The sequence below is a fragment of the Trichosurus vulpecula genome, assembly GCF_011100635.1.
Source record: "Trichosurus vulpecula isolate mTriVul1 chromosome X unlocalized genomic scaffold, mTriVul1.pri SUPER_X_unloc_1, whole genome shotgun sequence".
NCBI lineage: Eukaryota > Metazoa > Chordata > Mammalia > Diprotodontia > Phalangeridae > Trichosurus > Trichosurus vulpecula.
Window position 1 is genome coordinate 2,612,269 of NW_023494377.1, and position 72,089 is coordinate 2,684,357.

At 41.9% G+C, this 72,089-nt stretch overlaps 1 protein-coding gene across 1 annotated transcript; it reads left to right on the forward strand.

The window, feature by feature from the left end:
- Positions 1-14,714: 14,714 nt before the first annotated feature.
- IRS4 (insulin receptor substrate 4) lies at positions 14,715-47,344 on the forward strand. The gene is made up of 3 exons (XM_036740420.1): positions 14,715-15,204; positions 15,301-17,952; positions 45,701-47,344. Exons 1-3 carry the CDS (start codon positions 14,715-14,717, stop codon positions 45,703-45,705), a joined length of 3,147 nt encoding a protein of 1,048 aa, XP_036596315.1. The 3' UTR covers positions 45,706-47,344.
- Positions 47,345-72,089: the final 24,745 nt, after the last annotated feature.

Consider the following 72,089-nt stretch of genomic DNA (forward strand, 5'->3'; position numbering starts at 1 on the left):
AAATGTGAGTGTTAATTATACTTATTTGAAGACGCTGCTATGGCTCATCTAAATGGTAAAAAAGAAAGAACATCTTAGCTCTCTAATATTTTGAAGGACAAGTAAGTTCAGGTTTATGAAGTTATATGGGACAAAGATATTAGAAATGAAAATGGTGATCTTTGTATTTGTTCATTATTCCTTTGCCCTGTCATCCAGCACTTAGCACAAAGCCTTGTACATAATAGGTGCTGAATACACATCTGTTAAATTGTGTTTGTTGAATCCCCAGTGAGGCAACTCTGCACATCTTTCAAACAAAGGGAGACCAAAGTTGACCACATAGTGCCTTTCTTTAGAATGCTTTCACATATTCACCATCATAACTATTCTTGCATAGAGGTGGCCTGGCATGGCAACATGGTAAAGTCAATACACACTGGCTCAAAAACCAGAGGGCTGGAGTTCCATTCCAAAAACCTGTGTGGCACTGTCACCTCCCTGGGTCAGTTTTCTCTTCTGCAAAATGAGAGGGTTGAACTGGTTGGCCTCTGGGGTCCCTTCCAGTTCTAATTCCCTGATCCTCTCATCATTTCCCGCCCAGCCTTTTCCTTCATTTTCTTACACTGGTACTTTCCTCCCACCTCCACCCCCAAAACACACCTTTTCAATTTCCTTTTGTGTGTGTGTTGTATTTCCCCCATAGGATTGTAAGCTCTTTGAGGGCAGGACAAGTCTTTCTTTTTTGTATTTGTATCTTCAGTGCTTAGCACAGTGCCTGACACGGTCAGTGGTTAATAAATGTTTACTGACTGACTGATCATATGGATCATAGAGCATTAGGATTTGAGCAAGGACAACATGGGTTCAAATTCTTCCGTAGGCCACTTATTTTCTATATGACCCTGAGCAAGTTAATGAACTCTGTGTGCAAGTCACTAGGACTTAGCTAGTAAGTCAGAGACCAATTGTGATCCTCCTTGATGGAAACGTGTTTTCTATGAATTAAACCAGAAGAGATGAGGATATAGGATGGATAGATAAGGATATAGCTAGGAGGTAAGCTCTTTGAACTGGAAAGAAGGGAACAAATATGGTCAATAGGGAATTGGTATCCAAGATAAGTAAAGAGACAGTAAGGGCATCTAGGTATCCATGATGAACCCAAGTCACCTGTTTTGGAAGAACTATATCCTGTGGTACTGATAGAACTGGCAGATAGGATTGCTGTCACTACTACCACTGCCAGTAATATTCGAAAGACCCGAAGAATAGGAGAGGTGCCACAGGACTGAAGTAGGGTAAATGTCCCAATTCCCAGAAAGGGGAGGGAATGGAATTTGCAAATTATAGGCCAATGAGCTTGACTCCAGTTCCTGGAGAAATTCCAGAATGTATCATTAAAGAGATGAGCAGTGAATATCTAGTAAGGGAAAGAGTGGTTTTTTTAAAAAGCAGCATGGCTTCATTAAAGTCATTCCAGGTGAACTTTACTACCTTTTTCCCACAGGGTTATTAAGTGTTTGATAAAGTTTCTTGTTGTATTATTGTGGAAAACATGGAGAGATGAAGGCTAGACAATAGTACTGTTATATAGATTTAGAACTGGTTCAATAGCCAGACTCAAAGAGCTGTTATTAATGGCCAATGTCAACTTTGAAGGAGGTCTCCAGTGGAGTGCCCCAGGGATCTGTCCGAGGTCAAGTGTTGTTCAATATTTTTATCAATAATTTGGATGAAAGCATAGAAAGCCTACTTATTGAGTGCACAGATCACACAAAGGTTGGAAGGAGAGCAAAAAAAAAGTTAGCATCCAAAAAGTCCTTGACAGGCCTGAGCATTGAGAATGAATCTAAGATTAAATTTAATAGGGATACATGTAGAGTTGTTTCATTTTTTTCATATTTTGATTTCATATTTTGACTCAAAAGGCTTTACAAGGGAGAGGCCTAGTTAGACAGTAGTGGGTCAGGAAAAAGATCTGGGGGGTTGAATTTACTGCGAGCTGAACATGAGTCAGTAGGGTGATGTGACAGCCAAGAAAACCAATGTGGTGTTGAGGGCCATTAATAGAGTCAGGGCATCCTTGAGTAATGGGTTGATAACCTGCTATACCCTGACCTGGTCAAACTATAATATTGGATTCCATTAGGATGATGCTGTTTGTGGGTGACGTGCTCACTTCACTGACATCTGTCCCCAAAGCTTCTTCCATTTCTCCCTTCCTTTCTACTCACACAACCACCCTGCCAAGTCAGATCCTCATCAGATCCTCCCTGGACTACTGGCCTTCCCACCTCCAATTTCCTTTCTCCAACCCATCTTCCATACCGATGACAAATCAATACTCTTAAAACACAGACCTGACTGCATCACTGTCCTGGTCAAGAAGCTTCAGGAAGTAGTCCTGCTCGGTCTCTTGCTCCTGCAAGAAAAGGAAAAACATCATTCCATCAGTCACACTCCTCCTGCCTCTGTGGAGAGGGGAGAAAACATCATTGCATTATGCTAGTCTCCTGCCTGGTCTCCGGCCTTCCTCAGGAAGAGGACCAGAACAGGAAACTTCTCTTTCAGGGAAGAAGAAGAAAGTTATTCCACCAGGTGTCCAGTCTGGTTTCCTGCCTTGAAGGAAGGAGGGTAATGCCATTCCTTCATCTTCAGGCACCTATTCCCTCACCTGAATTGCCTAAGGTACTGATAGGATGCCACTCTGAGGCCAAATCCCTATGGGCAAGGAAAATCTAACTAAATTCATTCTTCACCATTAACAAACTCCCTCTTGGTCATACCCTTCCAATCTGAATGGTTCTGAATCCCCAGAAGTCATCATTCAAACCCTGTTCCCTACTGCCTGATCCATTATTCCTATTCCTCTCAACTCCTCCTCCTGCCCCCCCAAATCTCCCCCTCTAAAGCTACCAAGCCCCTCCACTGTGCTCTCTGGAATGCCTGCTCTATAGGCAACAAACTTATTTTCATCTTAGATCTTTTCCCATTCCTTCCATATTTTGGCTATCACTGAAAGCTAGCTCACTCCTGATGATGCAGCCTCCCTGGCCTCCCTTTCCAGCACTGACCCACTATTTACTAGTGGGGGTGGGGCGCTGTAATATTCTTTACTCCCCATTGTCCCTTCTAGGCTCTCCCTCTACCACTGTCACTCAGTAACCTCTCCTCCTTTGAGGCGCATTCAAGCCATGTTGACATGTCTACTACCCAATCAAAATTCTGGTAGCCACTGTCTACTGAAGGCCAGGACCCTCTGCTTCTTTCCTCATTTGATTCTTCCATCCCTGCTACTCTTACATCTCTTCTGCTTTTTATAGCTAAACTCCTCGCCAAGGCCCTCTACCACAGCTACCACCATTCTTGCTCCTCAATCAATGCTCCAATGAAGGGCACTCAAAGCCCTTCATAACCTTCCCCTACACACATACCTTTCTGTCTTCTTATACCTTCCCACCTCTTCCCCCCTCCCCATGTCACACAGAAATCCAGTGGCACTGGCCTCCTGATGTTCTTCAGACAAGACTCCTGACAATTCAGCTTCTGACTTTATCATTCCATCCAAACTGCTCTCTACAACGTCACCATTGATCTCTTAGTGGCCAAATCCGAAGGTCTTTTTTCTTTTCCTTTTTTTGTAAATAGTATTTTATTTTTTCCAATTGCATATAAAGATAGTTTTCAACATTCAGTTTTTATAAGATTGTGAGTTTCAATTTTTTTCCCTCCCCTCCCCCATACCCCCTTCTCAAGATGGCAAGCAATCTGATATAGGTTATACATGTGCAATCATGTCAAACATATTTCCACATTAGTGATGTTGCGAAAGAAGGAACAGAACAAAAGGCAAAAGCCAAAAAACCCAACAAACAAAAAAGTAAAAACAGTATGCTTTGATCTGCATTCAGACTTCCTTTTCTGGATGTGGTGGATAGCATTTCCATCATGAGTCTTTTGGAATTGTCTTGGATCACTGTATTGCTGAGAATAGCTAAGTCAGTCATAGCTGATCATTGCACAATGTTGCTGTTAATATGTACAATGTTGTCCTGGTTCTGCTCACTTCACTCAGCATCAGTTCATGTAAGTCTTTCCAGGTTTTTCTGAAATCTGCCTGCTCACCATTTCTTATAGCACAACAGTATTCCCCAATGGCCTTTTTTCAATCCTCATTCCCCTTGACCACTTTTGACACTACTGATCATCCTCTCCTCCTTGATAGTATCTTCTCCCTAGATTTTTGGGACACGCACTCTCTTCTGGTTCTTCTCCTATCAATTTGATTCCTCCTCAGTCTCCTTTTGCTGGATCCTCATCCATTATCATGCCTTCTAACCACAGGCATCCCTCGGGATTCTCTCCTGGGCCCTCTTCTCTTCTCCTTCTATACTGGGTGATCTCAGCTGCTGATAAGATAAACCATCTCTATGCTGATGATTCTCAAATTTACTTATGTTACCCCAATCTCTTTTCTGACCACCAACCTTGCATCTCCAACTGCCTTTCAGACACCTAGAATGGGATGTCCAACAGACATCTTAAAATAGTAAATAATAGTTGTTTCTCTTTTAGCCAGCAACCCAAATGGTCTTCCCCTCCCAGTTTTATTTTTTTTTTTTCGGATCAAAGGGGCCATCCCTTGACTCACTTCTTAAAGAGGCCTATTCACTGAATGGGCGTTACCTCACTCAAAGTGAGAACCTGAAAAGACCTTAGCCCAAAAGGGCCAGGGTCTCCCATTGCATCCTAGACCATCTCCAGTCATCCTGGTGAATATCAGGAAACTGGACCCAGATGGCTCTGGAGGAGAAAGTGAGGCTGGTGACCTTGCACGGACCTCCCTCATTCAAATCAAAGTCAACTGCAAGGCATGTCATCATTCCCTGATGTCATGGTCCTCTTTGAGAACGAAGGACAAATACAACAACACAACCTAATTACTAAAATCAACATGTTCAAAACAGAACTCATTATCTTTCCTCCTATTACTGTAAAGGGCAACACCATCCTCCCAATGCCTCAGGCTTTTAAACCAGGAGCCATCTTTACCTCTTCACTATCTCTCACCCTCCCATATCCAATCTAGTGCCAAGGCCTGTTGATTTCAGCTTTGCAACATCTCTCCAATGCACCCTTTTATTTCTTCTGACACTGTCCCCACTCTGGTGCAGGCCCTAATCACCTGACACCTGGACTATTGCAATAGCCTGCTGGTTGATCTGCCTACCGCAAGCTTTCCCCCTTTCTAGTATTTCCTCTATTTAGCTATCAAAATGATCTCCCTAAAAGAGAGGTCTGACCATGTTACTCCCCTACTCAATAAACTTTAGTGGCTCCCTATCACCTCCAGGACCAAATACAAAATCATTTGGCACTCAAAGCCCTTCATAACCTGCCCCTACATACATACCTTTCTATCTTCTTACACCCTCCCCTCTCTTCCCCCCTCCCCACATATCACACAAAGATCCAATGGCACTGGCCTCCTGATGTTCTTCAAACAAGACACTTCCGTCTTCCAACTCCGGGCATTTTCACTTGGTGTCTATCCCCCATGCCTGGAGTACTCTCTCCCCTCATCTTTGCCCTGCCGCCTCCCTGATTTCCTTCAAATCTTAGTTAAAATTCCACCTTCCACAAGACACCTTTCCCAATCCTCCGTAACATTAGTGTCTTCCCTCTGCTGATTATTTTCAATTTCTCCTGTCCATAGCTTCTTTGTACATAGTTGTTTGTATGTTGTCTCCCTCATTAGACTGGGCGCTTCTTGAGAGCAGGGATTCTTTGGGGGTTTGTTTTTTGCCTTTCTTTGTGTCCTCAGCACTCAACACAGTTCCAGGCACATCATTAGGTGCTCAATAAATGTTTATTGACTTACTGGTTCACCAATTCCCTCTTGCCTCTAGGCTAACATAAAAACTTCTCTGCTGGGCTTTTAAAGCCCTTCACAATTCTACTCTCCAGACTGATTCACTTTATCTATACAATGTATACACTGCCTGGTTTCAAAAAGAACACTTTGTATTTCACCAGACACCATGCTGCCTGGACCAGAATTCAGGCCCTGTGGAGCCTAAGCCTTCCCTGCCCAGAGCATCTGCCCTGGGGCTCCACTGGGCTGACTGAGGGCTGCTTCACTGTCCATGCTCCACCTGGGACCAACTATAACCCATCTCAGCAGCAGCCCTTCTGCCAAATGTGTACCCCTTTCTGTTCTCTCAATTCTATTCTCTAGCTCTGGCACCATAATTAAAACAACTCCATCACTGTTCCTGGAAAGGCGTTGTCAATCTGCTCCCACTATGGCTCTATTCACCATCACAGTAACTTTTCAGTATCACTCCTCTTTGTGTTGTCACCTTTTGTTAAAATGTAAGCTCTTTGAGGGTAGGAACTGTCTTTACTTTTGCATTTGTATCCTGGGCAGTGCCCAGAAAAGTAGTTGGCACAAAATGCTTATGAGATACTTTTTTCCTTTATTCACTCAGGAGGCTGTGTGGGGTCATGGATAAAGAACTCATCTTGGAGGCGGAAAGGCCTAGGTTCAAGTTCTGACTCTGCCCAATCCTGGCTTTGTGACCCAGGACCAGTCACTTTACTCTGAAGTGCCTAGGCAGCCCTTTAAGACTAGAAGTTGCAGAGCCATTGCGATCTGTGTTGGTAGAGGGAGTTACTCTACTGAGAGCTCCCTATGTCAGTGAAATCACAGATCCGGGGAATCTACGAGATGATGAGGTAATTATTTTACACAAACTTTCCAATACAACAACCTTAGAAAAGGAATTATGTGCCAGATATAGAGTAGCTAATGTTGGAACCACAGATAAGATTTAAATGCCACACAGGGTGAAAACATTACAAAATTATATTGGACAACTGTAATATGTAGCCACCACATGCCAGCCAATACAAGCAGCTTGTGCTCCAGGGTCTGGTTGACCCTGACTAGATGCCCAGGCCTCCCACAACAAGAATTCTGCCCAAGTCCCCTGATGTTCCATAAGAGGTGGCAAATATTGACTTTGCCCAGCCATGCAAAGGAAAGAGAGAACAACTGGAGGAAGGGGATAGAAACATGAATAATGCAGAGGCAGCTAGAAGAGAATTAACTTCCATGTCCAGGGAAAAAGGAAACTAGAACCTGAGCTGGGGGAAATCTGCTACTGGATTTCACCCTGGGCAGGGACTCACACTAGTCCCTCAGACCCTCCAGGTCAAGGAAGCTGAGGATGTCCATCCCTGGGGGGATCTGGGAAACACTGGAAGATTTTTTAAAAAGTAAAGAAGAAGACCAGAGATAAAGCACTGGGAGCACAAAAGGAAGGCTGAAAGCCCCAAAATCCAAGGGGCAAATCTTGAGCACTAATCTATCTCACAAGCATATAAATCAACAGCAACTCAAAAAGACAGGTGGAATTGTGAAAATATTATTGAGAGGCCAGAAAAAAATGAGTAAGTATTATAAAGCGAAATGATCCAAAAATCTCTGATGAAAATGAGACTCTAAAGACTCTCCAGAGATCATGGAACAAAAGCACAAAACTCCAGAACAGTTCAAAAGAGAAATAAAACTTTGAAGAAAAAAATATTGATATCTTTTGCTTTTATAATGCCTTTATTTTCCAATATATTCCTTCCTCCTTCCCCACCCAGAGAGCTATCCCTTTATAACAAAGAAGAAAAAAGAAATAGAAGAAAAACCAACCAAAACATCAATTGAGTATAATAGTATATATGGAGTTACATATTTACAGTCAGTTCTCATCTCTGCAAAGTTGGGAGGGAGGTGTATTTTCATATGCCTTCTTTGAGGCCAAGCATTCAGGTTAGTTGTGTGACTGGTTCTTAATCTTATCGTGGTCATTGTGCATGTCGTTTTCTTAAGTCTGATTGCTTTGGTTTACATCAGTTCATATAAGTCTTCCCATACTTCCCCATAGTCTTCATATTCAGTGTTTTTTAACAGAATGATGAAAAGGAATATATTTTTAAAATGAAATGAATAAAGTAAAGTTTGAAAAGAAAAGCTCTTAATGTGGAATTAAAGAAGACAAACAAAAGAATAGAAAAACAGAAAATGTAGATATTATATTCATAGAAATAGGAGCTCTAGAAGACAGAAAGGTTACAGATATGGAACGGAAAAATGCAGAGGAAAAATTGTCAGAAGAGAATCAAAAGACAACAAAGAACACATGGATTCTATACAAGCCCAAATAACTGACCTCGAAGACAAGATTGTGGTGATAACTTCAGAATCAGAAGTCCCCCAGGGAAACATACCTCAAAAACTTCCAAATACTATACTGCAGAAAATAATATAAGAAAACTTCCCAGACCTTTCAAATATATCCAACAAAGTACTGATTGACCAAATGCAAAGATCACCACCCAAGAAAAACCTCACCCTTAAAATTCCAAGGCACATAGTGGTTAAATTTCACAATTTCAAAATTAAACAACCTAGGAGAGAGACTATGAGCTATGAAGGAACACCAGCCTGTTTACTCTGCAGTCACGAGAAATAATACAATAGATTTGGGTATTACAAAAAGCAAAGGAGCTCAAGCTGTAACCCAAGATAAAAAAAAGCCAAAAAAATTCCACTTTCAACTAAAGACAGGCATTTAAGGCATTCCTATGTGGGGGAGGGAAAGGAGAACCAGAATATTCAACTTGCTAACACTTTAAATAGCTTGTGAATACACAAGAAAGAATGAGGACCTACACTATCTGGGGAAATCCTTCTTAGCTCGGTGATATCTAAACTCTCAATGTTTCATGTATTAAAGCTAGAACATCATATCTCCTCCTCAGTAGTATGATGCCTCCAGTTTGGTTGGTTTGCTTGACACAAATATCAGCTGTTAATTGACAACTATATATTCTCTGTTGTGCTGAGCAAGAAATCAAAAACAAAAATAAAACTGTCGCATCCAAGCAATAAGTCTCTGTAGCTTCATCTACAACCACAAGGACTTAGCTGGCCACAGTGAACTGATGAGCCCACTACTATGTCATGTGAGACTGGGTTTACTATTAGCACATTTACACAGTACATGAAATTTAATTTGCTGCTAAAACCTGGATGAAAACTTATTATAAACTATTAGATGCCAAATTGTTAATTTTGTTAGTATCAAATTTTTAACAGGTTTTGATTTACTTCAAAGGGAGAAAGTCTTCCCTTCCTTCTTACCTTTCCCCCTTCTCAGCTTCTTTTTTATGTGTTACCTTCCCCCATTAGATTGTAAGCTCCTGGAGGGCAGGAATTATCTTTTGTCTTTCTTTGTATCCACAGAATTTAGCACAGTACTTGGCACACGGTAGGCACAATAAATATTTATTGACTTACTGAGATAGCTAGACAGATAGATAGATATAGAGATAGGGAGATAGAAAGATATAGAGATAGATAGATAGATAGATAGATAGATAGATAGATAGATAGAGATAGGTAGGTAGATAAACTGGGGAAAAAATCGGCACATTTTCTGGATGTGAAACTGAGATATACTACATTCTGTTGTAAACGGACAAAAATATGAGAAAAATAAAATCTTTCATTTTATATATTGAAAAAAGAAAAAAAAGAAATATGGGTAATCCCTTCAAATCAAAATATTCCCTTGGAATGAACAATGTGGGCATAAATTCTGGAAATCTCTTTCTATGTGTAATAAACTAGATTCTGTGAAGAGAGGAGAAGAGTGGAAAAGAAAGGACAGGAATGAGCAAAAAGGAAATCATAGGTCTGAACTCTTTGTACATGCCCCTGTGCGATTGTTATGAACTGATATTCGATTCTTTTGAAAGGAAATACCCCCTTCTACAAATCTGGTTGCCCTTTTGATACTTTGGTTTCAAACTAGACTAGACAGCTGGCTATGCAACTTTAAGAGAAGACAAGATGTGTTACAACCCTCATTTTAGACCTTTAGGAGCTGCATTTACTTTGGCAACTGAAAGAATGTGTAAGTTTTTCTCCAAAAGAAAGACAGACAGTGGTCTCTAGTTTTAATTGTCTTAAATTGTACTCTTCTGATGCCTCATCATGGTATGGAAGTAAGCCTAATTTTTCAAAGGCCTTTTCTGTGGAGTACAAACTCTGTCAGGTTCTACAAGATGCAAAGACTTTGATATGGATGCTGTCATTAAGTATCATAGAATTATAAATTTAGAGCTGGAAGGGACCTCAGAGGCCACCTAGTCCAACCCCCTCATTTTACAGAAGAGGAAACAGAGGCTCAGAGAGGTGAAGAGATTTGTCCAAGGTCACATAGAGGATCCTCAATCTAGAGCCAAAAGCTCAGTGTCCATCTAATCCAATCCCTTCACTTTACAGAGGAAATGAAATGATATGGCAAGATCACACAGCTAGAGAACCTAGGTTGTCTGACCCTGGAGTGTGTGTGTGTGTGTGTGTGTGTGTGTGTGTGTGTGTGTGTGTTCCATGCTATCATTACCATCTTAGTCTAGCTAAGTGCAGAAAGGAACATCGACAAAAGTTTGGCTCTCAGCTAAGGTTGTTCATTTGGTTTTGCCGAAGCAACTCACAAGGCCAATTGCTAAATTAAAACACCTGTAATCTGCGTAGGAAGAAGAGGCATCCATTCCAATGCAGGAAGTTCTGGTATTGAGATGTCAGCTTGAAGTTCCCCAAAGATCTCCATGTTTTTGTCTTCGATAATATCCTCAACTATTGGAAGGGCTGTCATGTGAAAGAGTAAGGATTATACTTGCTCTGCTTGACCCCAGAGAATATACTAGAAGAGATTGGTAGAGTTTAGTGGGTGGGGCGGGGGTGGGGCAGGCTTAGGTCCTTCAAATACAGGGTGTTCATAAAGTCTGGACATATAGGCAAAAATGCATATTTTCAAGAAATGAAATGATTGGAATTTTTTCAACAACATTTTAACTGGAATAATAATATCTCATAACATCTTCAATATGATTTCCATCATTTGTGATGCAAAAGTTGATGCACTGTGCAAGATTCACGTGAACTCGCTGCAATAACTCAAAAACTCTACATTGCCGTCAATTTTTGCACATTCACTCTTGGAATATGAATATCAAATCATATGATGTTATTTGAAGTTGAAGGTGTTATTTGTTAACATTCCAATTAAATAAAATGTTGTTGAAAATTCCCAATCATTTCATTTCTTGAAAATATGCATTTTTGCCTATGTGTCCAGATGTTAGGAACACCCTATAGTTGAATAAATTAGAGATCTTTGGGGAACCTCAAATTGACATAGAAGTCCAAGGATCTGTGACTTCATCAGAACAGTGACTTCCTTCTTTACAACTGTACCACATGGTAGTCACTTTCTAGTGATGCTCCTCTAATGATGCATTCATTACTAGGCTGAAGCAGCATGATGTGGTGGAGAGGGCAAAGGCTCTGGAATTACAGGAGCTAAGCTCAAATCTTAACAAGTACTCTTCAGGTACTGAAGCCACTCACCATTCCTCCCCCTCTACCCTTACCCCACCTCAGTCACTCAGTTACTGTGTGTGTCTTGTTTATCCTACAAGCCATCTCTCCCCTCACTCCCCTTTCCTCTCAGTATTTCAACCACCACCCTAATTCAGGTCCTCACCAACTGTCACCTGAATTGTAGCCTCCTAGTATTCAGTCTCTCTTTTTCCCGGTCCATCCTCCACACAAATGCGAGAATGATCTTCCTAAAGGACAGATCTGAACTGTCACATCCCTGAAATTTCAGTGGTTCTCTATTACCTCTAGGACAAAATACAAATCTCTGCTGGTATTTAAAAGCTAGACTGATTTAATATTATTGCCCCTCTCACACTCAAAATTCCAGCCAAACTGGGCTATTTGCTATTTCCTATACATGACATTCTTCTACCTCCATGACTTTACACAAGAGGTTTCCTCATGCCTGCAATGTGCTCACCCCTCACCTCTGTCTCCCGGAGCCTAGCTCCCTCCAAGGCTCAGTTCAAGGGCTACCTCCTACAAGAGGTCTTTTCTGATCCCCACCCCCTAATTAGTACTCTCCTCTGCCCCAGAAAATGGCTTCACTTTGTCTACCTTTTGTATTAATTCACCTATGAACATGTTGTTTTCCACTCAGTAAAATGTAGACTACTGGACATCAGGGACTGTTTGAATTTTCAATTTTGTTCTTTTTTATTGTCATCTTAATCATCGACAGACACATTCTAAAATACAGACAAAAAAGAGGATTATATCTGAAGCAGTGATTTTCTGCCACATATAGCTTTGTTTTTAAGTGTATGTTAGCTTTAACACCGGAATAAAAAAATTTCCCTGTGCTCCCTTCTGAGTTTTCCTGTTTATTTTTTTTTTGTTTGTCTCGTCTCCCTTCTTCATTCCCTCCACAAAGCAGTCCCCTCTTTTAACAAGTAAATATATGTACCATTCGAATGTGTACATTTTATCTGTAGCACCTAGTACAGTGCCTGGCACATAGACATTTAATAAAAAGACATTCTAACAATTAACAATTGCTGCTGACCAAAAGCAGAATGCGCTTGCCAGGGGAGGCAGACGATTTGTCTTCACTGGAAATTTTCAAGTGGATGCTAAATGACTGCTTCTTGGCACCTTAGAAAAGGAATTCTTTCTTAGGTATAGTTTGGACTACTCGGCCTCTGAGGTCCCTTTCAAGTCCGAGCTTTAGATTTTCTTGATATCGGAATGTCGTATACACCCTAAGTACTCTCATTTGTTCTTGTTACTAGTCTCTTTTTTAAAAAGACAAGCCTCTCAGTTTCACTCAAGGGAAGGGGACCGTCTCATTTAGGGATTCTCTTAAAGGTAATTTCCCCAGCATTCATCATCTTCCCACTGGCAGATGTGATCCCTGAAGTCGGCTGAAGATCACAGCCCCATTTTTCAACATGGCTGTAGGATTTGGGGACTCCCTGATATGTGCCCTTACACAGCGATCCTGAATCCATGCACCCAGCGCTCAGTCCCTCCTCTAACCTGTGTCTCCCTCTATATGCAGGCATGCATCCATACTGGAAAAGTTCCCTTTGCTTCGATGTAAACAACTTCGTGCCTGCTTCCTTCAGCTGAGATCTAGTATCAAGCGTGTTTGTGGGGTTTGGGTTGGACCTCAGGTTGGGGTACAGAGGATCAGATATCTCGTTACCGTTCCCTCTTTGGGGTGGCTCTGTGAGCAGCAAGCGGTACACCGAATCTTACGCCCAATCCTACAGAGGGGCGGGGCAGGGAGGGAAGTAGGAGACGGGGACCAGGCGATGCATCCACCCTGCAGGGTACTTGAGGGGTTGTGTGTGTGTGTGTGTGTGTGTGTGTGTGTGTGTGTGTCTGTGCGTGTGTCGGGGTTGGGGCTGTTCCAGGCTTGCCCATGTATGTGCACACAGCTGTAAACGGGTCGTTAGCGCTACGAACCTGCCTGGGAGGATCCCACTCTCTCCCGGGTCCGGCCCCTCCCTTCCCTCTGGCCACACCCTTTCTCTCCTCCAGCGGGCCCGCTCGCCACCTCCCCAGCGAAAGCTGTCATTGGTCCCGCGGCAGGCCTATCAGAGGCGGCAGGGGCTTCACCTGGCTTCGCCTCGCCTAACAAACAAACCAACGGAGGCGAGCCAGAGACCATTCGGGCCGCCCCCTCCCTCCCCTCCCTTCCACATACACATACACATACATACACACACATACATACATACACACACACACACTTCGTCCCCCCCACACTCCCCCATACATATACACCCACGCCCACTCCACTCTGCAGCCCCCGTCTCGCCCCCCACCTCGGCGCCCCGCCCAGCCCCGCCCACTCCAGCCAATCGGAGAGCAGGCTCCCGCCCCCCCCCCTTTTCTCCTCCCCGGCCCGGGACAGCTCCCGCCCCCTCGAGCCTTTTGCAGCAACCAGCTCGGGCCGGCGTGACTGGGGAGCCCCACCTCCTTCCGCCGTTTCCCGGGCCTCGGTTGGCCAGGATAGCTAGTACTGGGCGGGTGGGGGGGGACCGGGGACCGCCCCTCCGTCACTCGCTTTACTTTCACACACTTACACACTTGCACACTCACACTTGCATACACACCCCGACACAGTACATACGTACGTACATACATACATACATATACACCTCCGCGGGAGGCGGCAGCGGTGGCAGCAGCGGCGCGCGAGCTCCTCTGCCTGAGTGGCTGGAGCCGCCGCCGCCGCCACCGCCGCGTGAGTCCGCGGTCACGTGTTGTTTTGCCTGCTGCCGAGCTCTGTGTGTAGTGGGCGGGGGAGGGGGTGAGACGTGCGGCGGGAGCGACCCTTCTCCCCTCGTCCTCCCTCCCCCCCGCCCCCTCCGCCCCGCCGGGCCCCTTAAAAGGAGGCTGCAGCCCCATGGCGAGTTACTCCGCCGCTGGGGAGTGAGGGGTACGGAGGTGGCGGCTGGAGCCCGAGACTGAGGCTGAGAAGGAGACACCAGCCCCAGTGCGCGGTGGCAGCGGGAGCGGGAGCGGCAACAGCAGCAGCAGCAGCAGCACCATCACCATCACCAGCAGTAGCAGCAGAAGCAGAAGCAGCGGCGGCGGCGGCTCCGGCTCGAGCTCCGGCGGCTCGGGCTCCGGTTCGGGCTCGGACTCCGGTTCGGGCTCCGGCTCCGGTTCGGGCTCCGGCTCCGGTTCCGGTTCCTCTTTGGGTAGCAGCGGCAGCTGCGGCGGCGGGGACATTGGCAGCGGGGGCAGCAGAAGCAGAGGCATCGGCGGCATGTGGAGGGGCGCAGAGGACGGCGCCCGCTGCTGCTCCCCCGATCGTGGGGACCCGGGCCTAACGCAGCTGCTGCAAGCGGCTGGAGACGATGTCCGCAAATGCGGTTACCTGCGGAAGCAGAAGCACGGGCACAAGCGCTACTTCGTGCTGCGAACGGCCAGCCGCCTGGCCCCGGCGCGCCTAGAGTACTACGAGAGCGAGAAGAAGTTCCGCAGCAGCCTCCGCGCCGCGGCCGCCGCCGCCGCCGCCGCCGCCGCGGCTGGCTCCTCGGCGGGCGCCTCCGCGGGCGCGCCCCCCGCCGTGCCTCCCAAGCGCGTTATCCCCCTGTACCAGTGCTTCACGGTGAGCCGCCGAGCCGATGCCAAGCACCGCCACCTCATCGCCCTTTACACCAAGGACGACTACTTCGCCATGGTGGCCGAGAATGAGCAGGAGCAGGAGAGCTGGTACCAAGCGCTGAGTCTGCTGATGGGCCAGAGCAAGACGCGCACCGGCACCGGGGACGGCGAAGACGGCGGCACCAGCGGCGGCGACGGAGCAGCCACCGATGAGGGGGGTGCCGCCGGCGGCGGCGGTGCCGGAGCCGCGGTAGGTGAGGAGGAAGACGAGGAGGGAGCCTTCAAAGAGGTGTGGCAGGTGCAGGTGAAACCCAAGGGGCTGGGCCAGAGCAAGAACCTGAGCGGCATCTATCGCCTTTGCCTGTCCAGCAAGGAGGTGCACCTGGTGCGCCTGAACGCAGAGGTGCCCAGCGTGCAGCTGCAGCTGCTCAGCATCCGCCGATGTGGCCACTCCGAGCACTTCTTCTTTCTCGAGGTGGGCAGGTCTTCATCCATCGGCCCCGGGGAGATCTGGATGCAGGTGGACGACTCCGTGGTGGCTCAGCATATGCACGAGACCTTCCTGGAAACCATGAAAGCCCTCAAGGCCTTTGTCGACTTCAGGCCCCGGAGCAAGAGCCAGTCGTCCTGCACCAACCCCATCTCTTTCCTCTCCACCAGGAGGCACCTGGGCTACCTGCAGCCCTGCCTGGGTATGTCCCGCAGGTCCCGCACCGACAGTATGGCCAGCACCCCGCCCTCCTGCAAGGGCAACACCTACCGATTCCGTACGTCCAGCGAGGGTGAAGGCACCATGGACAGACCCTTCAGAACGGTCACCGGAAGCCTGGTGCAGCTGAACCGTGGCCGAATGAACATGGCCCGACCCGAAGGTGGCAGGTACGTTCGTGCTGCGTTCAATGCTTGCTGTCATGCTCGCTCTGCCTCCCTGCCAGTGTCTCCCTTTCCCTCCGGGACCAGCCCAGCCCCAGATACCCTGGCCAGGCCTTCGAGCTCTATGTGTGGGTCCCCGGGTGATGGAAGCTTTGTCTCCTCTGATGAATACGGATGCAACCCTGGAGACATGAGGTATTTCCGAATGAGAAGTAATACCCCGGATTCCCTGGGAAACGCACCACCCATTCGAGAAGAGCACTGTTTCAATGAGTACATGGCAATGAATAAACAGCGCGCAAATGAAAGTGCCAGTGGTGATCATATGGAAGCTGAAAAGTACTTCAAGAAAAGAACTTTTTCCCTGCCTAAGCCAGCAGCTTTAGTAACCATGCAGCAAAAAACAACACAAACTACTCCTTTCGATGAAGATTCTGCTGGAAACTCCAGGCTGTTATATCCTTCTGAGTCGGCACGGTCAAGAGAGACCCCCAAACTGGAGAATGGGTCCAATCGGAACCAAAGCAGAAACAAAGCTGAGGATGAAGGCTACATGCCTATGATGCCAGGAGTTGCGGCTTCTCTCAAAAGCAACAGTGATTACTTGCCAATGGCTCCTAAAAGTGCTTCTGCCTCAAAACACAGCAGTTCTTGGTCATCCTCTCAAAAGGACTCTCGAGGGTACATGATGATGTTCCCAAGAGCTAGCCTGTCACCTGGCCGAAATTCTCGTGGAGGGTTCACTTCTAAGGGAGCAAGTAATAAAGATGATGATAATGAATACATGGATATGTCCCCCGGGAATCCTATAGCTCCAAAGCAGTCCCATGAGGCAAATTCTCTTCACCCTCCCTCTTTCTCCAAAAGTCTGAGTTCACTTTTCTCTCTGCCAAAAAGTTTCCGGACAATCACAGAGCAGAGTGACGACAGTGACTACGTGCCGATGGCCTCGCCTGGAAGACTCTTAAGCACCGTCTCCGAAAATGTCCCAAGGGCTAACAATGAAGCCTTGCCACCTAAGGACATTTCTAAAGCTCCAGCTTTAAAAGCTTCAGACGGCGGATTCCCACAGAGGAGGGCTGCAAGACCTACCAAACTTCCTCTTGGCACAAGAGGAAGCAGTATTCCAAGAATATATGAGCGTGCCATCGAAGGGGACAGCCCTGGTGAGTACATCAACATTGACTTTAGCAGAAAAGCAAGCAATACACCATATTCCCTCTCTGCCGAATGCTCCCCATCTTCATTCGGCTCGAGCAGTGACCACACACATTCACCTTTTTCTGATTACATGAGTTTTCCTATTGATGTTAACTCACCAAAAGCTGCAAAGGAGCTAGCCAATTCCCTAACAATTTCAGGTTCCAATCTCCCTCGAAACCAGCTAACTGTGGACTGTGCTAGACGACCACTTGGTGCTGCTGCCCGAATTAGTACCCCAACTAATGCGGATGACGATTACACCGAGATGACTTTCAACCCAGCAGTAACAACAACCGTGCCTTTTGCTGCCCAAAGCAACGAGCCTGTCAAAATTGATAGCCCTTCTTCTGCTGTAAATCGCCTTCGTATTGCCGACACATCTCCTGAGGGCAGCACTTTCTCCCTTCCTGATTTCAGCCCTGAACCACCAGTTGTACCGAGGGTGGTCAGAGCTGACCCACAAAGCAGAAGACGCCACAGTTCTGAAACTTTCACTCCTGCAGGAGCGGTGGCCCCTCCTTCATCTCTCTTTTCTGATAGCAGAAGGCAGAGTTCTGCATCCTATGACAGCATCTGGTTCAAATCCGGCGAAGGTGCTTCTGGTTCTGAGGAGATGAAGATGTCCAGGGTCACTTCAGCTGGCTTTCAGAATGGCTTAAACTACATCGCCCTGAATCTACGTGATGCTGCTGCTACAAGTGAGGCCAGCTCAGCTGCTCCCAATTCTCAGCACAATGGTGCTTCAGCCTTGGACAGTGGCACTTACGTCAGCATCGACTTCTCCAAAGGTGATATCTTCAAGTGTACTTCTGCGAAAAAAGGTTTGTGACTTTAAATTATTTTTTTTCTGAGTGGTCATAGTAGTATTTGGCAATTTTATTATTGACTTTATATGAGAGTAGAGGTTATTTAGCTAGCCTGTCTCTGAAATATTTGGGGTATGTGAGCTATCCTGGTGATTTTTGCCATTAAAGAGAAGGTTGAATTCAGGTTTGATTATTCATTTACCAGCTTGTAATCTTTATTACAATTTCTATTTTAACTTAAAATAATACTAGAATACGAAGGCCTAGATTCTCTATACGATTGTACCTTATTTTAAGTAGCTAAAACTCAGGATCATGTTTTCTTGCATCTTCTTATTATTAAGTGCAATAAAAAAATCACAGTTTTAGAAACTTTTTTCGGTTTTAAAATGCTAAATTCTGTGTTTTTCTATTGATCTTGATGTTTCAGTTATTTGTAGGGATTTAATAAGGCTTAATGTCATTGAGCAGTAATCAGCTGTGTATTTAGCACAGCGTCTGGCACGTGGTAGGCGGTTAAGAAATGTTGCTTGCTTGATTAATGATTTTGGGTGGCTAACTTCCCATTTGAAAGATTCACGATGACAAGTGATTGTTCTATTTTCTCCTGTGGCGTATAAATACAGTAAAATCCTAATTATTGTCATTGGGAGAGGAGGAAATGTGGGTAATCAGGTAATCAATTTTATTTTTCTGCTGTGGAATGTGTTGTTTTTTTTTTTATATACAGGACAGGGAGTCAGAAGGCCTGAGGGGCTTTTGTTTTATTTTTTTCTTTTACAATTCTTTCTTTGCCAATATTTAGTGGTGTGATTTTGGGGAAGTGACACAAGTACTCTGTGCCTCAGTTGCCTCATCTGTAAAAGTGGTGATTCCCCCCCCCAGCTCAGATATGTGGATCAAATGAGATGTGAATGCTATTTGAAAAGGTAAAACAGTATAAACCTTATATGTAAGTGGTCTTATGATTAAGTATACAGAAGGGTCATCTGGGAAATAGCTTCAAACAAAATAATGAAGCTACAGTGGGAAGATCTTACTCAGGTTTTCCAGTTTTCCCATCTTGCCCTCCTAGCTCAGCACACTCCGTGTTTGCTGGCAATAGATTACTCTTCTCCCAGGCATCAGTCTATGAACTGTTCTCTTTGGCTCATCCTGCAAGAGGAAAGATAGTTAAGGGTTTAGATTTCAAAAGGCTTCCCTGCAGGCTGCATGTAAAGTAAATAGAAGGGAGTAGGAGATGTTGAGACCGTCAATAGAGCAGAGAAGGCAGTGTCAAACTTGAAAGCCTGACTTGCCAGTGGATCAATGTGGATAATTGGAAAAGGGCTTGTGTTCTCTTCGTGTTAGAACATCACAATCTGTCACTTAATAGGTGATATGATAGGCATATACACATACACATATATACATACACACATACACAAATACATATGTGGCTTTAAGGTTTATAAAGCACTATACATAAATTATCTCATTTATTCCTCACAATAACTCTTTGAGGTAGCTACTCAAGGTAAGATCACTTAGTACTAAAGGCATCTTAGAGATTATTTAGTCTAACCACTTCATCCTACAGATGTGGAAACTGAGGCCCAGACAGGTAATGATTTGCCCAACCCTGAAAGGCCACTATTTGAATCCAGGTCCTCTGACCCTAATCAAATGCTCTTTCCACTAGACCATTCTGCATTATTTTCCCCATTTTAAAGATAAGAAGACTGAGAAATTTTAAGGAGCTTGCCTTGGGTCACTCGGCTAGTGTCAGGTAGGATTGGAGCCAAAGTCTCTCCTGACCCCGTCTGGCACTCTTTGTACTATGCCACATTATCGAGATGTGATTTTTCAAGTAGCTTTCATTCTCTTGCTTTCTCTCGTTTACAAAATTTTCTAAGGAGGGGGAATGGATGGAATCCAGCAGTTTTTATAACAGAAAGCCCCTTTGCTTATGGTTTTAGCTTTGTTTGACTTGTGGTATGATCTTGTGATTAGTACTGTTTGGTCAGGTAGAACATGTCAGGTCCTGAGGACATGTACCTCTTTTTTTTAGGTGCATCTAGCACGGGTGCTTTCCCCCTACACATATAATTTAAGGAAACTAGTATATACAAAGCAGATGTATGAAACCAGATCAATTAAAGGGTGATACTTATCATGGCAAAATGATCTCTAGTAAACCAAAGGATTTGGGGCAGGGCTTCTCAGGTAGATTTTAAATGCTTTTGATTTGAACACAATTTCTTGAGAACTCAGCTTTTGTAAACAGCAAGAGAGTTGTTGTCAAGAGACAATTTGAAGATCTCTGCAATTCCAGTGGTATACCACTGGATTTCTCACTGAAACACTTGTGGAAGGATTTCATATTTAAATCTTCCTGTTCCCTACCAGTGCTCTGACATCCCCAGGTTCACCTGTTGAGGAAAAGGTCATTTAGTATAAGTTTGGAGGCAATGTCTACTAACTCTTGCTTGCAGATTTTTTTTTCTCTTTTAATGAAATGCATTTTTCCGACTGAGAAAAATCTGAACTCAGTCATCAGAGGATAAAATGAGGAGGCTCACAATTGTACTCATATTGAAGCTTCAACAGATTTCATAAAATCACAGAATCTGAGTTGGAAGGAACCTTAGAGGCCATCTAGTCCAGCTTGTATTTGAAGTAGTCCTTCTAAATGATACCCACCAAGTGGTCATCTGGCCTTGGCTAGAACAAACACCTCTATTGACGGGAGACCTCCTGTCTCAGTGGTGAATGGAAAAACTGAGCCCCAACTATGGAGTCAGTAGATGTGGGTTGAAACCCCACCTCTGATGTTTACTACCTGTGTGATCTTGGGCAAGTCATGTCACCTCCCTGGGACTCAGCTTCCTCATCTGTAAAGCAACAGGGTGGATCTAGCTGTCCTCTGAGATTCCTTACAGTCCTAGATTTAGGATCCTTTGTTCTCTCAAGGCAGGCCTTTTCATTTGGGGATACATCTAGGTGATAGGTTGGGTTTTTTTCTTTCCCTTCTATCAAGCTTAAATTTGCCTCTTTTCAGCTTCAATGCATTTTTCCCAGTTCTCCCCTCTAAGGTGAAGCAAAACAAGTCTAATTGTTTTCCATATTGAAGACAGCTATCAGTTTTCTCAACTGAGCCTCATATTGCATAGATTGAAAGCCTTTTACTCCTCTAGTTGTCTTCTTATGCACCAGTTTATCAATATCCTTCCTAAAATGTGGTACCCAAAACTAAACGGTATGCGGTCTAGCCAGGGTGGAGTATAGAACAACACTCATTTGTCCAGATCTGGACACTATTCCTCTGTAATGCAGTTCAAATTTGCATTAGCTCTCTGTGTTGCCATAGCTGGCCACACCTTTTTATACTTTTGAGGTTGAATTTTTTTTTTGTAATCCAAATGCCTTTATCTAAATTAAATGGCATCTTCTAAAATTCACAAGATTTACAAGATCTGTAGATTGTGTTTCATGCAAAAGTGATTGGTTTTGATGAAGTGAATGCAAACCCATGTTTTCCAGAGGTACCTTGTAGTTCAAATGTATAGCATTAATACTCTCTCGGGGTGCAGAGGTGACTCTGGCTTGGTAGAAGGTATTCCAGTGGAGAACAAGGTCTGGCAAGTTCTGGTTTGTTGGAAAGTGACAGATGTTTGTTTGGTGACAGGCTAGATGTCTGTCAAAGGATTTGCCTAGACAGTGTCAGAGGTGCATCACTCTAAGTTGGCCTCAGGGTAGTGAAATTTTCAGGTGTCAGAGCCCAGGAAGGCTATTTATCAAAGTGCAGAGGGGTTACAATTTGCTTCAGTGGAGGGACCACTACACCAACAAAAGCCTGGAGCCATCCAAGTACATAGCACTTTAACAAAGTTTCTCCATAGATAAGAGGCGCAAGTGTTACCCCCTATTTTATAGATGAGAAAACTTGAAATATAGAAAGGTTAGGTGACTTGCCTAGCTAGTAAATCATTATAGCTGAGATTCAGCCCCAGGTCTCCTAATGCCCCAAGTCCAGCATTCTGCGCACAATGCCACAGGATTGGGGGTGGGGGGAGATTTGATGCATGAAATTATTTCAGATTTTTGTGCAAATGAATGTGATAACTATGTTGATTGTATAAATTGTAAATGTAGTGATACACTGGTTGAAAGTGAGCTTTAAAAAGCATTTTTATTATCAGAGAATCCAAGTGAAAACATTCTTAATTACTGTCTTTAGGTGAAGAGTATTAAAGATCTCAGGCAGCAAAAATACAGAATCATTTTTCACTCAGCTTCTTTCTCTCAGGCTTCCTGGCCATTTACAATGGCACCAGAATTGTGTTCTCATTTGCTATATAACCTTAGGCCAGTCCCTTCCCCTCTCCCTGGGTCTAAGGGCCCTCAATGAAAAGACTGGACTAGCCGACCTCCCCGCTCCCTTCCATCTCTAACTAAACCTACAAGAAGAAAGGAAGAAAAAAACCCAAACTATAGCTATTACATTAAGCCAAGAAAAATCTTGGTGTTAAGTATGTCAAATGTTCATTTTGATTTCTTTCTCTAGGATATTTAACCTAAACCTGAACTAAAATTCTCTCATAGCCAAAGTCACACTTTCTAATCTGTTTCATATATGTCAAATGGATACCTAAGTATTTTAAATTGTTTTACAATTTAAATGTTTATAATGTTTATAATGTTTATAATCAGGACCTCAAAAGGCAAAGCGTTGTGTGTGAAGTATCGAGACTGATGTTCTTGGGTGGCTGATGGAAATAAGCCTCGTTGCTTTATAGTCAATTATTTAAAAATCACTCCTCACAGCCTTCTTAAAATGTATGCATATTAAAAAATAAAATGTATACATATTAAAAAATAAAATGTATGCATATTAAAACTTCCAATATATTTGGAAGATCTTCATGGAGGATTTATGGAAGGAAAGGGACAAACCTCCTGGATACGGTTTCACTGGTAGAAGTACTACCCACCTTAGTGAGATCCCGGATCCATCAAAGCCTGAATGAATAATTATCTTTATTTCTTCAAGCCGGCTAAAGAGAGACCTAGAAATATTATCTGTCCTTAATTTTTAAAACAAAATTTAAATTAAATGATCCAAAAGCATTTATTATCTTGAATAGTCTTTTTAACATCTAAAACAAGTAGATTGCAGCTCAAGCACTTGGAAAAATTTCATTTCTAATATGGTTATCTGTACTGTTGAACCCTCTATTCTTGTGCTTCTAATGTTCTGAAATGATATAGAACTAGTAGTTTCAAACAATGTGGAATAGAAAATTCCTCTGCATTTTCCTTCCACATCAGAGGATGATGAAGAGAAGTTATTCCTCTTATGAAGGGCAAGGGAACTGATTAGATGAGACAGTAGTGTTTATGATAGGTCTTCATATATTCCAATGGATCTCTAATCTCATTAATTTGGGTATTCCTTCCCACAGTGCAGATCATAATTCATCCATGCCTAGCTGTTCTATGCAATGCCAAATCCTTCCCTAAGTTCTCAGTGGATCCACCCAACATGTTGGGGGCCTTCTTCATTTTCTCTTGACATAGCAAGGATACTAAAGGAATATACAGATTTTCCATTGATTACCTCTTGCCATGTAAAGAGCCCATCTCTTTTTTAAAATCACACATTTCTTTGAAATCCTTGTTTGTGAGGTGCTGCAACCTGTTCACATTTATCAACTGCCTTTTGGGGTCATTTTTCCCCATCCTTCTTCATGAGATTTACAAACAAATTGCTGTTAGCTGCCGTAGAACTCTCCTTTGCAAATAAGTCAAATGTTTGCAGACTAAGGCAGTTTTTCCGTTATTTTGTACTCTTCATTACGGCAACAAGTTTTATCAGCTAAACCTCTGTATATCATTGTGATCAACCTCAATGCCCCTTACTCCATTCCTCTCCCATTTTTTTCATCAATAGCTTATTTAAATAGGTCAGGATAGAGTTGCTTCAATTGAGTGGTGTGTCTTTTTCTCATTTTTATTTTTCTAGCTTTGTTTTAATTTTTATCTTTGCTTTAACAAGCCAGTAGTCTGACTTTTCACCGACAGCTGATTCAGTGATGACTCTCACATAGGTAACAAGGTACTTCCTGTCTATTAAATACAATCAATTTCTTTTGTGTGTATGTGTGATTCAGTGCCCACCATTTTCTGATTCTTTTTCATGAAAAAAAGCATTTATGAGGTATAGATGTGAGACTTGTGTCATCTATGAGCCTTTGGTCATTCGCATTACTTCCTCCTGAACCTTATTTCCATCATGTCCCGTCCCCCACCCCCACCCCCCGACCCCGCACCAAGTCTTTGTATTGGAGGGGGAAAACAAGATCTCTAAAATCAACATTTTAGCCAATAAAATATCAGACATAAAGTGGCATTATTTAGTATTGGATTTAAAAAGTGGTTCATTACATTGTCCTGGCTAATGAAATTTTGTACAGGTCAAATCCTGATATAGCAGAGTATAATGGCAGTGTCAAAGTGCTTTCTCCGTGCTAGATTTATTCACTAGAAATACCAATACGACAAAAGTCTCACTGTAGCAAAGATTCTAAACTCAAATTGATAGCCTATTCATTTCAGACTATAGTCCACAAAACAAAATAATTTTGACAATCTCTTTATTGTGAGATATTTGAGTTTCAGCCATTTTTAAAAGAGTACTTCACCTTTTTAAGAGTACTTATAGTAAAATCCGTGTGTTAATAATTGTTCCAGGGGAAAGATTTGAGCCAGTCCCACCCCCCACAAAAAAGACATTTATTTTGTAGCAAGAATATATATATATATACACACACATATATACATATATATATATATACACACACACACACACACATATATATATAGTCCCTGACAAGTGTTTGAAAATTTTCATGGTCAGCCATTGTAAAACATTCACTTCAACATCAGGATCCGATGCTAGTTGATTCTCCCAAATGCCAGGCGTTGGAGCACTGACACTCCCTGCCTGGTCCATGAACACCTTGTTGCCTGAAGGAGCGGTTTCCTCTGAGGAAGCTTCTTCAGGAAGATCCTTGGAGCATGGACTGTGTGCCCTCACTCAAGGCATCTTTCAAGGTGCTTTTGTGCCAAATTAGGAGGATCCTGAGGAGCGCTGGCATGCAGATGGATGTTCCCCAGTTTGTGGGGGCTGTGGGAGACCCACAGCCTCTCAGGTATCATTAGATACCAGCTACGGGTGAAGAGACATTCAGTAACCTAAATCCCCTTCCATTTTTTTTGAGGCTGTATAAATAAAGGAATCATACGCTGCTCCTAGAAGCTGGGAGTCACTCTCATTTGCCCAGGGATCTTTGTCTAGTTGGACTTCCCTGTGTTGCTATAGTGATAAGGGCAGACATTTAGTGCTTTAAGGTTTGCAGAATGCTTTACATTTTTTATTTGATCCTCACAACAATGCCGTGAGGTAGGCACTACAAGGTATCACCACTATTTCTCAGATAAAGAAATGGAGCCTTAGGCAGGTTAAATGGATTGTCCATGGTCATGTAGCTAGTATCAAAATCAGCATTCGAACCCAGGACCTGACTCAGAGCCTAGCACTCATTCCACTACTGCACCACCCTGACAGGTTAAGACTGGGCAGCGAGGCTTTCACAGCCTTCCTCAAGTGTCCCAAGGACAGAACCGATAGCTATGTCTTCTGTATAAAATTTCCCACCTCCTTGAAGCAACCAACATTTGTTTTAACAGAAGTGCTCTAGAACTGTTGGCAGAGATCTGCAGAGATTCTCCTACTGGGTTCCATTGCCCAAAAGGAAGATGGGGGTGGGATGGGGTGGGGGAAGAGGGTTGAGAAAAGCCCCCAGCAAAACTCATTATAGTAACCATGACCCTCCTGGGAAGAAGCAAGAATCACATGAAGACCACGGCTTAGTGGCTGCTGTTACATTGTTGATTTCAATCCTGCCATCCAGGCAACTGAAAATGTTTTTTTTATAATGGAAAAGGACCTGGTGGAGGGGGCAAGGGAAACAGTACTGTACTTCATTCATAGCAACATGTTTCACTCCAGAAAGATTGCTTGAGAACTGTTACCACAGTTAGGTTTTTAGTTGTAGCAAAAGGATTTGACCTATAGAGGAATGGAGAACTCTAAAGCTAGCTTGTGGAAGAGGTCTCTCATTTTCCTCTCTGCTCAGTGTGGCTAATTGGGTCCGTCTAGAGACTTTCAAGAAGAAAGCGTGTAAAATGGAAGTCAGTAGGCTATAGTAAACACGGATGTCCATAACTCAAGTCACTTTGTCCCCAATTATTTTAGCCAAGTTTTCAAAGCCTATTATCACAAGTGCTTGGTTCACTAATATTCCTTGCTGGGTTTTGAGACATCACACTGCAGGTACTGTGAAGGAAACATGCCTCTCTCCTACCTTTTGGTTTTATCTAGTCTGGTAGTCTACGACTACCTAGTCTAGTCTTTCTAGTCTAGACTGTATAGTCTATCGAGTCTGCGACAGGTAGAAGGAATAAAGGGGTAGAACTATGGACTCTGCCACTATTTTGAAAAACAGATTTGCTTTTGACGGGCAGGCAAGTAGATTTTATATATTTTGAAAATTAAAACCTGCCCTTTTTAGACATAATAGTTTAGCATGAAACTGCCGTTTGGTGCTTTTGTATACCATAAGACCATATAAAACTAACACCAATTTTATTGGCAGTTTTGGAAAACATTTTGTACAGTACTCGAAAGCCGTGGTAAGAATTATTCAAATATATGTTGCTATACTCCTTGGTGATTAGGGTCACTTCAGAACTGAAACTCACTTGGACTTGGGGGAAAAGTATGATTTTTCTTACCCTTTCCATAGTATTGAAATGAGTGAGTTAGAGAAAATTCAGTTTTGACCAGTAACATTTTATTAGGCTGTCAAAATACATTTGATCAGATTATCAGGATAATGTATGTTCCCTAGAAATGTAAATGTTCTTCAGTAATTCTGCATAGATTGTGTATGATTCCATTACTCATCTTCCTTTTGAAACATAAAAGGAGCACTTTAGCAATTAGGACTTTAGAAGTTTTTTATGTGTCGACAGACATATAAACTAAGCTAGATTATAAACTCCAGCTGTAGATCAATGGTCTCTTTAGAGGCTATGGTTCAACTTATGGCTTCTAAAGAGTGTAAAACTAAGAACACTGGGTTAGAAGCTATAGATTGGGACCCAACAGAAAGAAACACTTCCAATTAAAAACTGCCCAGAAGTGGCTTGGGTTGCCTCAAAATGTCCAGATTAATCCTGTTGAGGAAATCTTTAAACAGAGACTAGATGTTGTAGGGGGTAACTAGATGGCGCTGTAATGGAGAGAGTGTGGGACCTGGAGTCTGGGAGACCAGAGTTCAAATCCATCCTGAGACCCTTACTAGCTGTGTGACCCTGGGCAAGTCACTTAACTCTATTTGCCTCAGTTTCCTCATCTGTAAAATGAGCTGGAGAAGGAAATGGCAAAGCACTCCAGTATCTTTGCCAAGAAAAACCCAAATGGGGTCATGAAGAGTTGGACACCACTGAAAAACAACAAAAGATTGTAGAGGTAATTCCAGCCTAGGTGTGACTTGATCTACATTACCTCTGGTGTGTCTTCCATCTTCACGATCTTTTATAGGAACATGCCAATAAATTGCTTTGGGTATCTTTTACTGGACAAAGATGTCTGGAAAGGGACCAGTGGTTTCCTAACTTACCTCAGATAGAAAGGCAGACATGTTATAACAGGTCTCCTCCCTGTTCCCCAGACACGGCATGGTGGTTCCTATTTCTCTGTCTGTTCCTTGCCCAGAACCTGCTTCCCATTCTTCTCTCTCTACCTACAGCGTCCCCTGTCCGAGTCATAGCTCAAATCCCGTCTCTTCCATGAAACATTTCCTAATTGCTCCTGCCAAAACTCATCTCCCCCTTCTCTGAATTCCTATAATGCTTATTTTCTGTACCACATAGTTTAGGGCATAATTATATTCTGCTTGGTGGCAATAGTGTTATTCACAGATGTTGATTTTTCCTGTTTATTTTTCCAATTAGATTCGTAATTGTGTAGACATTAGGTAGTCAAATGATAATTGTTTATATTCTTCATAGCCTGCTATAGCACAATACAATAATCGTGACCATGATGATTATAATGATAATAGCTAATATTTCACGTTTGCCAAGCACTTTTACATGTGTTATCTCCTTTGGTCCTCACAGCTCTATGAGGTAAGTGCTACTGCTATCCCCATTTTACAGAGGAAAAAACTGATGCAAGGACAAGTTCAATAACTTGCCTTGGGGCCACGCAGCTAGCAAGTCTCTGAGGAAGGATTCAAACTTGGGTAGTCCTGAGTCCCAAGTTCCACATTCCATCCACTAGACCATCTGGGTGATGATAGCTCACTATTATATAGTGCTTTGCACTTAATAAAATATTTTCCTTGCAACAACCAGGTGAAATAGGAGGAACATTTGTTTTCCTCATTTTTCCAAATGAGGAAACCGAGGCTTGTAGATTTTAAATGTGTTGTCCAAGATTCTGTGGATAGTAAGCAAGCTGAAGTTCAAACCTGGATCTTCTGGCTTCGTACACAGTGTTATTTCTATTGTGCTGTGATGCTATTCGTATTTACATGGTAAGTGTTAATTAATTGTTTGTTGAACGGATGAACAAAAGATGACTGAAGACAGTCTGAAACTAGCCAAGTCGCTAATTACTACATCTAAGATGGGAACAGTGCATGAGGTAGGCCAGGGTTTGAGCATGTTACAACTATTTTGGGTACTGGATTATTTCCATTTTGTTTTGGGGTTTTTAATTGATTTAGAATATATCACTGTTATTCATACTCTAAGAACTATCCCTTGTTATTTTCCTTGATGTTTTAAAATATTACTTTACAAGGTGTGCCAAATTCATGTTATATCCAAGGGCCAACTTTGTATACTGGAAGTTGGGGCAGAAAATTGAGATTCTTTCATGAGATGAGAGAACCTGGCTCTGGGAAACCCCAAGGCCCAGTGGGAAGAGGAGTGAATTTGAAACCAGAGAACCTAAGTTCCATTCCCGGGTCTGCAACTTACTACCTGTGTGACCCTGGGTAAGTCCCTTTACCTCTTTAGGCCTCAGTATCCTCAGTTACAAAATGAGGGGCATGGGCTAAATGAACTTTAATGTCCCTTCTAGCTCTCGATCTATGATCCTAGAAGACTTAGAGAGCAACAGATTAAAGATCTCCTTTTTGAAATGTGAGCGCAGAAATGACAAGGGCAAGCTGATGCTGCTTGAGCTTTACTAATAGGATAAGGTAGAGACTGTGCCCAGTTCATCATTTATGAGAATTCCCCTTGCTAATGCCTGGAAGCAAATTTTCTGCAAAGAAAGTTACCTAAAACAGTAGCGTTAAGCTCAGATAGAAACAGGGGCCATTAATCCATACAAAAGGATCCACTTGGGCCCCGTATTGACTTTGTTTTCAAATTCAGGGTTATTTATGTTTTATCATATTTTGATTTATTTTGTTAAACAGTCCCCAGTGACATTTTCATCAGGTTCTGGCCTGCTGGGCAGTGTCTGTGTGGCATCCATGTTTAAAACCTCTGGCTTAAAGCACTGAGGAGCTAAGTGACTTGCCCAGGGTCATGTAGCCAATATATGTCAGGGGCAGGACTTGAACCCAGGTCTGCATGGCTTCGAAGCCAGCTTTCTAGCCATTATGCCACACTACCTCTAGCATTACTGCTAGAAACATATCAATATCTTATGGTCCCCATACCTTCGGAGAAAGGAGACTTTTAGGTCCTCAGTAGCTTTGTCTGTACCTGCTGGAGGAGTAACACTACCGTTCCTCTTTGAATGCTCAGGGTCCCCAGAATCCTCCAGTGGCTTCTTCTTGCCTCTAGGATAAAATATAAACCACTCTGTTGTAACATTTAAAGCCCTCCACAGCCTGGTCCCAGACTTGCTTCCCATAACTCCCTTTCACGTCACTCCCCTTTATATACTCCTCGGCTTTCTAGCCAAGCTCTCTAGCTTATGTCACATTCTACCATCATGCCTTGATACAGGCTGTCCTCCCTGTTTGCAGAGTTCCCCCTCCTCACATCCATCTCCATTCATTTCTCTGTATTTTGTATTAACTTCTCTGTGTACATTTCTCCTCCCCCCCCCAACATAACAGAATCTATATGCCAGTGCCTGACATATAGTAGCCACTTAATACATGTCTTTCAAATTTAATAGAAATAGTTCCTTGGCTATTTGTCCAAATGTGTGGACATCCCTCGTTATCCACGATAAAACTGTAGTTAATCCAGAGGTCATTCATTCCAGAGTCTAATGCCAATCTATTGTTTTTACAGCAAATTTATATTTCCTATACACTAATACAGGGTTTTGACTTGTGGTCTCCCCTGCTACTCATTATGGCCTGTTTGAAAGCCACAGGGCTACCTCATGCCCCAACCAAATCACTGAATGTGTGCTGAGAGGCGGAGGAAAGCTGACATGGTTGAAACATTTTCTCTGTATGATCAATAAAGCAATCTGTGCACAGATAACCAAGAGTTGACTGTGTTCATCACAGCTTAAGATTGAATTATAGCTAATGTCTGCAGTGAGTTAAAGTAATGAATTGTTTCTGTTTGCTTTCTCGTCTTAAAGCTAATTATTTAAGTAATGGCTTCTATCATCTTCAGAGCTCTTATTACGGGAAAGTATATTTCCTGGCCTTGGATGGCCAGTGGAAATGAATGCTTTGTTCAACGCAAGCATATATGAGCAATGATTTCTCTCCTTGATCCACCTTCATTGTAGACATTATCCAGGGTTCATTATTAGTGGCCTACATATCCTTAGTCGTCTTTTTGTTCCCATTTTCAAAATTACATAAAAGCCAGCCCTTTCCAACAACAAAGAAGAATATAGTAGGTTGTTAGTATTCAAGATCAGAAGAGAATAATTGTTGTATATCTCTGGTTCTGGTTATATATCCCTGCTTGCAAGGGGCTAGATATTAAGGGAATAGACATGGCCTCTGAGCACATTGAGAGTCGCAAACCTCATCCATGTTTCTTTAGAGATTCTTTTTCTTAGCTGGTCAATGGACTGCTATCCAACTTACCCCTCCCTCCACCAGCAGGCTATGCCAGACCTCATCTGGGAGTACCCAAAGGGACCTAAGCTCTGATTCCCTTTCTCAACTAGATATGGAATCTCCTCTCTACTGTGACTCTGAGACCTACTACCCCATTCCTAATGATTGTGAGCTGCCTCTGTGGATCACATACCTTGATATATCCTAAGGACTTTCAGGTCATGCCATCAACCCTACAGTTGCATCCTGATGACCTCTGGGCCTTTCCATCAGCCCTGCTACCAAACTACTTCCTCAATTAGAGAGCAAGCCTCCTTGAGAATAGGGAATGTCTTCTTTTTCTATTTGTATCCCCAGTGCTTAACACATATTAAGCACTCAACAAATAATTGTGATTCATTCTTAAATAGAGTTAGTACTTTGGTGGGGGAGGTCAGAGCAGAAGGAAACCACACCTGTAATTTCTTTCATATAAGGAATCCTTTCTATCATTATAGGTTGGCACTTGTTCTGCAACTTATAATTCTATAGAGTTGTCTGGGGTTTTTATAGGGTCACATGGCAAGTATGTGTTGGAGATGGGATTCAAACCCAGGTCTTCCTGACTCTAAGGATGTTGTCTCTATCCATTCTGCCATGCTTCCTCCCGTGTTAGCTTCCAATATATCTTGGATGTCAGACTTTTATCAGGGATTTGATGCCAAGATTTTTCTCAAGTTTCTCTTCTTACCCTATCCACATTGATTTTTTGGTCATACAAAACATTTTTACTTTTGTGCAACCCAAATTATCTATTTTTTCCTTTTAGGGCTGCCTCTATCTCTTGTTTGGTTAGGAACCATCCTTCTGTTCTTGCTCTTTTGGTCTTCCAAATGAATTTTGTTATTTTGTCTAATTCTATATAGTTCTATAAAATAAACCCCATGGTAATGTGATTGGCAGAGCACTAAATGTGTGAAGTAAGTCAGGAAATGTTGTCATTTTTATTATATTAGTGTGGCCCACGCATGAGCAATAAATGTTGTTCCAATTATATCTTCCTTTATTTTGGTAAAGAGGGTTTTGTAATTGCATATATGTGTTGAGTTTGTCTTGGTAGACTGACTCCTAGATATTTTATGCATTTTATAGTTAGAGTGGAATTTCTCTTTCTATTATTTTCTCTTGGGTATTATTGTCATATACAAATGCTGACAATTTTTGTGGATTTATTTTGTATCCTGCTACTCTACTGAAGCAATTAATTATCTTAATTAGTTTATTTGATGATTCTCTGGGGTTTTCTAAGTAAAGCATCATGTCATCAGTAAATAAGGATAATTTCACCACTTTTTCCAACAGTCATAAATTATATCACTTAATGTACTACTGTTTCTGACATGTATGATTTAATAGAACTTTGTATTCCCTCTGTCCAGTAGTTCACTGTAACTTTTTCAGAGTATTAATAGGATGCTGCTATTTATTTCTAGTTCCCAAACAGCTTTGGGTATCAGTATCTGCCCTGGAAAGGTATACGGGCTTTGGATAAGGAAATTGGTAGGCCTTGAATTCTAATCCCATTTTGTTTTGTTTTTTTAGGAGATGATAACCTGGTATACTTTTGACTCCAAGATATATGCTTCTGTTTCTCAGTATAGGTTTTTACTGATGATTACTTAATTAGCTTGATTTTGAGTTAATCCTGTTGAGTAATTGCCAATGAATTGTACTGATAACAGACTGACTTCTAAACAAAATCAATAAGCCGACAGAGGCTCATCACCCATAGGTAGGCTGGCCACTTGGTGATAGCTCGCATTTATAACACACATTCAGATTTTCAAAGAGATTTGCATCTTCATCTCATTTGGTCCTGACAGCACTGTGAGGTAGGTACTGAATATTTTTGGCAATGGCAACCCATGAGATAAAGAATGATATGCAAAATAATTTTAAAGAAAGATATAGGGGGAATAAAGTACATTGTTTCATTTGAAGATTTCTTGGCAGAAGGTGCATCTCAAAATTTAATAGAGGCATGTTTATGATTTGTGCTAAAGTGCCCTGGTGGAACTGTCTTCTTGGTCCACCCTACAAACTGCTAGGGGTACTTTAGTCATGTGTAGCTTTATTAGCATATTAAAAATGAACATTCAGGTTTATAGCATTATACAAATGGAAATAGAAAAGTTAATTTCTTTTTTTTTGAGAAGTACATTTAGTGGAGAGGAATAGGGAGAGTTCAGACACAGAAATTCATTGAGAAACTATCCAAAAAGCTGTTCCCCCATTAGAGAGAGTGGGGCTATTGTTTAAGGGACCTTTGATTAATTGGAAAAATTGAGTTACAGAGTAATGAGAAAAATCAGGAAGGCAACAAGTTTTAACATATCAACAGCCAATGGAAATTATAAACTAAAAATATACATGTTTTCTAATCCATGCTGGCCACACGTACACAAGCCACTGCCCTGTAGTTTTGGTGGACTTTCTCCCTCTTTATTTTAGGAGAAAAATACCCTTCTTCTTCTTTGACTTAATTAAGATTTGATAATAGCACAGTGGTGCCTCCTACAAATTTCTCTATAACGTAGTAGTTAGGAATACAAATTGCCTGATAAATTTTTTTTTCCATATGATTTTTAAAAATTCTTCATTTTTCTCTCATTGCTCAACTTTTAAATTGATGTTCTCAATGCTAGACTCACTGGGAAATAAGTTTGATGTTGAGTTTTAGATGGTAAGATCATGAAAATTCAAACATTTAAAGTATTATAAGTGGTTTGAGTACATATTTAGAATATCTCTTCAAGGTCGAGATTCACTAGTAACTGAACCAGGTTCTTACATGACTGCTTCCTGACCCGTGCCTCATACCCAGTTAATATGTGTCCAGAGTCGAGTACATTCAGGTCATGTTAACATTTCAGAGGTAGACGCTAGATTGACCAAAGGGTTGAATCCTGGCCTTCTTCCACGTGTAAATTAGGTGTTGTCTTCCTGATGGTCCAATAACAGTTTAATACATGTATATATATATATATATATATATATATATATATATATATATATATATATATGCATGCAGTTATATCTAGTTCTATAAATTTTAAATGATGCCCTCTCAGAGACATTTGGTATGGGTAAATCAAGACTGATAAAGACACTGCTGCCAAGCCTAGGCCCACTTCTGCCTGCCTCTGATTCTACTGCTAATACTCGGAGAATCACTGCTACCATAGAGGTAAGTCATGCTCCCCAGTTTATAAATCTCAACTTTCTTCCTGGTGTGGAAAAAGTTATATATTAACATATACACATTACATACGTTCTAGCCTTAATCATTGCTTTTACGCGTGCGCACACACGCACACACACACACGCACACACACACGCACATACACGCACACGAAAAGCCTCAGATGTATTTCATTGAGGAAAAATTGTCCATCCAGATGTAAGCATATCTTATAAAATCATATTTGAAATATATATATAACTTCTTTGTGGGATATCCACTACAAAGTTGTGATCTTAGGCTGGCTTCTCTTCCTCCCTCCACCCCCAACCCACCCTCCAAAAGCAGCTAAGCAGCCTCTCCTCCACTGTGTCTTGGAGTGTGCTCAAGGAATGCGAACTCATTTTAATATTGGCCAAAGCAAAGCAGGATTAGAAAGGCAAACGTGCTGCCAAAAAAACCCGTACTGCATTTCAAAAGCAAATTGAAATTATTTTTGGATTATCCCATTTTAAATTATCTGTACCATTGCTCCCCTCTATTAGCATGGCCAATCAAGAGTCGACTAGTGTATTTCATAATATAAATTTGAAATCACAGTATAATTTGACATTTGAGTCAGTTAATAAGCATTCACTTAGGGCCTACTTTGCGCATAGTGCCGTACTAGGTGATGGCAGAAAGTGGAGCTACAAAAGGTCAGGCCTGTACCTCTAGAGGATCACAGAATTTCAGAGCTAAAAGGGAACTCTGGAACCAAAGAGGCCAGTCCACTCCCACCTCCCTCCCCCAAATACCCATTACATTCTACCTGATCCAACCTCTGTTTGAAGATCTCCAAGGAGGAACTCACTCCCTGCCTCCCAGGGCAGTCCATTCCACTCTAATGGCCAAGAACAGAGGTTCTCAAAGTGTAGTCCAGGGACCCCAGGGGTCCTTGAGATCCTTTCAGAGGGTCTCCAAGGTCAAAACTTTTAATAATAATACTTAGGGGTTTTAATTTCTAATACAGTAAATGTCACATAAACAATAGCTCTTCAGGGGGTCCTCACTAATTATTTTAAGAGTGTAAAGGGGTCTTGAGACCAAAAAGCTTGAGAACTGCTGATTAATAAGTTTTTTTTCCTAACATCAAGCCCAGATTTGTCTCTTTGAAATTTTCACCAGTTGGTTTGGGTTCTGCCTTCCGGGGCCAAACAATGAGGTGAATCCCTCCCGAACGTGAAATCCCTTCAAATGCTTAATAGCCATCATGTTCCCCATGAGCCTTTTGTCCTCCAGGCTAAATATTCCTAGTTCTTTCCCCCAGTCCTTATGTGGCAAGGGCTCCAGCCCCTTCACCATTCTGGTTTTTGTCCTCTGGGTATTATCCACATTGTCACTATCCTTCTTAAAACGTGGTATTCAGAATGAACACAGATGTAAGCTGACCAGGATGAATGGAGAGAGAGATGATGTCCGTAGTCATGGGTGCTATCCATATCTTAATTCATCCCAGGATCCCACTATCTTTTTTAGGCTGCTATATTACATTGTTGATTTATTGTTGAGTTTGCAGTCCGGTAAGACCCTTTAGATCTTTTTCAGACAAACTGCTATCTAACCATGCCTCCCCATGCTCTGTCTGTTAAACATAAAATAGTAACACCTTTCACGTTGCATAGGTTATTCCATAAAGAAGTGAGCTTGGAAAAGCCACATTTCAACATGTCTTCCAATCACTACAATCCACTAAACAACTGAAAACATCGCATCCAGCATGGTTGCTAAACCACTGATGTTTCGTGAATCAGTGGGCTAAGCATAGAGCCCTTGGGCATTCCACTAGAGACTTCCTACCAAGTTCCAGCTGCTAAAATCTATGGCCCACCTCCCCCCCCCCCGCCCCCCACCATGGCCTTGTATTTCTTTACAAATATAGGCCGACTGTTTGAAGAAAGGAATTCTTTACATGTTAACAATTGTCTTTGTCTTTGTGATACAGATGACCAAGAACGTCCTGTCTAATTACAAATTAAAGAAATTTAGTAGCATACCATGTCACTTAAAAATGCCCTCTAAGCAATCTCCATGGGAGAGGCGGGATGATACAGGAGAAAGCACTGACTTGGCAGCTGTGAGATTGGATTCTCGTTCCGCTGCTGCTCTGGCACCTCAGGGTAGCCACCTCCCCCCTGGAGGCCCCATTTTCCTTGTCTGTCAAATGAGGGTGTCGGGCTAGTGGACCCCTTCACACCCCTTCCAGCTTTAGCATTCCATGTTGAAAAATTCCACTGTGCCCTTTAAGGAGCATCTTGCCTTTGTTGGTTCACAGTCCACGGGCATTTAATTCCCATCTCTGAGACAGAGGTTAGTCAAGTGAGCAATCAATCCATGGGATCTTTGCATACTGATGAAAACCATGCTTCCATTGTACTAATTCCAACTGAAGAGTTCTCCCTGCCACATGAAGCTTCATTATTTAAGCAGCCACCCTGGTTACCATTTCATCAGTTCAGTAGAATGTCCCGATTGGAAGAATCACATTGAGATGTGGCTATTCCAGCTGACTTATTTATGAAATAACCTATGCAGTGCAAAAGATGGTCCTGCCTCCTTTAAAGGCATGTACTTAACACTCAGAACAGAACACAGTAAGGGGTCAATATTGATGGATTTGCTTCCACTAATAGAATGGGCATCGGGAGGCTTTTGACTGCATTTTACTCCCATCCCAGTGGAAATAGGGATGTAGGGACTTTTCCTGGTTTGGGAATCTGGAGAGGGGGATTTCTTTCTCTAGCCTCTTCCTTTCTTTCTCTTTCTTCCCTTCTCTCTCTTTCTTTCACTCTCTTATCTTTCTTTTCTTCCTTTTGTTTTGGCTCAACTAGTAAGGAAGCCAAGAAGGCCACAACAGCAACTGAAGTATATGTAGTATGAGACCTCCCGTGTGTAAGTCTGGCATTCATTAAATTGGTTAATGCAGAACTGTGTCAAATAAGCATTTACAAAATGAAGTTGACCTGTATGGTGAAAAGGGTATTAATTGGAAGTTTATACACTGGGTTGAGGTAGAAAAATCCCCTGGAGAATCTTTGTTTAGAGTTCAACAAATGAGTTGCTGGCTAGCAACAAAACCACAAATAATCAAACTTTGTGTAGATTCCTGTGACTAAAAACCCAAACAAACATTAAGAATAGTAAATGTCAGGCCTGGCGTTACAGTGATGTAGTAGGGCATATAGCTTCATTTTGTCAACATATGACATAGCATAGGCCATGCTGCCTTCAAATGAGCTTTGGCTTATGGTCAGGACTCTCCCTTCGATTCTGCAGAGTCCTTTCCCTCTGATCCGGGCTGAGAAGTTTATCCTATTTCATTTAAGATTCTTAAACCATGTTGAAATTCATATTTTTCCTGAACTCTTAAGCAGCTCAATTGAAAACAGAGATGCTTGGGTATTTTTTAAGCTGTCTGTTAAATGAACTCCAAAAGGAAGGACAGCTTTCTTATTCCCATTTGAGCCTACTTGTTTTATTGTTTTATTATTTGTGTTATTTTGCCAAAAAAAAGCAGGCTGCAGTCTATTCATTATTCAGGCCCAAAGGTGAGATGTTAGTTGGAGCAAATAGGGTTGCATTCATGTAGCTCTAATAAACTGCATTCCCTATAACTCAAATATTTGATATATACATATAAAATATGTATATATTTGATTTATATATATATATTTAATAATATAGTTACATTTGCCAGATCTTTACCAAAAGTCCGTTTATAACTTAGCCTCCCCTTTATACTCAGTTGGTGTTTTGTTTTGATCATCCTTCTGTCCGTTTGTTAAGGGCTTACTATGTGCAAAGCACCATGTTCTGAATCATCAAAGCAGGTGTTCTGGTAGTAGCTTTCACCCCTGTTCCAATCCTAGCTAACCTGAGGTCAGAGAAAGGCCGGCCAGTGAGAGAAAGATGTAGAAATATGTATTCTGTGTTTGCTTTAAAAATAAACTTGCCTTTGGCCAGCAGTCAAATGGATTTTAGAAACTTTAAAAATCAAAACCTATCTTTTGACATTAAAAACCTAGTTAAAATTAGATTGATGAAGTTTGGTACATTTTTTAAGCTGTAAGACTATGTAAAAATAACTCGGACATTTTATTGGCAGTACTCGAAATCTTTTTCGTACGGGATTGGAAGCCTCTGCTGATCATTGAAGGATAATAGAATGTCTTGCGCTGAGGTAGTCAGGATCACTTAGAAGTGAAATTCACTGGGACTTAAGTGAAATGGGAGAAATTTGTACTCTTCTTTTTGGAATGATGAAATTGCATTATATAGCACTCAAATTTGATCAAAATTATCTTTGATAGACTACCCTTTTTATTGATGAAATTGCCCAGATAATATGTCTTCCCAAGAAACTTAAGTGCTCTCGAGTAATTCTTCGTTGATTGTGAAGCTTCAGGTTATTTCTGTCCATCATTCATCTCCCTTTTGAAAACTAGGATGAGCACTTCAATAAGAATTCTAGAAATTCTTTTCTATATAGATAACACAAACTAGATTATGAACTCCTATTTTTAGTCAACCCCCTTTTATGTGCTCTGAGAAGGAAGTAGCTACTTGTTCTCCAAGGAGGTACAGAAGCTGCCAGATACGGGATCATTCAGGAAGGGTTAGAGGGAGACTCATGGTAGTTGAGGAACTCCCTGCTCTGCAGGGTTGAGGCACCTAGTCATTGCCTGGAAAATAGCAATAGAGAGAGGTCTGTTGTCTTCCTGGAGCACATAAGACATAACAGAGACCCTCCCAAAACCGATTAAAAATATGATTACTACTTCTGGTGATTTGTGTGGGCACAAATAATCCTGCCAGAAGAAACCTAGAAGGAATTGCTAAATATTATAAAGTTTGGGGCAAGAAACTGAAGACTGCAGAGACAAGGTTGTATCTTCTTCCGTGTTGCCCATTGGAGATAAGAGATGAAAAAGAGGAAAGATTGATTTAGGAAGAGACCACCCAACTAAAAAGGTCATGTCTAGGAAAGCAACTTGGTTTATTGAGCCATACATTTAAATATAGGGATGACAGACTCCCAAACAAGGATGACTAAGACCTTACAAAGACTGATAAGAATGGTTTTTCCCAAGTGTCTTGTAAATCTAATCAAATCAAGACTAGAGAGGGAGAACCCCGCCCCCATCTCCCCCATCTCCCCCTCCCTCCCCTTCCCCCTCCTTCCCTCTCCCTTCCTCTCCCCCTCCCTCCCCTTCCCCCTCCTTCCCTCTCCCTCCCTCTCCCTCCCCCTCCCTTCCCCTCCCTCTCCTCCTCTCTCCCCCCTCTCTCCTCCCTCCCCCCTCCCCCCCCCTCTCTCTGTGTCTCTCTCTGTCTCTCTCTCTCCTCTGTCTCCTCTCTCTCCCCTCCCTCTTTTCTAGTCTTTTCTCCCCCCCCATTTTTGAGTGACTAGTTCTGTGGAAGTGTTTCCACTTCTGCCATTTAATTCCAGCACCATTTCCTTTGGGCAGCCTTCCCTGAGCTGGTAGTCATTGGTACTTTTTTCTTTTCTTTCACACTTGTATATTATTCTGTACTAATCATCCATGTGTGTATCATCTCCCACTCTAGACTGTGAACTCTGTGAGGGCCAGAGCTCTCTTAGTTAAATTTTATACCTTGCCCAGCACATTGCCCTGCATAAAATAGGTCTTAAATAAATGTTTCCTCAATTGTGACCTCATCACATACTGTCTTGTATTTTAATTATTGCTTATTCCCCACTACTGCCCCCAAAATAGATTCCAAATTCTAGGGCAGGTCTTATGGCATTACCTTCCAAATGGGTCTCCACCGTGCCTTGCATATAGTAGCCATCATTGTTTATTGAATGAATAAATGGCACTGTGAATTCTTAGAGCTTTGAATCAGAATAAAAATGAAAAGTGTTGCAAACCAGAGTGATTGTGGCATCTTGTTAACATTAAATTCCACTAAAAATGTCCAGCTGTTAGGGTTTTTAAAATTCTTTGGCACTACTTTTTATGGCAGCAAAGAAATAAAAACCAAGTGGATGCCCATTAGTTGAGAAATAGCAGAATACACTGCAGCATATAAATATAATGGGACATCAAAGTACAGTAAGAAAAGAAAAGAAAAATATGCAAAAGAGAAACATGGGAAGTTTTGTATGAACTGATACAAAGTGAAGTAAGCAGGACCAAAACAGTGGACACATTGACTTCAGTAATCTAAAGGGAAAGACCATTTGAAGCTTTACTTTGAGTAATTATAATAACAAACCTTGAGCCTAGAGAGCTTATGATGAAACCCACCTCTCCTCCACCAGCACGGGCAGGCAAGAGGTTACAGGAGCAGATGGGCCTGTCAATTGTTTGTGCTTCACCATTAACCTTTGTTATCAGGGAGAGTTCAAGTCAGAGATGGTGTCCAAAAATAATAGATATAAAAACGAGCATCAAGAAATTCTTAAAAAAAAAAACTATGGAAATTAGGCTAACTCTAACAAATGCCATGGAGCTGGGTCCATATTATACCAAACCGGCCTGTGGAGTCCTCCAGTTACCCAGCATCCTAGGGAATATACAGATATACAGAAACAATAGAGTGGGACATTGATTTTTTGATCTTCATTGGAAGCCTTGAACATAAGGGGTTCCTAACTTACATCCATCATCAGTTATGTAAAGACACTGACTACAAAACAGCCCAGCTTTATTAAACCCATAAATAACTAGATAGAGGAAAAGGACTCTAGTGCTCAGATGTAGGCTCACCAGGCAGGGGAAAAATAGGTTAGGCCACAAGGAGAGTGATCAAGGTGATTCCAGAGGTCAGAAAAGGACAGTTCACCCTTCTTTTGATGTGTAAGGACTCATGCTGGTATGCTATGTTGCTTAGCATTGTAAAGGACAGCCGCAATTTTAATCCCTTTTCACCTTTTTCAGTGGTTTGGTGTGTGGCAATGGCATTTCCAGTTTTAGAAGAGAAGTCAGTGGGAAAATAGGATTAACTTTGCTGGAATGTATACACTGACCTAAGAGATACCTGTATGATACCACATGAAAGTCCCTGACTTGCAATTTGGATATCTTCATTCTAGGGCTATTTGAATTTGTATTTTATGCTCAAATGTAAAGAAATAAACATTTCTTGCAGATCATGACTTAATAGCCACAAGTAGGTGGGAGGGGAATGGAGACCTTTGATGCTACATCCAGCTGTAAGTTTGTGTTTTTAAGCCTCTTATGAAATAATGACTAGTTAAAAGGGTCTGCTTGAAGCCCACGTGGGGGTTGCTTTCTGCTATTCTTTTAGGTTCATTCAGCAAACTAAATATAGTGCCTAGGATTTTGTGTTTGATATCAATCTTAAAGTAAGCCTACTATCCCTGGGGCAAATTGCTGGCCACTGACCCACTGTCTTCTACCATTCTCTTTCCCTCTCTTTTAACAAAGTCCCATTGGACTGATTTCTGCTCGCCTGGAGTGGATCTCTATCTCTAGGTATTTCTCAGTCAAGAAACCTGGTTTCAAAACCTGCCTCAGATACTTCCTAGCTGTGTGAGAATGGGCGAGTCATTTTCACCTCTCATCGCTTAAATTGGGATGGTAATAATTGTGCTGCTTACTTCATCAGGTTGTTGTGAGGAAAAAGCTTTACATATCTTAAATCTGCGTCGTATCCATTATGGATGCCATAAAAATTGGATGAATGAATGAGAAAAGTATTTATGAAGCACTTACAGTGTGCCAAGATGTGTCTTCAAGGATTCTAATGGAAAAGACAATAAATACAGAGGTTAGGCAAGAAGAAGAGTGACCCTTGTTGGCCACAGAAAGCTGTCTTGGTTTGGGAAGTCACAGGAAGTCGCGCTTTCTAATAGCAATGGTAATTGACTAGGGTTCCCAGAGGAAGAGATGGAAAGTTGGGGTGGGGGGGGGGCGGTGAGGCAGGCAACAGCAGAATAGAAGACTGTGTTACAATATTCCTGGAGCCAGCAAACTAGCCAACCACACAGTCCGAAGGTTGGTTCCTCCAAAGTATTCCCACCGTAGGCTTCCCTCCCTTCCCTCTCACACCTCTTGGCCTCTTGCTATCAAGTGATTTAAAGGCTTCTCAGAGCCAGATGAGGATCTGAAAATACAGGTTGCCCTGAATCAAGAAGTGATCAGCCAACAGCTGGTTATTCTGTGCCCTGGGCTACAGGGCAAAATAGGCCATGGGGCATTCCCTGATGAATCCTCTGTACTCAACGTATGTGAATATTTAAGTATTTGGTTAGTGTGGAGCAGGGCTATGACTCGATGTGCTCAGTGTCTGTCTGCAGACTGCTCTAAGCTCTGCTTTTTAATACCGTTTCCTCTGGAGCTATTTCCTACATGAGAGTGGCCCTTTCTAGAGAGCTTTAGTCCCAGGGTTTTGCTCTTGTCATTTTTAGGCACCCCTCCCCAAATCCCTATTTCTCTTTGTTCGTAAATGCTTGGGTGAGTGCCGAAGGTTGTTTGTTGCAAATGTTGTCTCTGCTATCTATCACTTTAGGTTTTCTATAAAGTTGTATACTAAAGATACTTCTACTACTTCTCATTTGCATTATCACCACCTCTCTCTTTGGCTCAGCAGGAATTGGAAAGACAGGAAGTTTGAGGTTCCTTCCTTTTTAAACCTGAGCACTTAATTAGCACTCACCCACCCCACCCCCACTTCCAGAGGCATTCAATGTGGGAGGGAAGGCAGTTCGAGTTGAACTTAGCAGTTCCTTTTAAATAGGCTCTAATATAGCAGGGGAGAGTTGAATTTAGGAGTGGGAGTAGTTTTCTCTCTTATGTCGAGGTTCCATTATTCAAGGTGCCCATTTAGTTGTGTGTCATTTTAGATTGTAGTTACTTGTGCATCACAGTGGTTCAAGCAGAGTTCTGAGTGATGTTTGAAGTTTAAAAAAAAAGCATTGCTTTAAAGGCTGGATAGGAATTTGGCATGGTAGGGGAGTGGTTTAAGGAGAGACTGGAGGGGAGAATGGCTGAAGAACTCGGGGTATTTAGCCTGGGAAATAGAAGACTTTGGTTAGGGGACATAAGAAACATCTTCAGGTATTTGAGGGGCTTTCATGTAGAAGAGATTTGGGCTTGTTCTGCTTACTGTACTCCAGAGGGTCGAATTAGGCAGAACAAATAGAAGGAGTTGTGGAGAGGCAGGTTTTACCTCGGTGTTCAGTGTTTTCCTAACAATGAGAACTGTCCAGATGTGGAATGAATGGCCGCAGAAATAGTGGGCTTCCCTTCCCTGGAGCTCTTTGGGCAGAGGTTGGCCAGGCATTTCATGGGGCTACAATAGAAGGGTTTTCTGTTTTGTAGTCAATAACCTCTCAAAACTATTCCAACTCTGATTCTGTAAGGGAAGAAGACACTCTAAGCACAGAATAGACAGTTAGAGGTATGACCCCTGGGGGTAGTGAGTAGTCCAGTTTGGCGAGAATGCATATGGATACACTGCATATGGAAAAGTTACTTGGTAAGTACTAGGTGGCCATTTCAGAATAACATGACCAAATCCCTGCATGGAAAAGATGAATTTGGGAGGGTCCACTAAGTGGAGAGACAGTTGAGAAAGGAAGTCCTCTTAGAAGGCTATTGTGGGTGGTGTGAGAGCTTATACAAGGGCTGGCAGTAGCAGTGTGTGGGAGGAGACAAATGTGAGAAAGATAGCAAAGGTAGAATTAAGAGAACTTAATGACTTACTAAACCTAAGGAGAGCAAAGAGTCAGTGATAAAACCAAGTTGTTTTTTTTTCAAACGGAAGACTGGTTAAATGATGGTACTAGTGACATAAATAGCAAGTCGAAGAACAAATTTTGGGGAAAACAAAGTCAGCTTGAGGCACCACTGGGACATCTGAGTAGGTTTTGGAATCATCTGAGTGGAGGTGAATGAGAGGCCAAGGGAGCCCATGTTGAGAGAGGGAAGAGGGCTGAGGCCAGAAACTTGGGAATCACCCCAAGGGAGAAGATCAGGATAGCAAGTGCTCAGCAGCCTTTAGAAAGATGTGGAGGGAACCAAAAAAGGGTAGAGTCTCTGAAGTCAGGAGAAAGTGCCCAGACATTGGTTGCCACTGTCAAATGCTACAGAGAGGTCAAGGAAGATGAAGATGTTTTTTAAGCCCATTGCATTTGGTGATCAGTGGTGGGGTAGAAGCCAGGTTGCAAAGGGTTGAGGAAAGAATAAATGCTGAGAAAGTGGAGGCATCAGATGTAGAAATTTCAGAAATGAAGGGGAGGAATGGTAAGGAGCCAGTAGATGGGTCAAGAGAAGACTTTGGGAGAGGGAACGAATGAAAATAGATGGAAAAGAGGAGATGATTGCTAGAGCACAGTCCCAAAGGAGTCTGAAGGCAGTGGGATCATTGGTGCATGTTGAGTTTAGCCATGGGGAGGAGTAGGGATATCTCTTCCTCTATAACCCACTCAATTGAGTGTAAAGGTGGTGATGCTGAGAATTTAAATGGCCTCAATTTCAGTGAAGTTGGAAAGTGGGGTTGTAGGGAATCCTCTCAAGTTTGGGAGGTAGGAGTGTGAGTGAAAGGAAAGGAAAAAAGTTCTACAGCATTCCCTGAGAAGTGTATGTATATGAGAGACAGACAGAGACGGAAAGACAAGGACAGAGAGAGTCACATGTAAAGACGTTCTAAAGCCATTTTTTATTATGATCCATGCTACTGCCTTTCTTTATCCATGTGAATAATTGAGAGTAGGCTGTAGCATGCAGAGGTACAAAAAGAACTGGATGTTTAAATTTTCACTTGTCAGAGAAAGGAAAATAAGGTAGTAGCATTTTTAGAAAGATAGTTTTCTCTTACCTATCTAGATTAAAGCAGTTTCATGGGAAGAACATAATGCAGGGGGTTAGAAAACTCAGTTCAGGTCTTTATCTGTGACTTCTAACAAATCAACTTTTGTGGACCTCAGTACCCTCATCTGTAAAATGGGAGAAATAATACCATAGGTCGGGGGTGGGGCAGTTTGGTATAAATTGGGTCATCTGTGTTTGCTTTTAATTTGGACTATTAGAATTTCAGAATGCTTAGGCTGCTGTGTAGGAATTCTGTTTAATTGACAAACCAACAGTGGAGGGGAAGGTGAAGAAAAATCTCCTTTATCTGACTCTTGTCTGGGCTGGGAGGAAGTAGAGCCATGCATACACATGCCAGGCCATGTGGTGCCTTAACCGCAGAACCCCAGCCTAGAGACGGAAGGGGTGGGGATTTGGGAGGGGGGGTAGGTATATTATGGAAGAAACCACCATGGAGAACCAGTGGAGGGTTTTCTGCATGTCTATGAGAAAGAGTTCTTTTTTAATTGAAGTAAAAACGAACTAGCGATAATTGCAAAAGGAAAATGCTCTCCACCCTTGAATTCTGAAAGTAACTTTGTTGTTGTTCTTCCTAGACTGATCGCATTGCCGTGGAAATTGTTTATAGAAGAAAGTGTTGATTGTGGAATTTCAGCTGGTATCCTCAAGACCTGCTTTTGGAGAGGCCAGAGGTTTCTGAATAGAAAGCAACTTTGGTTTCTGCAAGCACAGAAATGGACACCGACGGTGTGATGGCTTTGTTCACACACAAGTTGGCCAGCTGCCTTTGATCTAGCTATTTGGAATTAACCGATGTTAACAACTGTGCTTTGGATTGTTGTTCTTGTTGTTCTTGTCGTTGTAGTAGTTGTTTTCTTCAGCTCACCTCTTTAGGAGGAAACAAATGTTTAGTGAGAGATTCTGAGCCCCCTTCTCTTGGAAAGGTTTTTCCCTTCTCACACTAAAGCTACACTACGATGGTGGCCCATAGCGTGTTTAATAGACGAGCTAGCTTATCTAGTAAGTAGTAATTCTCATAGCCTGTAAATTTCGCTCACTTTCCATTCCATTTTTGAAATTGGAAAAACCTTTTGAAGGGGACAGAGAAAGAGAGAGCACACTAAGAACATGAGTCTGTTATCCAGGCTCTTTTTGCTCAGTGCTATGAGAGGAATTTCTTGATCAGAGATCTCGCATTTATGAATTAAATATCGACTAAACTGATGTCTTGATTGAGAATTTCTAATACTTAAAAAGTATAGCTGAAGGGTAGGCTGATTTGTTTTGGTTTTTTGCTACTTGCTTGATATAAACACAACATTAAGTTGGGGGTTTCTGTGCATTCAAATTGGACATTTCCAAACACTTTTTTTTCCATCGAAGATGATGTTTTTGTTCAATAAGCCCCCCCCCCACGCTTAGCAAGTAGTATCTTTATTACCAAGTTATACCATTCCCCTCTCCCATCCCAACCCCAATTTTAGACCAAGTTTTCATCCTGAAAAAAAAAACAGACTCGATCCTCAATTTATCATTTGCCTTAAAAACAAACAAACAAACAAACAAAACTTCTCAAAGGTCATTTCTCAATTTGGAAAATGAGCTTACAGAAAATGTTAAGAAATTAAAGTAAGCTCTGCTACTTTTGCTCTGATTTGAGTTTGAGCTGAATTTAAAATTTTAATGCTGACCTTTGAGAGTATTTCATTGATTGGTGGTAAGTGCAAAAGATTCTTACCCAGGTCCTAGAGACTGCTCGAGGGTTTGTAAGATGGTGGTGGTACAAATTTGTCTCACTTTACTGCACCGCTACTGACAGACCTCCTCGTTGTATTTCGTGGAAGGGTGTGTGGTGTTTCGTGTGTGTGTGTGTGTGTGTGTGTGTGTGTGTGTGTGTGTGTTGTGTATGCCGTGCGTGTTGTGTTATGTGTTGTGTGTCATGTATCTTGTGTGTTGTATGTGTGTGTGTTCAAACTGCTTCACCTCTAACATACAACCTTTATAAAACAATGTATGGTTTCTATAACAACTTAGCCGCTCGGTTTTGATGTCAAATATAACATGCATTTTTAATTTCAAGCAGTCTTAAAGTACATGCTAATTAAAAAACCAACTATTTGATGTCAAATAGCATGTACTTTTTTCGAGCAGTCTTAAAGTACATGCTAATTAAAAAAACAACTATTTGATGTCAAATAACATGTGCTTTTTCTGAGCAGTCTTAAAGTACATGCTAACCAAAAAAACAAAAAAACAAAAAAAAAACAAAAAAAGACAAAACAAAAAAACCAAAAAAACAAAAAACAAAAAAAAAAAAACAAAAAAACAAAAAAACAAAAAAACCCACAATCATTTAATGTCAAATAACATGTGCTTCTATTTTCAAGCAGTCTTAAAGTACATGGTAACCAACCCCCCCCCCCAATCATTTGATGTCAAATAACATGTGCTTCTACTTTCAGTCTTAAAGTACGTGCTAACTAAAAAACAATCATTTGATGTCAAATAACATTTCAAGCACTCTTAAAATACATTCTAACCAAAAAAACCCAATACAATCATTTGATGTCAAATAACATGTGGTTCTATTTTCAAGCAGTCTTAAGGTACATGCTAACTAAAAAACAATTAAAGTCAAATAATATTTCAAGCACTCTTAAAAATGCATACTAACCAAAAAAAAACTCCAGCGAAATCATTTGATGTCAAATAACATGTGCTTCTATTTTCTAGCAGTCTTAAGGTACATGCTAACTGAAATAAACAAAACAAAAAAAACACAATCATTTGAATTTGGTGTCAAGTAACGTGTGCTTCTTTTTCTGAGCAGTCTTAAAGTACATACTAATTAAAAATAATTATTTGATGTGGAATAATATTTTGAGCAGTCTTAAAATACATGTTAACAAAAAGCCCAATACAGTCATTGGATGTCAAATAACATGTGCTTCTGTTTTCAAGCAGTCTTAAAGTACATGCTAACTTATATATATATATATATATATACATAAAGTCAAATAACATTTTGAACATTCTTAAAGTGCATGCTAACAAAAAAAGAGAAAACCAAACCCAATACAATTATTGGATGTCAAATAACATGTGCTTCTGTTTTCAAGCAGTCTTAAAGTACATGCTAAGTAAAAAAAAAAATTTAAAGTCAAATAATGGTTTGAGCACCCTTGAAGAACATGCTAATAAAAAAAACCAAACCCCAAAACCCAATACAATTATTGGATGTCAAATACTGTGTGCTTCTGTTTTCAAGCAGTCTTAAAGTACATGCTAACTTATATATATATATATATATATATATATATATATATATATATATATATATATATATATATATATATATATATATATATATATATAAAGTCAAATAACATTTTGAACATTCTTAAAGTGCATGCTAACAAAAAAAAAAGAAAACCAAACCCAATACAATTATTGAATGTCAAATAATGTGTGCTTCTGTTTTCAAGCAGTCTTAAAGTACATGCTAAGTAAAAAAAAAATTATTTAAAGTCAAATAATGGTTTGAGCACCCTTAAAGTACATGCTAATCAAAAAAAAAAACCCAATACAATTATTGGATGTCAAACAACATGTGCTTCTGTTTTCAAGCAGTCAAAGTACATGCTAACAAAAAAAACCCAAAACCCCATACAATCAGTGGATGTCAAATAACATGTGCTTCTGTTTTCAAGCAGTCTTAAAGTACATGTTAACCAAAACAAACAAAACAAAACACCCCAGCATGATCACTGGATGTGAAATAATGTGTACTTCTATTTGCAAGCAGTCTTAAGGTACGTGCTAACTAAAAAATCATTATTTTGATGTCAAATAACATGTACTTTTTTCTGAGCAGTCCTGAAGCACATGCTAACTACAAACCAATCATCTGACAAACCGAGTTAGGCCCCACCCCTTTGTAGTGGTAGAGGGTGGGGGGGTGGCAGGCTGAGCCCCACCCCTTTGTAGTGGTGGAGGGTGGGAGGGTGGCAGGCTGAGCTCCTTAGCTCACTTCTTGTGAATCTTGCTGATGGCGATCGTTGGTATACTTACTAGTTGCTGCTGGAGCATAGACTCACCCAATTCAAAAGTTCTATTCCTTCTCTAAACCCCATCCTATCATGCTATGTAGCCTTTATTTGTTCTCTAACAATGCGATGTTTAGACAACCTTTTTTCAAGCTGTCTTTTTTCCTTTAAAAAAAGTAACTTGAGTGTTGTTAATCGTTCAGAATTGTGAAAAGAAAAAGTGGAGTGGGGAAAAAAAAAGAAAGTTAACATGACTTTATTTCCATGTTCGGCCTGAGGCTGTCAGCGCGCAACAGGGGCAACACTATGCTGAATATATAGGTGACCTCAAACACAACACACACACTTAGTAACAGGTACGACATACGGAGCACATATGCAATCTTTCTGAATCTCTTAGTTTACAGACAAATAACTTATTCAGTATTGCGCTGGAAGAGAATTTTTCAAACACCACAATATATATATATACACACATATATGTATATTACCTTCCAGCTGCCAGTTGACGCTGCTGTATCGTACAGAAACACCAATGATGGAAGGATGTTTTGTGACCTGTAAATTTCATTTGATATTGGACATAGTAATTTTTGTCTGTAAAAACTAAAACATGTATGGTGGAAACTGTTCGTTATTTTGCTGTTCCTGCTTCACAAATCTGCTTTGAATTTTGCCCTTTGCCACCCATTGTAAATATTGTCACGTTGTTTTCTCTGTAAGCACATCGCTTTGCTGTTTGGGGAGACTGACTTGCACCTCTGTATAGTGTTCATATTTATCTGACTTAGCTTTCCATAGAGCTACTTGCAGTAAATGTGTGTTCATGTAACCCTATTTGTGTGTGCGTGTGGTTTTTTAAACTATATTCTATACTAGATTATAAATATCACTCTCTAATGTGGTGAAGTTGGCTTTGCTCACTTCTTTCTCATGGAAGAATAAAGGAATCAGGAAGTTTTGAAATGGAATAAAAGTTACTTTGCCTGGGAACAGATTGTCCCCGTAAGGCCATTCCTTTTCTAAGGGCTCTGCAGTGGTGTTGGAAGTCAGTTCTTGAGCCCCCCAAAATAGAGGGGGGTGGGGAAGAGATCTTTAGTGCAGAAAACACCAACCAGCAGTCCGCTCAACCTTTCTTTTCTTCAGAGCCCCTCACTGAAGGGGAGGGGAGGAAGGTAGCAAATTGATCCTCTCCTCTCTGTATGATTCCTTTTCATTTTATCTTTTACCAGAGGAAGATAAGACAATCACACAAGCAGATTGTTTGCCTTTCTAGCAGGCAGGATTTTTTTGCATGGGAGAGACCAGGGGGCTAGAGAGTTGAATGTCAGGAGCTGGCAACAAAGTCTGTTGATAGCCCTGCCAGAAGAGTGGGGTTTAGATTAATACCAGAAAAATGATTGCCTTCACTATATCTCCCTTTGTCCACTCATCATGCCCACCGAGGGGGCAAAGAAAGTAAATAAGGCTTTATGTGGCTCTGGGAAGGAAGCCTGCCCGGGGACCATTGGGCAGGGGGAGGGAGGGAGCATCTGTGGGACCAGATGGACAATTGGGGTGGGTGGGGGGAGGAGGAGAGAAAGGACAGCTCCCAGAGCATATGTATAATCCATAAACAACATAGTGATTCTTCATGCAGATAGGGTTGACTGTATGACTCGACCTCACTTGATGTAGTCATTCACTCAAAACACAGAGTGTGTTCTCCATTCATAGCACATTTTGGGAAAAGTTGAGTTTAAAAGGAGAATTTCTCTATCAGTATGAAAATACAATTAGGCTTCCATTAAAATTCCAGTGATGTTCCTATGCATGATAACAATCACATTAAGAATCCTCGTCTTCCGTTCAAGGCGCAATTTCCTTTGTCAGGGCCAGTTCAAGTGCATCAAATGCCTCCCACCCAACCTCTACCTGAGAAACAAGAAACATGCCATATGTCATACATCAATCAATCCTCATGATCTTGCACACATAAAATGCACCCATTTCACTGGATCTGGGGGGGTGGGGGAAGAGAGTGGGAAATGACTTGAGTACTTGGAGCAATGACCTATCTTGTGGTTAGTCTGCATGAAAAAGCCATTTATTGAACATAATGTAGGCTTCTCCAATTCACTAGTACCAACTAAATCATAGAATTTCAAGGTTTGATGGAACCTCAGTCTAACCCATACCCGAAATATCCATGGCCAATCCTTGTCACGGACATGGAATATACTATTCTCTTCACTGTTGAATGAATCTCATTTTTAGGAAGTTCTTCCTAATATGAAGGCAGAATTTATATCACCCATTTGCTTTCAGTTCTTCCCACTGTTGTCTAAGAGGAGGAAAACTGAGTTATCTAAAGAAAGCAACCAAATTAAATTGGTAAAAGGCCTGTACAGAAAATGGAAAGAAGGGCAAATAAGAGGATGAACCTAAAAACATGTCATGTAGGATTTTGAGCGTGTGACCAGTAAGATGGTCACATAGTGGTTTTAATCAAGCCTCAGCACTTGAAGACTTCAGGAAAAGGAAGGGTAAAACCTAAGTTATGGTGAATCTGAATCCACAAGACAAAACAAGAACAGCCCACAAGGCAAAAATCTCATAAAATAACATCAATTTAAATAATTAGAGCTCCAACTCAGCATGCCCACCTTCAACCCACTCTACATTTCACGGGTATTGAGTGCAAATGAAGCTTATGATATAAGGTCCAGCTGTAGGGATACTTGCCTGGTCCCACTATGGTAGTGACTCAGAGGCTGAATCTCCACCCCACGAGAAGTGGAAAATTCTGATTCTGCCAAGCCATGAAAAGGAAATAGAGATTGGTCTGGGAAGGGGGAGCGAAAGTGGAGATGTAAAAAGAGGGAAGAACCTCTGTGTACTGGGAAAGGGGGTCTGGAAACTCAGGTGAAACCAATGCTCTTTCTCCCAGAGTTTACTCTGGACAAGGACCCAGGATCTAATCTACCTCAATATGAAGAGAATGAGGATGCACACCATGAATGGAGGGATTGGGAGGGGGAAAGGGGTGTTGAGCTAAAGAAGGAGAAAAGGGATGTGGTCAATACAGAAGTGGAAAGGACCAAAGAGTGAGAAGGAAAGCCAGAGGCAAGCTGAAAATACAAGAGAAAGAATGAAAAACCAAAAAAATTCAAAAGAGAAACATTTTCACCTATGAAGAAAAAGCAATTCTAGTAAACCAAGATGAGAAATTAGAAAAGAGAATTTAAGAGGAGATTCCAAAAAGCAAAAGAGGTCAAGCTGCAGCCCCAAATAATGTAAATGGCAAAGCTGAGCCCAATCGTCAACACAAAAAAGATGGACCTTGAACAAAAGATAAGCATTAGAGGCGAGCTTAAAAAACAAACCAAACCAGAAAAATACAGAGAAAGAACAAAAAAAAAAACACAACTCTGATAGGCAGATCATTCAACTTGGAAACACCCTCCCGAATTACAGAAACACGTGAAAGCTAACCAAGTACAATTATCAAGAAAAGATTAAGTAGTGTAATTAATTCTCTCAGATTTATAGGTTACTTTGAAAAAAGATATTGAATTATGAAAAGAACAAAGAGGGACCATCAAGGGGCAAAAAAGATGTAAGATTTAAGGATAACAAGTGAAGGGAAAGGTGGAGAGATGAATTCGTACTCTGTGGATGCAATCCCCTGAACCCCTATAAAGGAATCAGTGCCTTGTGGGAGGTGATAACACAGTAGGAAGTTGTGTGAATGAAGAGAGGAGAGGTAAGAGATAGAGGGGATTAGGTGAAGCACCACAGCTAAATCCAGAGATGATAAGAATTTCATCTCTCAACAAGAGAGGTGATTGTGGGAGAATATAATGAAAAGCAGTGGAAGGTAGGGCCTGGGATGGGGGTGGGGGAGAAGAGGAAAAGAAAGGCCCTCCTAAAGAAATATTCCAATGGGGGAGGAGGAGTGTGTGTGGTAATAAAATGGGAACTTGTAGTGGATTTCACGGGGTGGTGTGGGGGTAAGATGGAATTTGCCCATTAGGAAACCATCTTCTCTGGAAAAGGTTTGTTCCTCCCAGATCTGCATCCCATCCCAGAAGAGGGAAACATGAATTCCCAAGGACAGCCAATGCCCAGAATGGGTGGGATAGACATAAAATCATATAGGATCACCTGGCCTTAGGAATGGAGACTGATCACGGTAAGGGCAGGAGTTAGGACTAAGTCCCATAATTTCGAACGCAGAATGACATGACACTGCACTTGGCATTGCTTCTCTGTGAGATGATATTTCTAAGAGCAAGGCGCAGAAGAAAACAGCAAGGCTCATAGAAGCTCTACAACGGCAGTAACAGAAATGAGGGAGAAGAGGGAGCAAGGGCAGCTAGGTGGCGCTGCAGCAGATAGAGTATGGGGACTGGAGTCAGGAAGATTCCCCTTCCTGAGTTCAAATCTGCCCTCAGATACTTACTAGTTGTGTGACCCTGGGCAAGTCACTTCATCCTGTTTGCTTCAGTTTCTTCATCTATAAAATGAGCTGGAGGAGGAAATGGTAACCCGCTCCAGTATCTTTGCCAAGAAAATCCCAAATGGAGTTGGGCATGACTGAAAAACAACTAAGCAACAAAAAGAAGAGGGAATTCAAATTTGGTTACTTCAGAAGCTTTCCTCTTATGACAGAGACAGAGACAGAAACTAAAGAAAAAACAATTATGGGTAAATCCCATGGACGAGTGGATATAATTTGGAAAACATTGGCAGGGATGAAAGATAAGTAGACAAATCAAAGGAAAACTTCTTGGAAAACAAAACAATGTTGCTTAAAATAAGAGAAAAGAGAGGAGATGAAGAGGTAAGGTTTTTGAATCACTCACTTTTAATGGGGTAGAGAAACAAAAAGAAGTTAAAGATTTGAGTAAGGTTAAAGAACTTGGGACAGGGCAGGTAGTTCAAATGAAGTGGGAACGCCCACAGAAATAGGTTATTATCAAAGTAGCTTAAGGAAAATGAGTCACAGGGACAAAGTATTGACAGAGAAATAGGATGAAAATCAATGCCAAAAATAAATAAATAAGTGGAGGAAAATACAAGTCTAACAATCATAACTTTACATGTGAGTAAGAAAAGAGAGTGGCAGAATGAATAAGAAAACAAAACTCAACAATCTTCTATATGCAAGAAACATCTAAAAATAGTAACAGAATTAAAATGAAATTCTAGGGGGAAATTGCTATGAATCAGGTGATTACCAAAAAGAAAGAATTTGCAATCATGCTATTAGATGAAGCAAAAACAAAAATGTACAATATGAAGACAGGTAAACAAGGAAACTACGCTTAAAGGGGCCAGAGACAAGCCAATAACAATAATAAACATATATGTACCAAATGGCATAACAAATTAACTGAACTGGGGAAAAACGCAACAAATGTAGGAGATTTTAATGTACCTTGAGCTGGATGAATTGAAGAGAAAGAGAAATAAAAAAATAAAATATAGAACTGAACAAAGCATTAGAGTAGATCAATATGACAGACATTACATCTTCTGAATGGGAACATTAAATGATATACATATTCCTCAGCACCATATGGTACCTTAAAAAAAGACTATGTGCTAAGCTGCAGAGAAATTACAAATATATGTGTAAAACCCACACTAGACTCACTTCCTCAGTTTGTACTCACACTCACACTGGAAGGCTGGGTCTCCAGAGGAGTAACTTCTATCTTAGATTCTATGGGTAACTACTCGCAACACTGCATCTCATAAGCCTTCATTTATGTATTTCCCCTTCACATCTAGGCAGCTAAATGACACAGTGGATAGAGTGCTGGGCCTAGAATCAAGAAGACCTGAGTTCAAATGTGGCTTCAGACATTTATTGTGTGGCCCTGGGCAAGTCATTTAACCACTGTCTGCCTCAGTTTCCTCACCCTGTAAAATGGAAATAATAATAACACCTAACTCCCAGGGTTGTTGTGATAATCCAGTGAGATATTGTTTGCAAGGCATTTAGCACAGTTCCCGGCACACAGTAGGCATTTAATAACTGTTTGTTCCCTTCCTTACAATCAGCCAGTAGACTCAATTAGATTTTAGAAAAGTTATTTTCACATGGCACAGCAAGAACAATATTTACAAAGCATTCTCCCACAAAGATACACAGAGTCCAGAGGTGAAAGAGTGGGCACAAAATTAAAGTACAACATTAACAAGGCACTGTGGAGTAGGGCATTGGTAATAGATGCATCTCTCTATGGCTAGGTCGGACTGGTTCTTCACAGAATGAAGCTTCTCTTCTGGGTTCGCTTCTCTCAGTGTGACATCTTGGCTGGATGGGTTGATTTACAGCAATGGACTGGGCTGAGAAGGATGCTTAGCTGCTGGACTAGTGCTGCTACCAGACTAGGCTGGGCAGATCACTTGGACATTGGGCAGCTGCTGCTGGGCTGAGGCAAATACAATGCTTAGTCACTGGGTTCTTCACAGGGTGTGGTGTCTCTGGCTGGCAGATCAATGCGCTAGACTCTCTGGGCTCACTCTTTGATAAGCAGTCAGGTTCAGCTGGGTGTCACTGTCCTCTTTTCAGCTCTGATGTTACAGTTCTCTTTTCGGCTGGAGAGCTACTGTGCTCTTTCAGCAAGGGCAACAATTTTTTTTTTGCCTGGACTTGGCAGAAGCCCAGGGGTGTGCTGAAGCCAGTTCAAACTGCCTAGTGAGAGCCAATTGTTAAATTTTCAGTGTGAGCATTTATACCTGAGAAATTGAAAGATACTATAAATCAGAGATTTATTTTTTGTTGATTGTCTAGATTTAGGAAAGTGTTGGATAAAATGTTAAGAATACAGATTAAACTTAAAAGTATGTTATGCATGCATAGTTTTTTGAGGGGTGAGGGCAGCTAGTTGTTAAACATTTACCAGCACACCCCTTCAGAAGCCTCTCCCTTTAGATCAACTTGGGAGACTTAATTCTGATGTTTATCACCTCCAAGCAAGAGGTGAGAGAGGCATACCCCCCTCTACAATTCTTCCCATTTCAGAACATAGTTCACTCAGTGAGGGACTACACCCTTACTTATGTTGACCAGCCACCTACATTTCCCAGATTTCTGTGAGGGCTTTAAGAAATCGAGTTTCTGGGTACAAAAATGTGGAGGAAATCTGTGCCCTGGGGCAATTTCATTGTCTTTGCTGAACTGTTCATATGCAGTTGAGCTAGCTGAGTCTCTGACCCTTTCCAAGGTGTGGAATGATTCTTTTTTTATCTGAATAGATATTAATTTTAATGTGTCTATTTTTGCCCCTTCTGACCTTTGGCTTTGCTGAAATCTAAGCAACACTGTATCTTCCCCTCAGTGAAAAATTTGTAGTCCCTGAAAACCTCTTGAGGGAAGTATGGATGCCTATGGGTACATAAAACATTAACATTACATAGTTCACATAGTTAACACAGGGTCAGCAAAACTCCAGTGTATCTTTAACATGAAATACTCTTTATAATTGTAACCAGAATGGCCTTTGTTTTCTTTGAATGACTCAGCTTACCTCATTGAGCCTCTGGATGCTGTGGCTTGCTCTTCTGGGGCAGGAAGCCCAGAGAGCATGTCAGGAAGCAGAAAACTTCCTGTGTGATGAGTCATGGGGCTGGCTGAGGGGAGGTGTTAACGTCTACGCTAGGGGGAGGGGCCAAGTCAAGAACCAATTGGCCCTGGTCATTCAGGCGGTGCTTGATGATGTCAAAAACCCTATAAGAGGGGAGAGGACAGCTTGAAGAGCTCTCTTTCCTCTTCCGGTTGGTGTGGGAGCAGCGGCAAGCAAGCGTGACTCTGGGCCAGCCCTTGCTCTCGGGCCGAGCCCAGATGTTGGTAACTATGAATTGTGTTGGGTCTGTCTGTTGATATTTGTAATTTGTTTGTATTTTGGTTTTGAGGTTCGGGGTGCTGATTTGTTTTTCCCCCGAACTAAATGAATGTTTTGAGCCTCAGGGTGCTGGTTTTTTCCCCTGAAGTAAGTCAATGAATCTGTATTTGGTCTGTCTCTTGATGCTTGTCTGTATGCTCCCCTGAACTCACCGAATACTAACTGAATGCTGGCGTTTTCCCCTGAACTAAATGAATGTTGTCTGTATGCTAAGTGAATGCTGGATTAAAGTAAGCTGGTCAACCCCTTCACCGTGCTTTCCTTGTTCAAGCAGATAAAAAGAACCCATGCTTTTCCAGCATCCCGGCAGCGTCCTGGGTGCATCTTACGCCCCTGCAGAAGCTGCTAGCTGGGTTGTTAAAACAATAATGTTATGCAATATTATATACAATGTGTATACTAATGTATAATATCTGTTATGCAATCATATAAACTCAATAAACATTTATTAAGCACCTATTGTATGTCCTAATGGTAGGCATTCTAAGTGCTGGGGATACAAAGAAAAGCAAAAAGAAACAAACAAATAAAAAACCCAGTGCTTGCCCTCAAGGAGCTCACCTTCTAATGGGGAAGACCATTTTCAAACAGCTATGTACACACAAGCCATATACAGAATAAACTGGAGATGGTCAACAGGAAGAAAGGCACTAGCAACTAGGGAGGTTGAGAAAGGCTTCTTCCAACCTAGCACATACATACAGCACACATAATAGACTTGCATATAATAATGATGCATATAAATTCACATTTAATAACATGGCAATGCACATGTCACAATAGTACATGTCTAGAGAAGGACATATCAACAGTGCATGCCGGATACTGCACACCAGCTTGCACACACGTATAGTGTATATGTACATACACACATAAGTGCACATATGACACACCAGCATATATACATATGTACAACATATATGCATCTATACGTACACACTACCATATATACACATGCACAAGCTTATATATACACGTATATATCTCAGCACTGCACCCACAGTAAAGAAATACCATCCAGCATCAGTAATGCATGGTATAGTGAAATACGTAATGAAGTATATCTCAGTAGTATGCAAACCACACATTAGATATACTCTATTAATGAATATATCTGGCTGTGTGAGTAAGCCCTTCTCCTGTTTTTCTTGAAGTATCATAAGTAAGTCTGGTCATTGGCCAAATAGACCTGGCATCCTAGTAGACCAATAGCCCTTCTACCACCTCCATCAAAACTTCCCAAGCTTGTCAACTATCAGTATCCTATAGACCCATTTCTGAGCTTCCTGAGGATGTACGTGTATGACTTCTCATATTCCTTCATCATGTGTCTCGTATCACTACCCATCGCCCAAGGCCAGCTGAGGCAATGAAAATTGATTTGGTACAAGAAAATTCACTTAAACAGGGTATACTTTCAGGTGCAAGTCTCAAGCTTATAGCTGTCCTTCCATTCAATTGGTTTTATTAGTTATTACAGATAGCCTTCCTGCCTATGGATGTTCCCATAATTTTGGTGTCATGGGACTGAAGGGACAGACCATCATCATCTACATCTGCATAGTGTAGTGTATGCTTACCTCATCAGGTACTAGTGCTGCTCCCCATCTCTGGCAAGCAGCATCTACCTTTCAAAATACATCCACCTAGGGGCTGCTAGGTGGCACAGTGGATAGACCACTGGCTCTGGAGTCAGGAGGATCTGAGTTCAAATCCAAGCTTAGATATTTACTAGCTGTATGACCCTGTGCAAGTCACTTAGCCCTGAATGACAACAACAACAAAAAAACAGTCAAAATATATCCACCTGTTTGACATATGTCAGTGGATTTTCATCCACCCACACTTGAAAATTAACAACATCCTGAGAATCTTTGAACTTCTCAGTGAGAGCCTACTTAAAAGCCAAGAACTCCAATGTGGGTATGAGATACTGAATTTCACTGCTGGTGAGTCCTCTATTGGAGAATGGAACAGGTTTTTTGTGACCATCATTGTCTTGGTATAGATCTGCTCCTAAGCCTTCCAAGCTGTCCTTATGTAGCATAAGGAGTTTGTGTGGGTCTACGGAGGCCAATACTGGTGCACATGTGAGGCAGTTCACCCAGTCTGTGAAAGCTTGTTCACATTTCTTATCCCAATGGCCTCCAAATGGTATCAGGGGTTTAAGCCAGGCCAACCTTCATTGTCCTTCTTCTTCGGATCTTTCCAGTCGCACATCCTTGAGTATGGTCATTGAGAGGTTCAGCAATAACAGTATATTTCTTTACATATTTTCCAATAGTAACCACTAAATCCTAGAAAAATTCTTTCTAGCCATTTCTATGCCTTGCTACCTGTATTCTACATCTCTCTTCCTACTCTTTGACTTAGAAGTCAGACATAAACCCTTAGGACCTTGGATTTGATTGGTGAGCCTTATCTAGACCTCACCTAGGCCCACCGCACCATTTCCTGGACATTTCCTTTTTATCCCCCTCTTGCCACTCCTTTCCAACTCAGACTTACCATTTTGACACTCCTCAATGGCCAATCACTCTATTTTATGTGTTGCCTTCTCCTATTAGAATGTAAGCACCTGGAGAGTGGATACTATCTTACTTGCTTATATTTGCATCCGTACTGCCCAGCACACTGCCTGGCACAAAGGAATCATACTTTGTGAGAAATTCTGTTGCATGGAGCAAAGAAGGCACGGTGTTCCTATTAGAGTAAGGCTCCAGAGGGACGAGACCACAGATTTACTTCTGACTTTGGTACGTAATCATTGTGTGACCTTGGGCAAGTCACTGTGCCTCATTCTTCTCCCCACTCCTTCCCCAACATCTGTAAAATGGGGATAATAACACCTGTCTTTTACCTACTTCGCAGGGATTTGGTGAGGCCAGCTGAGTTACCTAAGAAAAAACCATCAAGCTCCTTGAAAGGAAATATCTGGCAGGTATTTTTATTTAATGGTCAAGTAATAACTTTATCCAAAGAGGCATATTCATAATTCTTCAGAATGATTTTTATAAGCAGAGCTTTGTTCTGTGTGTGTGTATGTGTGTGTGTGAATACAAACCTCCATCATGTTACATTAAAAAAAAAACCTTACTGCCTCTCACCCCTCATGTATCTCCCTTGGGTCTGAGAGACCAGAAGTGGTATCCTGTCTGGTTTGTATGGCCCACACATGAGAAGATATCCTAGAATGAGGCTGAGTTGAATTTTTCCAAGTTTGATCATTCTTCACAGCTTAGAAACCATATACAAGCCAGTGTACTTTGCCCAGCAAGTGATCAAAATTTGACAGGTTTTGCTGTCCTGAAGACCATTTAGGAATCCTTCAGCTAAAAGGGTTTGCCATACACCAGCACACTCACTCCAGTGGTCTAACTTCATTTGCTTCTCTTGTCTCTGTCAGCCTCTCTAGTTGACTCAAAGGGCTCCTGTTTTTACTGAGTGGTAGGCTGAATAAACACTTTGATGTAATCCCATCACCACATCTCTTTTCTAGTCTCTTAACAGGGATCCTTGACATTTGACTTTGTGTTTTTAAATCTTTATATTCTGTATAATTTCAAATGCTGTGCCTTTAAGACTTTTAAACAACTTACCTCCTTCTATTTCAGATGTCTGCCAAAGCTGTCATACTTAGGCCACATTCTCAATCCATCCATGACGACTAGCTATCATCCCATATCTCTCTTCCCTTTTTCGGCTAAACTTCTTGAGAAGCCCATCAACAATAGCCATCTTCATTTCCTTTACTCTCACTCTTTTCTTAACTCTCTACAATCTGGTTTCCAGTTTCATCATTTAATTCAGGGCTGTCCAAAATGTGATTTATGCGGCTGGCCTACAAGCATAGAAATTTACATAAATGCTTAGTAAAGGAAGCCGAGCTACCACAGAGCTCTCACTGAAATGGCAAATCAAAATATATCGTCTATTGTTTCAATAAAAACCTAAGGTTGAACAGCCCTGACTGCAAGTACTCTCTCCAAGGGCAACTAGGTAGGACTGAAGTGGATAGAGCACTGGGCTTGGAATCAGGACTTATCTTCATGAGTTCAAATCTGGCCTCAGACACTTTCTAGCTACATGACCGTAGGCAAGTCACTTAACCCTGTTTGCTTCATTTCCTCATCTATAAAATGAAATGGAGAAGAAAATGGCAAACCACTCCAGTATCTGTGCCAAGAAAATCCCAAAATGGGGTGAGTCAGATACGACTGAAAACTCAACAACAAACTCTCTCCAGTTACCAACAATCTCTTAATTGCCAAATCTAATACCTTTTTCTTAGTCCTCATCCTTCTTGGCCTCTCTATAGCCTCTGATACCATCAACCACTCCCTGCCCCTTGACACTTTCTCCTTCCCAGATTTTTGTTCAATTGCTCTTTCCTAGTTCTCTTCACTACATATCTGACAGCTCTTTCCCAGTCTCCTGGATCTTCATCCAAGTGTGCTGGTAAATAGTGAGTCTCTCACAGGGCTCTTTCCTGGACCCTCTTCACTTCTTCCTTTATACTATTTCACTTGATCCCATCACCTCCCATGGATTCAATTATCACCTCTTTGATGATGAGTTTAAAATCTACTTGTCCAGCCCTAACCTCTCAGCTGATATATCTTCAACTATCTATCAGGCATCCTGAACCAGATGCTTAATAGACATCTTAAACTCAACATGTCCAAAATGGAACTCATTATCTTTTCCCCTTCCAGACTTTCCTATTATTGTCAAGGGCATTGCCATCTTCCCAGTCTCCCAGGCTTATGACCTAGGTGTCATCCTTGCCTCCTCACTCTCACCTTTCGTATCCAATATGTTGTCAACACCTATTAATTTTACCTTTTCATGCCCCTTTCTCTCCTTTGACACTTGCCACCACACTAATGTAGGACCTTACCATCTTACACCTGAACTGTTGAAGGAGCCTATTTGGTCTATGGGCCACGAGTCTCCACCCCCTCTATTCTGTCCCCCACACAGATGTCAAAGTGATTTAAGTTAACTAAAGTGTAGGTCTGACTATCTCACCAACCTATTCAATCAACTACAGGGCTCCCTTTCACTTCCAGGATCAAATATAAAACCCTCTAGTTAGTTTGTAAAGCCCTTCATATCCTGCCCTCTTCTCCGATAGCTCTCTGGTCTTCTTATACCATACACCCCTTCACATATTCTGCAATACAGTGGTACTGGCCTCCTTGCAATTCCTGAAACAAGGCATTCCATCTCTCAACTCCAGGAATTTTTGCTGACTATTCTCCATGCCCAAAATATTCTCCCTTCTCATCTCTACTTTTTGGCTTTCTTCAAATCCCAACTAAAATTCCATCTTCTACAGGAAGCCTTCCCCAACTCCTCTTAATTCTAATGCCTTTCCTCTGTTGATTATTTCCTGTTTATCCCATCTACACTTCATTTGTATATGCTTGTTTGCATGTTCTCTCCCCCATTAGACTCTCTGCCATTAGACTGTGAGCTCCTTGAGGTCAGGGACTGTCTTTTACCTTTCTTTGTATCTTCGCCGTAACTTAGCACAAAACCTGGCATGCAGTCGTGTTTAATAAATGTTTATTGACTAACTGTTTTGGATATTCTGTTTTGGTTTTTTCCCTTGGGAACATGACTCTTTTCCTGAGGTTCTAGTCCTGTGGTTCCACTGTGGTTCCACTGTGGCACAACACTGTACACTCTCAAGTTCGGAAGCCTAGTGGTATCTGTAGTTTCTCCTTGTACTTCAAATGGTTTTTCCTTCCAGGTCATTCTTGAGAATCTAACTCTAGAGATGTCCTCGTTGATGCACAGCACTTGATCCCATACGATATCCTCTCATCCCCTGTGAGAGGGCTGGTCCTCAGTTTCCAAGTACTTTCTGAAACTCCTATCCTGCCAGAGATTGCAGAAGGGTCCACATTCTCAGGTAACTTAGAAAAAATAGCTACCAGTTTGTCATTTTCCTCCTATCGCTTAGTGAAAGAAAAATTTCCCTCCAAAGTTTTGAAAGCATCTCTCAAAGGATCCTCAGTATACTTGTCTTGAATCATGTGGCACTCCTTTAACCAGGACTCCTGTGTGGCATGGCTTTGACTGTGGCAGTCTTCTAGAGATGTGACATCCATACTGTGTGGAACAGCCTCCATACTTGTAATGGATACAGTAATGCCACAGATATTTATGTTTAAACATTTAACCATGCAAAAATTATCTCAAGAGAACTGGTCTGACTTGGAAAGGAAGCTCACTTGAAATCTTACTATCCAGTTACAGTCTAGAACAGTTAGTCAATCAGCCAACAATTATTTATCAAGCATTTACTATGTACCAGGCTCTGTGATAAGTACTAGGGATATAAAGAAAGGCAAAAACATTTCCTACCCTCAAGGAGCTCATAGTCTGATGGGGGAGACAACATTTAATATCTATGTATATGTGAGATGTGTTGTTCAGTCATTTCCATCAAGTCCAACTCTTTGTGACCCCATTTGGGGTTTTCTTGACAAAGATACTGGATCAGTTTGTCATTGTCTTCTCCCACTCATTTTACAGATAAGGAACTGAGGCAAACAAGGTTAAGTGACTTGCCCAGGGTCACACAGGTAGTAAGTGTCTGAGGCTGGATTTGAACCCAGGAAGATGGGTCTTCCTGACTCCAGGCCCGGCACTCTACTGTAACATCACCTACCTGCAAGATGAGCATAACATTATACATATATATGATGAAAATGGAAGCTTATTTCAGAGTGAAGGCACTAGCAGGATTGAGGAAGCAGGGAGAGGACCAGGAAAGGCTACTTGCAGAAGATGGGAATTACTCAGAACCTTGAAGTAAGCCAGGGAAACCAGGAGTCAGAGGCAATGAGGGTGAATTCTAGGCATGGAGGACAGCTAGTGAAAAACAACTGGAGTCCAGAGATGGAGCATCCTGTCCAAGAAATAGTGACTAGGGACAGTGTTTCTGGATCATACAGTATATGGAAGATAGCAAAGTATAAGAAGGATAGAAAGTTAGGAAGGGATCCAGTTTGGAAGAGCTTCAGATGGCAAACAGAGGGGTTTAGATTCAACGAGGAAATATGGAGCCATGGGAGTTTATGGAATGTATAAAATGGACAAAACCAAGTTTTAGGAAAATAACTTTGGCAGCTGAGTGATTGGATTGGAGTAGCAACATTCTTGAGGCAGGGAAAAAGATAATGAGGGTCTGCACCAGTGTGGTTGCTGTAAATGAAGACAAGGGGACAGATACAAAACAGATAAGAGATGGGAAGATAGAAATGACAAGGCTTGATAACAAATTGCATATGTGGGAGGAGTGTGAGTGAGGTGTCCAGAATGACCTGGAGGATGTGAGCTTGGATGACTGGGAAAATGATGGTGCCCTAAACAGTAGAAGGGAAGTTGAGAAGAGGGGAGGTTTAGGGGAAAAGATAATGACTTCTGTTTTGGATATGTGGAGTTTAAGATGTCTAAGGTACATTCAGTTCAAGATGACCAAAAGGCTACTGGTGATGCAATACTGGAGCTCAGGAGAGAACTTAGGGCTGGCTATATACATCTGAATAAATAGCTTAGAGATGTCCTTGAATCCACGGGAGTTGTTGAGCTCACCAAGAGAGATAGCATAGAGGAATAAGAGAAGAGGGCCCAGGATAGAGCCTTGTAGGACACACTCTGGAAGAAGATCTAGCAGAGGGCTTCTTGAACTTTTTCCACTCGCAATCCCTTTTTATGTTTTGGCAGCATTCTTTGGCATTACATGGCCTGAGGGCATGCACAGTGCAAAGTGCCCATGCTGTGTGTTCAGAACCAAGGCTACAGTGAAGTTGCATGATGCAACATGGGCAAGCGCCACCAGAAACATCTAGGATTCATTATGGGTTTGATTTTGAATTAATTTTTGGTCATTGCGCTTTTGCTGTTACCAAATTTTTGCGACCCCATATGGGGTCACTACCCACAATTTAAGAAGCACTGATCTAGCAGAGGAACAGTCACACAAGTAGCTGGAGAACCAGGAGAGGGTAGTATCATGAAAACCTAGAGAGGACAGAGTATCTAAGAGAGGGTAATCAACAGTGCCAAAGACTTCAGAGACATCAAGAAGGATGAGGACTGACAAAAGGCCTTTGGACTTGGCAATTAAGAACTCACTGCTTTGGAGAGAGCAGTTTTAGTTGAATGATGAGGTCAGATTGCAGAGGATTTAGAATCAAGTGAGAGGACAGGAGTCTTGGGTTGATGTGTTTCTCAAGGAATTTAGCCAAGAAGGGGAGGAGTGAGGCAGGACTATAGCCAGCAGGGATGATAAGATTAAGTAAGGATTTCTTTTTAAGAATGGGAGTAGACATGAATATGTTTGTAGGAAGCTGGTAAGGAGCCAGTGGGTAGGGAGAGATTAAACATAAGAGAATGGGAATGATAGTGGAGGCAATCTGACTGGGAAAATGAGAGGGGATATAGAAGAGGAAATGGGGGAGGGTATTTCTGAGTGATGTGAGATGAGGAAGAATGGAAAGGTAGAATTTCAGAGTGAATGGCCTCTTCTTTTGGTGAAGTGAAAGATGAGGGCTTCCACTGAAAGGGTTGGGGGGAAGTTGTTGGGGGCAAGTTGTTGGGGGCTTGAGGAGAGAAAAAAATGTTCAAAACAGTTGTTATGGTAAAAATGTTAGCAAATGCATTAGGCAGGTAGAAAAAGATTGCCTTGCTGCAGGGAGGGCCCAGTTGAGATTATGTAACATAATTTATAGTGTATCTAGTCAATATAGTTTTGTGATTTTCTCAAGCTCCGCTCAGCAGCATGAATTTAGGAGTGAAGGAGGAAGAGAGTAATCCAAGGTTGGAGTTTAGCAAAGCATAGTTAGCTATAGGTCAAGGGAACAAGGGATTTGAGTTAGAGGATAGCATGGAGTTGAGCTGATTCACCAAGGGGTCAAGATAAGAGTGGAAAAAAGAGTCTAGTCAGTGCATGGGGTGGTGGCCTGGGAAAGAAGTGAGGGGTAGAGAGATTGGAGGCTGCGATGAGGGAGGGGAGGTGGGGAATAAGCATTTATAAAAAGCCCACTGTTTAGGGCACTGTGGTAAGTGGATTTTTTCTTTTTGTAAATATCATCTCATTTGATCCTCACAACAATCTTGTGAGGTAGGTGCTATTATCATCCCCATTTTATAACTGAGAAAACTGAAGCAGAAAGAAGTTAAGTGACTTGCCCAGGGTCACACATCTAGCAAGTATCTGAGATCAGATTTGAATTCAGATCTTCCTGACCCCACGGTCAGGGCCCTATCCACTGTTCTACCAATTATCTCTAATGGGAGGGTGAAGAATAGGGTTAGTAAGAGTCATAAGACATAAGGAAATATCCAATGCTAAAATATTAATATTAGATAAATACATTTCAGAATTCCTGAATACTTGAAGAGGAATACTTGTTTGTAATGGCAAGATCAAGGGTATGGCGATCTCTGGGTCATACTTTGCCCATACTCCATGTGAAACGGAGGAGTAGGTCTTGAGCACTGAATAGATTGGGAAGTTAAGATACTAGAGAGAGGAGAGAGCACGAGATACAGGTCTCCATTTTGAAGTTCCCTAGTCTGAGGGCAGGAGTTGGGGAAAGACTGAGTCAAGGCATCAAATTCATTGAGGAAGGACAGAAAATGTCCTAGGAGGTGATAGATAACAGATACAAAGATCTGCATTGGGTGATAAATCTGAATGGCACAGACCTCAAAGGAGAGCTTTTGATGAATGACAGTGGTCCTGGGAGAGGTTTGAAAGTGGCAATGGGGAGCAAAAAGTATTCCAACTTGTTCACCATGACCAGTGGGTAGGGGGCTGAAGGATGAGTGAAAGTGTACTGGAAAGGGTGGCCAGAGATGCAGCATTATTAGCAGGAGGCCAAATCTCATGCCAAAAGGCAGAGGATTGAAAAAGGAAAAGGCTCAGGATGAAAGCAAGTTCATTAGTTAGGGAACAGACATTCTAGAGCACAGTGAAAGGGGTGGGTATATCTGGAGAAGGGCATTGCGGGTGTTGTAAGGAATAGGAGTAAGGAAATGGGCAATGAGGAGGGGCAATGAAATTTGTACGTTGGTAGCCAAGGGCTCAGAATCAGTGGGATGGGAGAAAATATGAGAGAGTGGGAGTATTTTAGAAAGAGGTCCATTGAGGCTGGTGGGTGATTAGTCTGTCCATCCTGTGGTCCAGTCTCATGGTAAGTGGTGGTGTCGTGCCTTGTGAACTATGCCCCAAACTGTGAACTCTCTCTCTCTCTCATTTTCTCTCTCTTTCTCTCTCCCTCCCTCTGTCTCTCTCTCCTCTCTCTCTCTGTCTCTGTCTCTCTGTCTCTCTCCCCTCTCTCTCCCTCTCCCCCCATCTCCCTCTGTCTCTGTGTCATCTGTCTGTCTCTGTCTCTCTGTGTCTCTCTCCATCTCTGTCTCCATCTCTGTCTGTCTCTGTCTGTCTCTCTGTGTCTCTGTCCCTGTCTCTCTCTCTCTCTCTTCCCCTCCCTCCATAGTAAGGTCCACTACAGATCTCAGGCCCCAAGCATTCTCCCCAACACTGGCAGTAATGTCTACCACTTGCACATGGCAGATAGAACACATGTACTGGCTTTGAAGAGACATTGCCTTTGTTGTTGCTGTTTTGTTTTTGTCTTTGCTTTGTCTCTCTGGACTGGCATGGGAGACAGAGTCAAGCTTAGGTTCCAGGCACGGTGCCAAATGCTGGAGATACAAATGAAGACAAAAATATAGTCCCTGCCCTCAAGGAGCTCACATTCTAATGGAGGAGACAACATACAGACCAACTATGTCCATACAAAATACATGCAGTGTAAATGGAATTTCATCTCAGAGGGTAAGTACTGGGAGTGGTGGGGAGGACTGGGAAAGGCTCTTACAGAAGGTAGGATTTGTGCTGAGGCTTGGAGGAAACCAGAAGGTAAAAGTGAGAAGGGAGTGCATTACAGGCATGGGATACAGCCAGTGCAAATTCCCAGAGTCAGAAGATGGAGTGTGTGAGATGTGTGGGAACAGCAAGAAGGTCAGCGCTGCTGGATTATGGAGTATACTGAGGGGAGTAAAGTATAAAAAGACTGGAAAAGTAGGAAGGGACCAGGTTGGGTAGAGTTCTAAAAGCCAAACACAGCATTTTATCCTTGATCCTGGAGGTAATAGGGATCTACTGGTGTTGATTGAGTAGGGGAGTGGCATGGTCAGACTGATTCTTCAGGAAGATCACTTTGGAGGCCAAGTAAAAGATGGACTAGAATGAGGAGAGCCTTGTGGCAGGCAGCCCCACCAGCAGCTACTGCAACAGACCAGGCATGAGGTGTTGAGGGCCTGCACCAAGGTTGGGGCTCATTGGCCACAAAGGGATTCTTCTAGATGTCAATTGATAGGTATACATACAAGTACAGGGCCTTTGCTGTAGCCTTCATGTTTCTACCAGCCCTAGTGCCGCTCCTGTCATGTTCATCTGTTTCTATCAGAAGACCCACTTTAATTACAAAGACACTGATCAGTTTGCTTAGATCCAGGACTGGATCCTTGAGGGGTGGGAGGGGGGAATGGGAAGGAATTTTGAGTTCTCATTCCCCAATATTCAATCACTCCTTCAGGGGGCTGTTACATTGTTTTCCTATCTTTCTGTTTGACTCCTTCCTTTTCCATCTTCAGTGCTGCCCATATCAGGCTTCTTGTATCCAAGAGGTCACAGTTGACCAGTAACAGCTCTAAAATCATTTAAGTGGTAGAAGGTCCTCTAGAAGACTTTAAGAATCTTACCACCAAGGGTGGAGTAGGGTAAGAGCAGTATCCTAACCCCCTGTCCCACTTCACCTCCATCACAAGTTAGGTTAGTTTTTCCTTAAGATTTCATTGGCTCAGAGGACTAAAGGCTTTGGCTCTTGATATCACTTCCTGGTCTCTTGAGTAAAAACACTCAGAAGGAGCTCCAGGCACACTCTGATGCTTGGCTGGCAGACCACGATGAACAACTCAGAGGCAGGGGGACTTCACTCAACTGCATCAACTCACAGTGTCCTTGATCCATATCCTTGTTGAATAGCTTTCTCTTGTTATGGCTAAGTAAATCTTCTAATGTTAACTATTGAATGACCTACAAGCATCTAATTTTATTCCATTATTGAAAATTATCTTGCCAGAGACTGGTCTGAGTCAGGCAGATCTAGTCCAGAACAATCACCTTTACCCGCACAGCCTTTGCCTTAGTCCAAGAGTGGGAAACCTGTGGCCTGACCTTCAGGTCCTCAAGTGCAGCCCTTTGACTGAATCCAAATTTCACAGAACAAATCCCCTTAATAAAAAGATTTATTCTGTAAAACTTGGACTCAGTCAAAAGGCCTCACTTGAGGACCTAGAGGGCCGCATGTGGCCTCGAGGCCGCAGGTTCCCCACCCCTGTGTCTAGGCCATGCCTGCATCAACTGTTGCCTGGACTACTGAGCTATTGTAATAGGCTCCCTAGCTGTTCTCTTTCATGTAAATGTTAATATTTTGCAATTCTTCCCTTGAGAATCATTCGCTCATATGGTTTGACCACTTATTTACTGGGGAATGGCTCTTGGTCTTCTATGTACATTTTAATTCCCTATACATTTTGGATGTCAGACCCTCATCAGGGAAATTTGTTGCAAATATTTTTTTTCACAGTCAACAGTTCCTCTATTCTTTTGACCTGAATTGAAAATAAAATGAAATGTAATGCCCTATGATTATAATGTTCAAGCTTGTCCCCAGAGAATAGTTTAATAAAAGTACCACCCTCCACTGAAGAGGTAGGGGACTATGGATGTGAAATATACTGTCACATGTAGTTAATGTGTTGGTTAATTTGGATGAACTGTTTTATCTTTCTTTTAAAAATTTTATTGGAGGAGGAATAAGGGAGGGGTGGATTAATTTACTCAATTAATTGACCTCACCTCACCTAAAGTAAGTGGTAAAATTCCCTGGCACCTAAACACAGGTGAAAACAATCAACCAATCTTGATCACAGGTGTTAGTTTCATCCAATCAGTCTTGGGGTTTGGGTTATGTGCAAAAGGTCCTTGGAACTAGAGTGATATTAGGTTTAGGAACCGTATCTGCATAAGCTGAGGACATTTACACCCATCCTAGTGCTTTATAAATTACCTTTTATCCATCTTAGCCCTTTATAAATAATCAAGCTAGTTAGAACTGGAATCAATCAAGATGTTGGAGCAAGAATGTCCATTTCTAGTGAAGCCCCTGAGGAGGGACATCCTGGTTCTTGTGTTGGCCTTGGAGGAGGCTGGAGGAGGATCTTTTGAACTTTGGAGAATGTTGGACTTCCTCCTAGCAGCATGCCTGAAGTGTTTGCATCGGGAGCCAAGGATGGATTGGAAATAGATCCACAGCTCCAGAAGGATCCCAGCATAGAGTCTACACCATGCCTTGGGGAAACATCTTCAGCAATCAGGAATGAAGAGTTACCCCTTTGCCACATGTGCTCTCTAAGCTTGAGCCCACTTTCCCAAGCCCATGCTGCTTGGGAGTTTGAGAAAATGTTTTGTATCAATTAATCTCATGGTATCACCCTATTTATTTATATACCCTCTTTCAAAAAGCTACATAAAGGTGACTGGTCTAAAATCAATCTCAATTTATAATCTGGGGCTGGGGGAGGGGAACCCCCCCAGTAGGGGGCTTGAGCTGATAGCATTAGAAAATAACCCTGGACTCCTCAGGGAACTTTGAGGGAAATTAGATAGCCAGGACTCATCTGTGAGAATGGGAGGTGGGATAAGGAACCTGAGAGCTTAAGAAATGTTCACTGGGTATATTTAGAAACAAAAATGATGTTTTGAAAAAGTTATCAATAAAAAATAGATATTATTTTTAAACAAGGCATGATTCTGTAAGAATTCTTAGGAGTGTTCCAAGGAACTGAGGTTGATAAGGAAAACTAACTACAAGAAGAAGGATTTGGCTTTTTAATTTTTTTTTGGAGGGGGGAAGGCGGGGCAGTTGGGGTTAAGTGACGTGTCCAAGGTCACACAGCTAGTACATGTGTCAAGTGTCTGAGGTCAAATTTGAACTCAGGTCCTCCTGACTCCAAGGACAGCATGCTACTCACTGCACCACCTAAAAAACCAACCAATTTTAGGATCTACTTATGGCTCAGGGTAGATGAGACAAGGGAGCAACAGAGAGAAGGCAAAGTTGCTCGATGTTTATTTTGCTCCTATGTTCTCTGTCAAGGAACATGATGGTTGAACTGGAAAGAACAAAACAATAATAGCTAATAGGGAGTTGAAACCCAAGGTAAGTAAGAAGAGAGTCAAAGCGTCCTTGGCCCTGATGAATTTAAGTCAGCTGTCCCAGAAAAAGTCTTTATTCCATGTCATTGGACATTGAAAGACCCAGTGGATGGGATTGCTGAACCCTTGAGTGAAAATAGAAAAATCATGAAGAATAGAAGAGGTGTCACGGTTCTGAAGAAAAGCAAATGTTGGCTGATTTTTTTTAAAGGGAGGGGGAAGCAAATAGAATCTGCAAATTATAAGGACAATAATTTTGACTGGGAAAAATGATTCTTGGGAAAATTTTAGATCATATTATTAAGGAAATGGTTAGGGGAACATTTTAGGAAAGGAAGTGATCACAAAACCATTCTGGCTTCATCAGGAAGAAATTCTGCCAGACTAATTCTATTTTCTTTTTCTTTTTTGGCAGGGTTATTAAACTGGTAGATTAGGAGAATGCTGAAAGAAACGGTTTACCTACATTTTAGCAGAGCGGTTGATAAAGTCTCTCATTATAATCTTGTGGAAAGAGAGAGATGTGGGCTTGATGAAAGTACAATTAGAAAGATTCACGGGAGTTGCTTGAATGGTCAGATTCAGAAAAGCTCCATTAATGGTTCAATGTCATCTTGGCAGGGGGTCTCCAGTGGAGTGCCCCAGGGGTCTGTGCTCAGCACTGTGCTATTTAACATTTTTGTCAATGACTTACATGAAAGCAAAGATGTTGTGCTTGTTGAATTTGCAGAATATA

Excerpts from the sequence above, each read along its gene's own strand:
- IRS4 (XM_036740420.1), top strand. The coding sequence starts at position 14,715 with ATGTGGAGGGGCGCAGAGGACGGCGCCCGCTGCTGCTCCCCCGATCGT. Across the intron at positions 15,205-15,300 it reads GATGGGCCAGAGCAAGACGC|CCGCGGTAGGTGAGGAGGAA; the intron begins GCACCGGCACCG and ends GCGGTGCCGGAG.